This window comes from Cupressus sempervirens, chromosome 8 (genome assembly GCF_028749045.1).
Source record: "Cupressus sempervirens isolate cs-2001-9-10 chromosome 8, ASM2874904v1, whole genome shotgun sequence".
In the NCBI taxonomy this organism is placed as follows: Eukaryota; Viridiplantae; Streptophyta; class Pinopsida; order Cupressales; family Cupressaceae; genus Cupressus; species Cupressus sempervirens.
This window is the reverse complement of record NC_143125.1, coordinates 316,045,297-316,117,385: the sequence shown is the minus strand read 5'-3', so window position 1 is coordinate 316,117,385 and position 72,089 is coordinate 316,045,297.

The window sequence follows — 72,089 nt, the reverse complement described above, 5'->3', positions numbered from 1 at the left end:
CAAATTGATGCAGAGGATCTTACTTTAGGATCTACCTAAAGTAATCACATAAATGAAACTTGAAAAAAATTACAAGCAAGGTGATAGAGGGAGAAATTGAAGAAACTACAAAATCCTATATCTACATAATTAAGATGAAAACTTGTTGGTATACGTCTTTTGCATTGTTATCAAAGAGGGAGATATTCTACTAATCAAAACTAGAATATATAGGGAAATATTCTACTGAGCAAAGAGGGAGATAGATCAAGCTAGTATTAGAACAATGAACAAGAAAGAAAGAGATATCAAAGATATCATGAGATTAATGATCAGAGAGATACAAAACAATGTGAGAGAGAGGAAGAAATCTAATCTACCTAGCAAGAGAGAGATACACGAAGGAACTCAAAGGGAGTTATAAGAAAGTGTGTTGTAACCTATTCAGAAGATGGTAGAGGGAGATATTTTGATACACATTTTCTTTTTGGTATTGTCTTACTATTTTAACCTAGTCAGTTTGGTTGAAAGAAAAGGTTGTTTACCATTTTGTTGATTTGGTTGAGCAATTTGGTTTTCCATCAATGCCAAATAGGGAGATTATTGAGATATGATTAAAAAGATCATTATTGAAAGAAATCATTGAAAAAGGGAGATCATTGAAGAAGACTATGTGTTTCAATCATTATTTTTTCACTAATGTCAAACCTACTATTTTTTGGTAAGACAATTGCTCATAAGTTTCAAGTACTATCACTTAGTTGAATGATGAAAAGGATTTGATCAATAAGATGTAACAAAAGCACCTAGAGGAAAGGTTGAGTTATAATTATGTAATGAAGTACAAGGATCAGTTAAGAAATTGATGACATGATGTATTGATAGTCTACTTAAGGTTACAAAGGCTGGTTAAACTTAGAAAGTGTAGAAGAACAAGTTATACAAAGTTTTTTTGCCAAGCTTGACCGAGTGGATGGTAGGTTCCGAGAAAAGTTAGTGCAAGCTGAAAAAAAAGTTAGCTAGAGCTGAGTAAAAGAAAATTCTAGTGATGTCAAGCAAGAAAGTTGATGCTGAGTACATTTTAGTTAATGCCAAGCATCGGTAAACTTTAGTTGATGCTGAGTGATTTCATAATAGATGTAGAGCAATGCAGTATGTGTTGAGCATCAGAAGGTTGATAATGCCAAGTTGCTGCATTATTTTAAAGATTGAAGATTCACTGAATTTGAGCTGATGAGTTTTTTTTTCTTGAATTTTATGAACCAGGTGGAAGATAAGGTTGATGAGCTAGTGGCACAAAATTTGATGTAAACCATTTGTAGCCAAATTCAAATGGATTCTAGAAGAAGTTTCTATAAGAGATATGATATATGGGATAGATACATTGTATCCTACCTAATCCATCCAAACCCTGAATTTTGATGATGGAAAATGAGCAGGAAAATATCCTAATTTCCTATTTATAGGAATGTCTGGTCATGAAGCATAGTTTTCATGTGAAAGAACCTAAGGAAGAGAAGGAGTTAAGGGTTTTGCTTCATCAAGTGACCTAATATAAGAGTCTGCAATGGCATGTTAAGCATGAAGGCCTAAGGAGGTGAATGCTTAAAGGGTGACCAAGCTATTAGAACTACAAAGTATGAAGGCCAAGAAAAATTGAAGATTGAATAAAGATTTTTAATCTGCAGGAGAAGTTGTAAGTTGTATTAGATCAAAGTTCTACTATTACTCTCTAACAATTGTATCATTCTAGAGTAAATCCTTTGGATTAAGGTTGACCTAATAATCATTTGTAAATCCTTTAATTGAGTCACATTACAAGTGAATGGCCTAATGTCCTCTAACAAGGCTCACTTCTAATAGGGTGATTGAAACCGCTTAACCAAGTCACATTTTAGAGTGTGTATTGTAACCTTTAACAAGGTTGGTCTTTCACAGGGCATCACTTCAGAAGAGTGAAAATGAGTAGCTTTTTATTGATGGATTTTTCCAAAGTAGGTTTCCATGTAAATTATTATGTCAAGTGTGTTGATGAATCTGTTATGTTTTATGCTTTTCATTTCTACAAGTTAATTTGATGGTAACCTACAAGTTTTAGTGATTGCATGATCTTATGGATGCATGCATGGATATGAATTTTTATGGGTTCACTAAGCTGAGAGAAGTTCTATTTTTACATCTAGACCTTGGATAACTAACTCAACCCCCCCAAAATAAAATTGCAACATGGACTGGTGGAATTACTTGTTTGGGGTTCCCTCAAGTATTCCATTGTCCAAAATTCATAATAGTTTATGCTAAAAACTTTGATGAAAACATAAAGGAAATTTTGAATAGAAACATATAGGAGGTGATTTTTTCTATCACACAGAGTGAATTCATTACACTATTGGACATAGGGTTTGAAGAAAAAAACTCAACCCACATTGACTTGGAAAAACTGGTAGAAACATATGACAAGTTAGGTTCAGATGAAAAACATTGTTATATTAGAGGGTTAGTAGACACATTCAATCTACCTCGTGATCATAAACCTACTTACAAATTGGATTTTTTTTTGTAGTGGGTTCAAGATACTGTATCTCAGCTATCAATGTGTTTAGGTTTGGAAAGTAATGAGAAAGTGGGTGCCAACATTTTGGAAATGATTTTCAATATTCATTATTTGAAATAACCTATAAGATATAACTATATTGGGCACATTGTACATCACATGAATGAGCAATTGTTAATGATTAAAAGAGGGGTAGACCCACTATCATAGTAGACATTTAGATACACAACCTACTTGTGCTATCTTCTATGATCAAAGCATCATCAAATTTTTTAAACAAACAAGCTTCAAGTTAATTTTGGTAAACCAATATTTGAATGGACAACTATAATTAGGATGGGTGATCCCTAACGGAACTACAATCACTTTGTAGACTTCTTTTTGGCACCAATTTATCATAAAATTATAGTCACTTCAATGCATATATTGCCTATGTCTTATAAATAATTAATTCAACTAGGAAGTCAAATCCAATTGGCCGATTGGTACTTTATGGAAGAGTACACTATATTAAGATTTTGTGGTTCAATTGTAGAACCCTACAAACTTCTTATACATGTGATAGAGAGGGTATTTTTATTGGAATATGTATGACAAATGGAAAGCATAGATGTATAAATTCATGGTCAACAATAGAAAATCATTTTTCCTTCCTTTTCTATAGAATTTAGTGGGTTCACATTTGAGAGAAGAGAAATCAATGTGGTATAAGAATTGTTTAGAGTTTTAAAATTTGATGTTGCTAGGCACTGGTAGTATGAGCCACTAAACATTATTGTTACAAAGATTGCATAGAATGGGAACTCTGTAAGCAAATGTCAACATGAGAGTGTGCCATTGATTGAAAGATTTAAAAATATGGACTCATGGGAAGAGGTCAAAATAGAGATAAAGAAATGCTCCAACAGAAAAAATTATTTCAATGCATGAATTATTAACACAAATTAATGAATTGCAAAGATAGAAAGAAAATGTGCAGCCTATGACATCCTACAATTTCTACTAGAAATTTGATCATTGAAGTAATAAAAACATCTTCCAAATGCCATAAATCATGATTATGTGGCTGTAAAGTGGCGTCGATAAAAAATTAATGTATTTTGGGAGATGAGGAATAATCTAGGTGAACCAAACACCTCTAAAATTTTTGAAGACTTGCCTGAGGATGAAACATTTAGAAAATTATGGGATAATGAGCATCCAAATGTAGCAGCAACACAACATGATGCAATTGATGAAGGCAATGAGTATGAGGTTCATAAGGATCCTTCATCCATAGCCACAGGTATTGCCACTAGTTCTACTGAATCCACTACTCCAAGTAGTAGTACCTTTGATTTAGAAACAACTAGACAATATGTTGTACTTAATCAATAGACAAATGAAAAATATGGCATAGGGAAAAATATAATAGAAAAAATGGGTTATCTAGCTGATGGTGGGCTAGGCATAATAGGTCAAGGAAATTGGTATCCACTCCCAATATCGAATGTACCAAAATGGTGTTATAAACCAATCATTGGAGATGAGTCAAATGATCCATTAGGTTCAAAAAAAGGTGAACCAAAGAAATTTTCTATCCCAGGTGGATATATAATCTCCTAAGTTGTTTCATCTAGAAAAGGTATGATGCGACTAAAATTTGACAAGATCCCTACTCCTAGAGTTGAAGGTAATTGTGCAAATAAGTAGAAGGTTTCAGATACTGATACTTATACAATGCCAGTCTCAACTCCCTCAACACAAAACCTTTAGAACAATTCAAAAAATCTACTTGTTAATGGCAATGGGGCAAGATTAAGAAGGGGTGATGCCATTGGTATTGGTAATCCTCAAAATGCAATTATTACAACCTTAGGCATTGGTGGAGACAAGTACAATGTTGCAAATTCTCTTTCTCCTTTCAACCATCGTATTAAATTAGTAGACCCAAATTTTTAATTCAATAATTTTGTATCAAATTTTCAAGAAACCATAAAGATGAAAATAAAAAATAAGAAGGCATTCAAGAAGGATGTACTTGAGATGGTTTGATCTCAAGAACTTGCATCGAGTAGGATATTTCCAACATATAACACCAATAAAGAAATGATTGAGTTTATGTTTGTTTATTCTCCACATCTAGATAATAATCCACCAGAGAGAGATAAATCTGTCAAATTTTCATGTTAGCACACTATCTATAGATTTCTCCAAAGTACAAAATGTGGACAAAGTTAGTGTAGAAAAAAAGACCAACTATATGTTCTATAGTTCATTGTTCAAGGTGGAGACAGAGAAAAGGCCTAGAGAAGGAAATTGAAAAGTTAAAAGAAGATTTAGAAAATGCAAAGACAATAGAGAAAGCAACAAATAGTAAGTGCAAATAAATAGAGAAAAATATTACAAGTGATTCCTCTCAAGGACCAAGTGAACAACATCAACTAGAAAATATGGGGGCAAACATGAAAATTCTAAAGGAACAACTAGAAGAAAGTAATAAAAAGCTATCTGATGTAAATGTAGAGAGAGAAGCATAATTCAAGATATTGAAGGAACAACTGGAATAGAGAAATAAGAAACTCAATGATACTCTTAACCATGTTAACATGGAAGCTGATGAAAAACTCAAAGAACTGGGGGACAAATTGCAAGAAATAAATAAAAAACTTAAGGATGAAAGAGCATCTATAGTAGATATTTTCAAAAAGTTGGAGTCTAGTGGAGATAAAATCAATAATATAAATAAGGAATTGGACAACGAGGAGGAAAAGGAAAAACAATGGGAAGAGAAAGTGGAGAAAATAAAGAAACAAAGTGAAAATTAGTTGTCACAAATGGTGCAAGAGGTACAAAAGGTTAATAAAACAATCAAAACCTTGGAGAAGAAATTATTTGAATCATATGAAAAAATAAAAAAATTATTCAAGCTAATTAAAGAAAAAATGTAGGGGGAAATTATGGCAAATACTGATAGGTTGTGTGATTGGTTTGAATTGCATCAAAAATTTTGAGCTATTTGTAGGATTATCAAAGAGTAGATTGAGAAGAACAATGACCTTTTTAAGCTTGAGAAGATTGCAAAATAGAATATACACATAATCGACACACATAGGGACAAGTATTTGGCCACCCAAGGAGTTCATTATTGCGTTAGTGCATTAATAATGACATCAACCATCATTCAAAAATGCCAGAGTATAAGGGAAGGAGAGGAATATTTGAACTCAGTTGAGAGAAAAATCACCAAGATGGATGATAGAGAAAAATTAATGATAAATCTTGGTTTGCCTACTCCTTGCTCTAGTAATTCATCAGTAACATTCACTGGGAGGGAAGATTAGAAAAAGGAGTTGGAGGCCAAAATGATGTTTGAAGTAGTCAAATTTCCTCAAGATTCAACTCCTGAAGGAATTTTGAATTGTATCAAACCATTGGCAAATCTAAATGCACTATTGGATGTAGCATTGCTTTCAAGTAAATCTTCCAAATATGGAAGTTTGACAAAGTTAAAGGTCATCTACTATTACATAGAAAATGTTAAAATACCAAATGAAGTAGACTTCAACATCCTAAAAAAGCTAACCAAATCTTTAGTAATATCATAAGACATCCATCAGGCATCAGAGTATGTATAATGTGACATTTGGAAAGTGATTATAATCATCTTTGTAGTGTTTACTTTATTTATATTTGTAATTGTTTGATATGATTTAAAGTATGAACTTTATTTTTTGAGCACAATAAACATAGTAGAATTAAAATTCTATTTTGCTTACCAAGCCTATCAAATGTAAAGGTAAAAAATGTAACTGATACTAAGTTTGATATTAGTCTAAGAGTTTAAGACTCTTCACATGAGGCAAAATGACCTGAAGCTATTGTTGTTCCCTTATTTTTATATTTTTATAGTAATAGAAGGGAATTTGGGGTTATTTGCTAAATGTTATAATTGTAAATTTAGTACTTTTAACTCATGTTTATGAAATTGGGCATTCCAATTTAACTTTTAAAATTTGAAATCATTGAATTTTATCATTTGATTTTCTATATCTTCACAAAAATCATCAAGGATTTTCATTGTACCATAACAATGTATCATATGAGCATAATAATGAAAATAAAAAAACAATAGTAATGGTAAAATTTGAATGAATCTTGATTCATGAATTATGGCATCATCTAACTTAAAATTTACTTGTTTTTTTGACATTAGACATTTAAAAAATGATATAACTTATTATGCATGATAGCTAAATCATGATTAGATTTCAATAGTAGTTCAAAATTGACACATTATGCCATAACTGTTAAACTTGTCACATCATCTCATCATTTGAATCTTTTGATTCCTTGGCACCAAGTTCAAATAGTCCATCATGCTCCAATTTTTCTCCAATAGGCACACCTTCATCATCCTGATTGTAATCCTCAACTTCAACATCAATGCTATGACTAGGTCAGCACCACTACCTGAGTTAGTGATCTCATTGTTTGAAATGTTGCCCAAACCTCTTCTTTGGCATTTCTTCATCCACTATTTTAGTTCCCTTTTGTAAGGAAAACTATTGATTTCATATCTAGATGTATATAATTCTCCAAATTCTTGTCTAGTTTATTTCTTACCTTTGATTTTAGGAACCCCAAAGCACTGAAAACTCTCTTATCCTCCACAAACCCCAATATCATGGTCAAACATAATTCAACAATATTGAAAACTTTTGATATTGAATCTCATAACACTTCACTTTGAGCTAGATTTGTCCAAAGTTTGGTTACTGATCCTTCTTCTCTAAGGTTCTGCATAAGATCATATTGTTCCATCATTGTACATGCAAAATGAAATAACTACTATCTCAAATGAGATTCATCTAAAACTTCATTTAGAGTCACCCCATTTATTTCTTTTCTTTTGCAAAATTGATCTCAAAACCATTAACTTATCTCAAAAATCTTTAGTACTTCTTAAACTCTACTAATGGGGAAACATAACACACATTAATTAAATAAATTCATGTCAAGGAAATCTTTCTCTAATTTCTAAGGAAAGATTATAAAAAATATCTTTCACAAAATTCATTACAAACTCAACAATCTATTCAAACACTTCCTTTGTAACAATTCATTTTTTCTATGTGGGTTTCTTTCATTTTCTCATGGACACATGCCTTCCATAGTAGTGAATTGTTATCTTAACACCCTGTGTATTGGAACATAATTCCCGCTTTGCATCAATCTTTAAAAAGTTATTAGGATTATCCAAATCTATGATTCTCATCCACCTTGAAAGTTATTCATCCATAAAAAATGAATATGAATTTCTATAGAGATTATCAAAGGCTGCACATGTCATTTTATGCAACATATTATATTTTGCAATATACATATATCTTTGTTGGATCTTCTTCACTATATTTTGCATTTCTTCTATCATGGAGAATGGCTACTAATGTTAAGAGTGTCTCTACATTACTTAACCTTTCAAGAAGATCACCATATTTCTGTTGACCACCCTGATCATCATTAGTTGATTCTATTATACCAAGAAATGATGAATATTCAATTTTTTTTTTTGATGAGTTGGTCCTTCCAAAGAGATCTATCTAGTATCATTATCCTTAAGTAGATTTCTCCCATTAGTTATACCCTTATCAAACTTTTGAAATTCCCTAAATCATTTAGGACTTCAACAAAAGTTCCTATTGATCTCTTCGATTAAAACTTCAACTCTACATATTTGTGGAGGGTTACTGATAATTCCAAAAGCTACATTCTTTTTGTGGGCAATGTGGTGAATGCCAGCAATGTAAGGTGCAACAAATTCTTTTAACTTTGTGACAAGAACATTCTTATGGCCTTGCATTACTGAAGCTGCATTTGCTCCAACACACACCAACATTTGTGCAATTGTAATTTCATCTATAACTCCATATTCAAGTTAGGGGACTCTTTACTAGTTCAAATATATTTTTTGTAGTTGAATTATCATTTATTTTAACAAAATTTAGTAGATTGGGTTGGCAAAAAAAACTGTGTACAATATAGACATGCATTTATACCTAGGAAGTATTGTCTATTGCTATCAACTCATCTAAAGTCAACCCATGTAAAGATAATGAAATGAAATTTGACTCTTTAATATTTGCTCTGATATCTTCCTTTTCAACCTCAGCAAGACAACTTTCCTATTCCCATATGTTGTTTACTAACTAGTGACTCCTCACATAATAACAAAATTTTGCAAAGTGTAATAAAGTACTTAGTGTTGGGTAGTATGTCATGGCATGCTCTTTTCTTAAAATATAGAAGACAACACTTAATTGAAGAACTTTACCCATTTCTTGAACTTCCACTAGTTTTCCAGTAAGAGATTCCATGGAGCCATTTATTGTATTAGGCTTCATTTGCATTTTCTCCTAAAATTTAGATACTTATGCATTCTTAATATGTTGACATTCCTCCTTAGTTTTCCATCTTGTAACTGAATTTTTCACTCCATCTATGATTTTCTTCTTATAAACTTTACCCATATGCTTTTCAATGGTGTCAATTTTTAGCTACAACCTCTTTTCCTTTTTTATTAATCCTTGAGCATATCATCATCTATATTCTACTAGAAGCTCATCTTGTTTTTGATTACATACAAGTTGAATGAATGGATACTTTGAGGGCCATTCTATTTGAAAATTCCTAATCGATACATCCCAATGCCAAATTTTGTTGGATTTTGCACCAATTTTTGCATTGTATTTCCTTTTTCCCTTCCCTGGTCATGCACCATCACCATCATTAAAATTATCATCCAAGTCTATTATATTATTCTAGCTACTCTAGGTATTGACCTATAGATCTTAGCTATTCTAGCTATTTACTTGAATATTTTCTTCAAGTTCATCATGATTAGAGATATTAGGTTTATCAACTTCTTCTATATGTGTAGTGAAACTTGTAGTGGTAGTGGTTGGGAATCTTGTAAATGCACTTGTGATAATGTTGCTTCCTAATTTTTAACACCAAAATATGATGCCAAGGTGTGAGTGTACTTAGTTGGTCTTTCTTGACTTCCAACACATGTAGGACTCTTACCCTTGTTCATGTTTGACATCTCCAAAGAAATATAGGCTGCCATAAAATTTAAGGTATTCAAAAAATTGAAAATTGACTATAATCTATTACATATATTTATCTAAATAGTATTCATTGGTTGTATGGCCTACACTTTAAAATATGGATGTCCTAAGTCTCCCTAGTTACTATACTAGTGCCAGTTGATAACTGACCACTAACAGTCTAACTTGTATCTCTATATATATAAGAACAAAAATTTCAAAGAATATACATATAGGGGTCTAAGTTAATTACCTTTGGCTAAAATTAAATTGTTGCACTCATGACTCATCCAATGGTAATGATCTTGATAGTATGAGAAATTGAGGCATCACTACTAAATACTAACTAGAATTAAGACAACCTACTTATTTATGAATGTATTTATACCACTCTTTTGTGGTGATATTTGCAAGAATATTATAGGGCATACCAAATATTTGGTGAAGCCCATGTAAGAAAAACCTATATTCTAGAATTTCCAAGGCAAATATGGTTCATCCATTATATGCTGATGCATAATATAGATGGAAAAATTGAATTTGTGTTGACACACATTTGTATATTTGGAGGGTAAATGCCATTCCTCTCCTAAAACATTTTTTAAAACCAAGGGAAAATTGAGGCCGTCCAAAAATTTTTCTTGGGAAATCATAGGCAAATGTATTTAATTTTCTATGTGACAAAAATATTTTTGATTGGCTATTTCATTTCAAAACATGATTTGATGACATAAATCCTCTGGCAATGGGCCTAGGCATTTGACTTATATTTGGTAAACTTGGGGCAACATGCCAACTTGCATATATATATAAAATTTTCCAAATCGACGTTGGTCACTAGGCAACAATTGCTATTTTGCGATTATTTGCCACTATAGTGAACCTTGATTAGAGAAACTAGTTGATGAAGGTTGTTACTTTTAATGATAAATATTGGACACCTTCAAAAAGTGTGAAAGTAGGTACCTCATGTATTTGTAAAGATCATACAATTCCTTCTACTTTAATTGTTATAGAGAAAAGTGAATGTTTAGGAATAGTTGCTACTATTGAGTAGGAGAAACATCAAGCAGTTATTGAGGATTCCAAAATAACACCATGGAACAATAGAATTGGGCACATGAGTGGAAAAGGTATGAAATTACTTCATTCAAAGAAAGTTTTGATAGTTCTAAACTATGCCACTATAAATTTCTATAAAATTTGGATGGAAAAAAAAAGAGATTTTTGTAAAGAGTGGGAAGGAAAAAATATGAGAAATTAGAGCATATGGATGTATATGTATGGGGATAAACTTAGGTATATTCCCTTGGTGTCTCTCAGTATTATTTTAAATTCTTTGGTGATACAAGTAGAAAAGTATGAATTAATTTCCTTACATAAAATAATGATGTATTTGATACTTTTATGAAATGGAAAAGCTTGGTTGAGAATGAGAATAGAAAAAGACTAAAATGCCTTAGATTTGATAATGGTGGCGAGTATTACAATAAAGAGTTTGAAGATTACTATCTCTCTAATGGTATTCATAGGAATAAGTCTATTCTATGGTTTCCACAAGAAAATGGAGTGGATGAATACATGAACAGGACAATTAATGGAGCATGCAAGGAGTACGAGGTTGCATGCTAGGTTACCTTTAAATATACAGTATATGTTATTAATACTATTGTATATTTAATCAATAGAAGTTTCTCTACTCCTTTGGGTTTTGGTATTCCAAAGGAATAATGGACATGTAAGAAGGCAACATTATTCTTATCTCATAACCTTTAGTTATGAATCATTTGTACATATAAATTCTATAAATAGAGCCAAGATGGAACCAAAATCACAAAAAAATGTATTTTTTGTATGTGACATTAATTAATTTGACAATAGACTTTAAGACTTTAAAATTCATAAATCATAAGAAGTAGGGATCTCATATTCAATGAGAAAGTGTTGTACAAAGATCTATTGCACAAACATGCAAATACAGAAAATGATTATGTAGTACTAGATGATAATCCACAAGATGATGTTCTAGTGGTCCCTCATGCTCCACAACAATAGAAATAAAAAATGCCATAAACCTTAATGAATTAATGTGGTCAACAAGACTAAGTAGATATCTAGAAATATTTTCTCCCTCTTTTGACTCTATTTGACTAATAGATGCTAGTTAAAAAAAAGATATGATGAAGCTGTGCAAGTGGATACAAAGTTTTATTGGGAGTTTGCAATGATAGAAGAAATGGTCTCCTTAATAAAAAATCAGACTTGGGATTTATGTAAGTCACCTAAAGGTAAAAGGATTTTTAAAAATAAATGGGTTTATAGGATGAAAGAAGAGGATGGAGGTAAGAAAATATTTAAAACTAGGTTAGTTGTACAAGGATTTTCACAGAAAAGGGCATTGATTTTGATGAGATCTTTTCTCTAGTTGTTAAACTAATTTCTATTCATATGAATTGAAGTATTGTAGCCACTAAAGGCTTTCATTTGGAACAAATTAATGTTAAAATATATTTTTTTATATGAAAATTTGGATGAAGATACATTTACATATACATATACATATACATATCTATGTGTGTGAGTGGAATAGCCACATGGACTGGAGGTTAAAGGTAAGCAGAATTCAATGTGTAGATTGAAGAAAAGTTTATATGACTTGAAGAAAGAACCTCATCAATGATATATTAAATTTGATAATTTTATGAATGAAAATGGATACACTTGGTGTCATTCAGACCATTGTGTTTATTTTAAGAGGTTGGATGATGGAAACTACATTATTTTATGTTTATATGTTGATGATATGCTTGTAGATAGGTCTAACATGGATCACATCAAGGGATTGAAACAACAGTTGGCACATTCATTTCTATGAAGGAATTGGGTTTTCCAAAACAAAATCCTTGTTATGAATATTTGTAGAGATAAGAAAACTAGAAAATCAACATTATCATAGGATGATTATATTGAGATGGTGTTGCAATATTTCCATATGGAGAATGCCAAATTTTTTAGCACACCTTTTCCTAGTCATTTGAAATTGACCAAGGAGATGTGTTCTAAGATACAAGAGGAGGAATAAAAATTGTCTAATATACCTTATTCTTCAACTATAGTTAGTTTAATATATACCATGGTATGCACTACACCATATATTTCACATATTGTGGGAGTCATTAGAAGGTATATGAGTCATCCTAGGAGTGAGCATTGGAATGTACTCAAATGGAATATAAGATAACTGAGAGGCACATATAGTAAATATTTACATTTTTGGGGATCCAATATTGACTTACATGACTATGTTGACTTAGATTTGGTAAGGGACCTAGATATTAGGTGGAGTGATACAGGTTATGCATTTATTATTGGTGGAACAAAAGTGAGTTAGATTTATCACTTATAGAATCTATTTTCTTTATCAACTATAGATGTAGAGTATGTTGCTACTACAAAGGCATCCAAGGAGATGATATGAATTCAAATTTTCATGAAAGAGTTGAGACACTTAGATAATTTTTTTTATTTATATATAGATAACTAAAGTTCCATTCATCTTAAAAATAATTGTGCTTTACATTCAAAGAAAAAACACATACAGTTGTGATACAATTTCACTCGATTGGTTTTGGATGATAGATAGTTAAAGTTGGTCAAGATACTTATGGATGACAATCCAACATATATATTTAGAAAGGCAGCACCAAGGGAGAAGCTAAAATCCTCTTGAACTTTGGTTGGTCTTCTAGACTAAAATTAAAAAATAAATAAATAGAGTCAAGGGTAGTTTTATATTCTAGTGGGAGCTATAAGTTTACTAGTTCTATGCTTTGTTTCCAAGTGGGAGGTTATTGTTGTGGAGTCTGATTACTATCCAAGTGGGAGATTTTTATAGTGTTGACCTTAATAAATCTCATAGGTTAATTTTTTCCACTTCCTTTAGCATGGTTTTCTCCCACATTTTTATATGAGGAATTGGGGGAAGCCCCACATGACATGGGTCAAAGGGTAGCACCTAATGTTGAGTTTTGAGCCAATTCCCTATGCATGATCCCTTTCATGATGTAGGGTAGGGTTGAGAGGTAGCATTCATGAGGATGAAAATGAATTTATTATTATAAAAGGCATCATGATTTTTCTATCGAATGAAATATTATAGCCCTAATTTTATAATCAACATAAGTCTTGTATAGAATGGCTTAGAATTAGGTATTTTATTATATATGATGATTTAGTATATTTTTACAACAATATTGAGTTCTATGGATTTTAGATTGTAATTAGGTTGAAATTACTGGATAATAATATCGGAGTCACTATTTGGTAGATGTCGCATAGGGATTAGGTGAACCATGCTAAATATTTGTATCTTCTATTCTCTTACATGCTCTTTATTGCTTAGCAATATTGGTTATATTTGTATATTTTGAGCTATTGTTATGCACGATGCTAAATAGTAGGAATTCTTACAAATTCCTCTCTTGAAAAGCTAATTTTGTGAATCAACTCCAAGGTTCTAGGCTGATCTTGTGACTTACTATAATTTTTTCAATTGAAGATAAATGTAATTTTTCACAAGGAGGCCTTTACTGGTTCATTTTGATTTCAGATGAGATGAAAAATTTGCATGTTGCTTCAAAATAACACACGAAAAAGAACTATGTTTTTGTATTTTTTATGTTTTTCTTATGAATGCAAGCTAATGATGCAACTAGTATGAATTCCTATTCTAACAAGGGGGTTAACAAAGAAAATAATGAAACTTTAAAGAAAATAACATGAAATTGAAAATTCCTAACGGACATAAGTTATGGAGAACAACATGTCTATGAATTAAGCTTTCAAAGAGATTGATAAATAACCAATAAAAGAAGGAGCAATGCTTCCCTAAATCCATTGATGCAATCATTGGTGAGAAGCTTAGTGAGAATATGATGTTTCACCCTTCATCAAATTGCAAGGCCACAAAAAATATGCTCATGCAAGACAAAAAGTTATGCAGGCACAATTTGATGACTTCTTCTCAAGCTAGTTACATAGAAAAATTCATCAATATCATAACCAACACCAGAACTAATGAAATGCACAAGCAAAAACAAAGCAATAAAACTTTGGCTCAATCACAATTCCATGAACATAAATTCCCAAAATAATGACACATTCAAGCAAGAATTACTACACTCCAAATGCGAACACCAAAAGTATAATTTTATTGCAAAATAATGACGACCCTTACTACATATTACAATGGGGTATTTATAAGAAATTATCTCCTCAATTTGTGTTGAGACTGAGAGATATTCTTCATGCAATAAAATGCTTTCAATTAACAAAATAAACTAATTATATACAAACTACAATCTAATTGGTCCTAAGTAGGACTCCATCCATATTTTATTCATTAATTGGATGCATGAGCCTTTATATGTTTAAAAATAAAGAATTATGAGAGAAGAAAGAATGAGAAAGCTCTAAGTTGAAGTGGAAGTGTTTGGGAGTGCCAAAACTAGAAGCTAATCCTTTACTGGGCATTTGTTAGAGTTAAATTTCCATCAGAATGTGCTTCTAATGCATGGAAAGCTCTATTCTTGAAACTGGCAGTTAACTATCAGTTGAACTTCTAAAAATGTGCACTTGCAGACCTATAGAGCTGTGATCCTATGCACTTGTGGACCTACGCACCTCAAAATGGTCCAAAATCTCAAAATTTTACTAAATATCAAAATTGAAATTTGGGCATCTAGGTTTTGTACTTCTTCATCTGAAAGTTATGGTTGGTTGGATGTTTGCCCTTGAATTTATCTATAATTTTAGTAATTTTAGCCACTTTTGGTAGATCTAAAGCCTCATATTTTTCCTTGAAAATTTTCCTATAATTTTCTACCTCAATCCGAGTGTCAACAAAATCCCCAAGTTTGGTATCTAATTCTAACAAAGCTTCTTTTGTCCTGAAGGCTTGCCGAATATCCTCATCATTAGCAACTTCCACAAAAATCTTCTTAAAACTCTCCACTATTGTCTCTATAGGAAACAACTTCTCTCATTCTTCATCTTCAAAAATTCTTAAGCTAGCATCACTGTAATGCGTTTCTGCTTCCAAAACTCACTCTCAGGCTTGGTCCTTGTGCCTATGAATTTCTGCATGTAATGTTTCCATTACTTTATTACTATCATAAATATTTTCTATCCAATCATCAATAAAATCTAATTCTTCACTAGTGTACACATCCACCAAAACTTTGTACCTTTTTCCTTTTATTGTCTACAAAATTTGTAAGTCCTTGCTCCAAGCCCTTACCTCATCCATAATGCTAAAATCCTGCTTCACAATTGCTACCATTTTATTCATGTTCTCCTATGTAGCATGCAAAAACTTTAGGTTTCCATTAGCTATCAAAATTCCTTTATCCTCAAAAATTTCCCACCATTAATGACAGGCTTTCAAAAATGGATCTACATGTACAGATGCCCATTCTCTAAGAATGGTATTCAATGTGTCCTCAAGGTGCTAAGGATCAAGAGGACCAATCACTTTGGCTATAAATCCCCTTAGGATCTTGTTCTACCTTCGAAGTGTTTAGAGTTCAACCTCTTCCTGCTCCATGCTCCTAAAGACTTCTTTGATTCCCATGGTCACCATCAATTAGGCTGTATCCCATGTGGGTCTTCGCAGTATCACCTCTTTGAGTTGATAATCTTGGGGACCAAGGCTTTCTACATCTGTATCTTCAAGAGACATGTCCACTTATGTAAAAAATTCTTGGTCTTGTGTATTGGTGACAAATGCCAATGGTCTTGCCTCATGTAATGGGGACTCAAGTTTATTCAAAATCTCTGCAATTTCAAAAATGTCCTCCTCATCAATGTAGAATTGAGGTTTGGTACTTCTCAATATTTTTTTTTAGAGCCATCTTGGAATGTGCTTGGCCAAAGACCTACCTCTTAAGGATTAAAGAGTATGTTTTGGTACCTCCTTGGAGTACTTCCCCTTTGTGCAGGCTCTTCTTCTATGGTCTCAATCTTAGTGGACCCTACAACTTGCACCTCAGTGTCTTGGGAAGGTGTTTGAGAATATTCCACCATTTGTCCCTCCTTTGACACTTCATCTATCACCATTTTTTTTGGTTCATCCCCTTGTGATGGTTCCTTGTAAACCTATTCCTCTTCCAAACTTTGGGGCAGAGGAGTGATTGAGCCCTTATCTACCACTATGACTTGTGGTGGAGATGGGGGAGTAAGATTGGGACCCTGTGAATCTGGTGGCATCTACATTCAGTCTTCTTGCTGAGTTTCACCTATAGGAGTATCCTTGATCTTGTCCCCAACTAGCTCTATTTTAATAGGCATAAAATCAAAATCTGACATTTTGAAAATTTCATCACCCTCTTCACCTTGCTCATTCACCCATTGTTGTACTTCATCTTCTAAAGAAGAGACTTCCAAGGGTCCTGCTAGGGTAGATGGTGATGTACCTATGGTACTCCTTCTCCTCTCTTTCTCTATGGCTCTAGCTAGCCTGGTTCTTCTCTGTAGGGGTAGCTATTCTTCTTCTTCTGTCTCCTCTTCTTCTTCCTATTCTTCTCCCTCTGGTATGGTCTTTGGAATAGATGAAAAAGGTACCATTCTCTTAGTTACCCTTTGCCTTTTCTTCATTCAAATTTTAACCCTCTTTTATTTTGTGGAGGCAGAAGGAGACATTGGCTTTTCTTGTGAAGGAGGAATGGAAACCTATTAAGACTCTCCCTCCTATAACTACCTAGGCACAAAGGGAGGAAATTGAGGGTCATCCTAGAATTGAGCAACACCAGTATCCTCAGACCCTTGTACACTCTCATGCTACTACTGGGAAGGTGTTTGTGCTTCACCCTATTCTATTTGAATCCTTTGAGGGAAGGTCCTCTTCCTTTTGTTCTTTCCCTTCCTCTCTAGAGGATGATAGTATCCAACTAGGCAATCAAGTTGGTATGCTATCTCTAGCCTGATGGGAGACTGTGCTACAAAGGTAGGAATTGTAACCTTGTGTTGGATACAATTGTCTAATTTTGTGTTGTCTTTGATGTTACAAAAATGTCATATCAGTTATCAAATAGTGCTTACCAAGCTCACTTGGTAAGCAAGGCAATTTTCTATGTCTACCAAGCATTCCTAGAAATTACTCCATGTAGACAGTGTCTACCGAGCTCACTCAAGCATCAAAGGAAATTGTGACAGAAAGTAGTGTTAACCAAGCTCTCATGGTTAACAATGGAAAGTCAATTTTCATCGAGTTCACTCAATTTCCAAAGGATTTTGTTAATTTGGGATATGAAGTTTAATTATTTCCAGTATTGATTCCAGCCGACTGTGGTAATATTTATTGGTTATTGTAATTGTAAATGAGATGACTTGATAATCTAAATGATATAAATGAAAGGTCAAGTTGAGATTCTAAAGTGTATGATTGAGTATGCAAGTGTTTTGATTGATTGAGAAGGAAAGTGTGAGCAAACTTGAAGGATGGTCAAATATCCTTGAGGAGCAGCAAAGTTATATTCGATCAGGAAGGATCTAGTGTGAAGTAGAATAGAGATCTATAATAAGAGATTTAGTTGCATATCATTTAGGTCATTTTATTGTTAGTTTCTTACCATTGTAGCAGTGATTCCAACATCTCTTATCAAAGTTAGTTTAATAGGAAGTTGTAAATCCTATAACAAGGTGATAGTTCCATTGAATTGTTCTAAAGACCTCTTGCAAGGCCACTCCTAACAAGGTAATTAAATCCTCTAATAAGATCACACCTAGTAATGTGTTTTGTAACTTTTAACTAAGTTGGCTCCTAATAGGGCTCTCTTCAAAAGAGTGAAAATCAATTGCTAGTTACTTGATTATTTTTCCCATATTGGGTTTTCATGTTAAATCTGGTGTCTCATGTGTTCATGTTATTTATTTTATGCTTGTACATTAATCACTATGAATGTTTAAGATCTGTTAAAGTATAAAATACACTACATTTACCGAGTTACAACATTATAAGTATGTTTACTGAGTTACAGTAGCAAATAGTTTTATCAGACATCTAAGAGATCTTTGATATATTTTTGGAATGATTCATGCCCCCTCTTAGTGACTCCATCTATATTTCCAACAGTTGGTATCAAAGCTTTTGGTGCTTATAGGAAAGGTTTCAAGGACCTAAGCTAATGATCAAGATGTCTTACAAGAGAGAAATTCCAAGGCTTAACAGAGATAACTTTTTAGCATGGTAGGGTCTCATGAGACTTCATCTGACTTCCATTGGTGATTCAAGATTGAAATACCTTGATGAAGAATACACAACTCCTTTTGGTACATTATCTATTGGTGACATTTCTAAGAAAAAGACTCATAACACCATGATGATAGATATTGCATCTGCTCTAAGCTATGAGGAATTTGATGATATCAAGGACTGCAAAACTACCTTGGAAATGTGGAACAAGCTAAAAGATATCTATGGTGGTGATGAAAATGTGAGAAGAGCCAAGAAGAAATCCTTAGAGGACAATTTGATTAGATGAGAATGAGAGAGGATGAAAACATTGCCAAATATGTTGAAAGGATCAAAGCAAGTGTCAGTGCGATCAAAACTTTTGGAGGAGAGATCAAGAAAGAAATTATTGTAAGTAAAGTTCTTAGAACATTACTTCCCATCTATTCAATTAGAGTATCTAAAATTAAAGAAAGAAGGTGTAAGAAAAATCATAAGATAACTTTGGATACCTTAGTAGGAAGATTGATAGCCTTTGAGCTAGATAACTCTGGCAATTATGTTCTAGCTTCCAAGAATATTAAATCTAGATTTGAGGTGAAGCTTTCACTTAAGGAAAAAAGAAAGAAAATAAAAGACACTCAGTCAAAAAGTGAAGAAGAATCAAAGGAAAGTTTTGACAATCATCTTGGAGTTATTTAAGCTCTACTTTCAAGGAAATATTCTATAGGCAGAGGAAAATACAAAGGTAAAGTTCCCTTAGTCTATTTTTCATGTGAAGAAATTGGTCATATTGCTACTAGGTACTAGAAAAAAGGAAGCAAGGATGAGAAGAAAGGTCACAAGTGCAATGGCAACAAGGATTTCAAATCTTTCAAGGATAACGATAAAAAGACATGTTTTATGGCTAAGGATTCTGATAATAGTGAAGATGAAATAGTTTACATTGTTGTGAAAGATGAATCTGATGATGATGAAGAAGATAATATGGCAATTATCTCTCATGTGAGCAAAAATGATACATGGATCATAGATAGTGGATGTTCACATCATATGATTGGTGACAAAACAAAGTGTGAAAACTTTGAAGATTATGATGGTGGTAGTGTAAGGTTTGGAAACAATGAATCTTGTTGCATAAAAGGGAGAGGTTGAATCTCATTAACCAAAGAACTTGTATGTGATAATGCCTATTGGATTGAAGGACTAAAACATAATCTATTGAGTGTAGCAAAACCAATCAATAATGGATTCAAGGTGGAATTCATGCATGACAAGGCAAGACTACTGGATGAAAAAGGAAAACTAATTGGATCAACAAAACAAACAAAAGGTAACTTGTTTTATCTTGATCTTGGTGAGTGCTCATGTTTTATTGCTCAAGTTGAAGAAAGTTGGTTATGGAAGAGAAGGTTATGTCATGTAAATTATGATAGCATGATGAAAATAAGAAAATTCAAGAAAGTAAGAGGCATTCCTAGTTTAAAGAAACCTGATGTTGGTCTATACGACAATTGTTAGATTGGCAAAATGGGAAAGATTAGTTTTAAAAGAAAAAACTATTAGTCTAAAGATATCTTGGAAATTGTGCATACTTATTTGTGTGGACCTATTGGAATTGAGAGCTATAGTGGAGAAAAGTTCTTCATTCTTTTTGTTGATGAATACTCTAGAATGATGACTTTTATGTATCTAAGAGAGAAGTCAGAAGCATTTGAGAAATTGAAATGGTATTTGGCAAGAGTAGAGAAGGAAACAAGGAAAAGATTGAAATGTTTAAGATCAAATAAAGGTGGTGAATTCATTTCCAATGAGTTCAATAAATTTTGCATTAAAAGAGGAATCAAAAAATAGGTATCAACCCTTGGAACTCTCGAGCATAATGGAATAGCTAAAAGGAGAAATAGATCCATCATTGATTGTGCAAGGACTCTAATGATTGAAAAAAAAATTGCTATCAAATACTAGAAGGAAGCTATCAACACTGCAGTTCATATCTTAAACTGAGTACATTTGAAGGACTCATACAAAACCCCCTATGAGTTATGGTATGGATATAAACTCAATGTAAGTTACTTGAGAGTATTTGGAAGTAAATGTTATATCTTGAAAGAATTTAGAAAAGTAAAATTTAATGTGAAGGGTGATGAAGGTATATTTTTAGGATATTCTTGGAAGAGTAAGGCATATAGATGTTTGAATTTTTCTACTCATAAAATCATAGAAAGTGCACATGTGAGAATTGATGAATTTATAGAAAGGACTAAAGAAGAAAGAAAAAAGGAACTAGATGATTATAGGAGATTATTTACATTGAATCTGATACATTGTCAGACACATCTATCAATCAAGAGACTTCTACTCTTGAGTCTTCCTCAATCACCAAGTTACAAGAAGTTCAAACTGAGTTACAAGGACCCGAGTCACATTCTGAAGCTACCAAGCCAATGACTACCGAGTTTGAGCAACCAAAACCTGAAATTGAAGTTTAAGAGGATGTTAATGTAATTTATTCAGAGGGAGAAGAACATGTATTGGCCAAGTATGTCAGGAGGCATCATGCACTAGATTAGATTATTGGAGATAATTCAAAAGTTACTATGACAAGAAGTAAGCTAAAAGGTACATGTTTACTTGCTGATTTTGAACCTAGAAATGTCAAAGATGAATTGAAAAATTAAAGTTGGATTGAGGCTATGAATGAAGAAATAGAAAAAATAGAGAAGAACAAAACCTGAACTCTTATACCTAGGCCTAAAGATAAAAATGTGATTGGAACAAAATGGGTATTCAAGAATAAGTTAAATAAATATGGTAAGGAATCAAGAAACAAAGCTAGATTGGTGTGTAAAAGATATTCTCAAGAAGAAGGCATTGATTATGGTGAGCCTTTTGCTCCTATTGCAAGATTGGAAGATGTCAGGACCTTAAATGCATATGTAGCACATAAATGATTTAAGATATATCATATGGATGTTAAATTTGCATTTCTCAATGGTATTCTTGATGAAGTCTACATTGAACAACCTAAAGGTTTTATTGATCCAAACAAAAGGGACATGGTTTGCAAATTACACAAAGCATTGTATGGTTTGAAACAAGCCCCTAGAGCATGGTATGAGAGGTTGCCTAACTACCTTATCCAGATTGATTTCTAAAGAACTAATGATAATAGTAGTTTGTACATCAAGGAAGGACCAAATAACAAATTTTTTTTGGTAGAAATATTTGTGGATGATACTTTATTTATAGGGAATGATGATCTATGCAAAGAATTTTTAGAGAAAATAAAAAAAGAATTTGAAATGTCTATGTTTGGTGAGATTAAGTTCTTTGTTGGTCTTTAGATAGAACAGAGCAAGAATCGTATCTACATCACTCAGTCTAAATATATCAAGGAGATACTCAAGAAGTTTTGTATGGAGGATTCAAAACTAGTTGGAACCCCCATGTGTACTAGACTAAATCTTACCAAAGATGATGACTCAAAAGAGGTAGATTAGACCTTATACATATCAATGATTAGAAAATTACAGTATGTAGTTCATATAAGGCCTAATATTGCTGTTGCAGTTGGTATAGTGGCAAGATTTTTAGCAAAATCTAGAGAAAATCATATAATGACAATCAAAAGGATCTTGAGATATTTGAAAGGTATTGAAGATTATGGCTTATGGTATAAAATTGGAGGAAATCTAGACTTAAAAGTGTTTACTAATGCTGATTGGGTAGGAAACATTGATGAAAAAAAGAGTACAAGTGCTAGAGCATTCTTTCTTGAAAAAAGGTTGGTATCTTGGACAAGTAAAAAGAAAAATTGTAGATCTCAATCTGCAATAGAAGTAGAATATGTGGTAGCAACAGTGAACTGTTCTAATATTGTTTGGTTTAAATAGTTGTTGGAAGGCATGAAGGTTGAGATCAAAGAACCAGTTGTTATGTTTTGTGATAATACAAGTGCAATTAATATATCAAAGAATCTAGTGATGCATTCCAAAACCAAGCACATTGCTATAAAATACCACTTTGTTAGAGAATTGGTGTATGAGAAAGCAATCAGATTGGAATATGTCCATACAAAAGAACAAATTGCAGACATATTCACCAAGTCATTATCTAAGGATGCATTCTTATATCTAAGAGGTAAGTTAGGGGTCATTCCCCTATCTGAAGCTCACTAAAACAAAGTTTTAATGATGCATGAATAGGAACCAAGTTGAAGATCTATCAGTTGATGTAGCATAGTCAAAAAATTATTTCATATGAATTTGTACTCAAGGTACATTGAAACTCATTTGGTATGTGTTGTCTTTGAAATGTGTTGTCAAAGAGGGAGAGTTTACTATCATATCTTTCTAAAAAATATTTGTGGGAGAGTTTATTGTCATATTTGTTTGGAGAAAGAAGCTATGAAATTCCTTTATAGAGGGAGATTATTGCATTAGAGAAGTTTGTGGTATAAAAACTAAGAGGGAGAAAATTTCTATCAGAGAAAGACTTGTTTTCAAATTTCATTGTGCTATGACATGTTGTGTTGCCATCAATGCCAAAGAGGGAGATTGTTGGATACAATTGTCTAATTGTGTGTTGTCTTTGATGTTACAAAAATTTCATATTAGTTATTAGATAGTGCTTACTAATCTCACTTGGTAAGCAAGGTAATTTTTTGTGTCTACCAAGCATTCTTGAAATTTACTCTACATAGATAGTGTTTACCGAGCTCACTTGGGCGTCGAATGAAATTGTGGTAGAAAGTAGTTTTAATTGAGCTCTCATGGTTAATGAAGGAAAGTCAGCATTCACCAAGTTCAATTAGTTTCCAAAAGATTTTTCAAGTTTTTAGTGTTAACCAAGATTCTATTGGTTAACACAAAAAATCATTTCAGGATCAGTGCTTACCAAGAAGGGTCGGCCAATGAAGGATTTTGTTAATTTGGGATATGAAGTTTGATTATTTCAAGTATTGATTCTAGTTGACTATGGTAATATTTATATGTTATTTTAATTTGTAAATGAGTCAACTTGATAATTTGAATGGTATAAATGAAAGGTCAAGTTTGAGATTCTAAAGTGTATGAGCAAGTATGCAAGTGTTTTGATTGATTGAGAAGGAAAGTGTAAGAGAACTTGAAGGATGGTCAGATATCCTTGAGGAGTAGTAAAGTTATATTCAATCAGGAAGGATCTAACATGAAGAAAAATATAGATCTATAATCAGAAATTTATTTGCATCTCATTCAGTTTATTTCATTGTTACTTTCTTACCATTGTAGCAGTGATTCCAAAATCTCTTCGCAGAGTTGGTTTAACAATTAGTTGTAAATCCTCTAACAAGGTGATAGTTCCATTGAATTTTTTTATAGACCTCTTGCAAGGTCACTCCAAATAGGGTAATTAAATCCTCTAACAAGGTCACACCTAACAATGTGTTTTGTAACCTTTAACCAGGTTGGTTCCTAATAGGGCTCACTTCAGAAGAGTGAAAATTAGTAGCTGGTTACTTGGTGGCCTTTCCCATATTGGGTTTCTACATTAAATATGGTGTCTCATGTGTTTATGTTATTTCATTTATGCTTGCATGTTAATCACTACGAATATTTAAGATCTATTAAAGTATAACATACACTGCATTTACCAAGTTATAACATTTTAAGTATGTTTATCAAGTTTACCAAGTGATAATAACAAATAGTTTTATCAGACATCTAAGGGATCTATGAAATGTTTTTGGAGTAACTGATTCACCCCCCCTCTTAGTTAGTCCATCTATATTTTTGACACCTTCTTCCCTCTACCTTTCTTAGGGTGGGCTTGAGCATGAAAGACCACAATGTCAGGTATTGGATCAAGTTGAAATGGTTTCTTGATCTAGTCCTTGGTCATTCTAACTATAGGCCTTGCCTGATGATTAATATCATCGCCCTCCCCCTTGTCAACCTTGAAATTCATGATCAGTCTCTCTCCTATTTTGTTTGAGTTGAATAGGAGGTCTAGCAGTTCCCATGAATCTTGTTCCCTTATCTCCTTTAGAATATCTAGTTTGAGAACCTTTTCTGCTAGATACAAAGTCATCCTACAATAGTCCCTTATGCCAAAATCATAGTTATTTGTTGCATTCCTCCAATGATCTTCAATAGCATCTTCATGGTGGAACTCCTTATCAGCTAGACTCTCCACTTTTCCAATATTATCAAAATAGAGCCTAGGGGAATTTTACTCCTCAAGGGGATAATTCTCCCATTCCCAGTTGAAGGATGAAATATCTTGTTTCCACTTGACTTGGTATGGTTCAATGTAATGTAGGAGCATCTTGCATAGAAAAATTTATTTAAAAAAAAAATTGTGGAGAAGACAGAAAGTGACAAAAATTAGAGGAGAAATAATTTTTAAAAAAAGGGGAAAAAAAAGAAAAGAAAGAAAAAAAAGGAGTTTCTTTTTTGAAGGTGCATAGGTGGCATAATAGAAATATAAAATAAAAATTGTTGTCATTCTATTTATCAAAGTGTGTAGGTGGCATTTTAGAAGCTTGTGGAAAGTTTCTTAAATCATGCATTTAATATTTGTTGTGATCCATAAAGGAAATGTAATTTTCTAATTGGGCCACATGGTGGTGCTTAGTTGTATTTAGGTGAAATTCTAGAAAGTTGTGGATATTGTAGAAGGTTGTGGATATTGTGTAGGTGGAATTCTAGAAGGTTGTGGATAAGTCATGCATTGGGTAGCAAGTGCCTATTTAAGCAAGGCATATGAGCATTTCTAATCAAGCTTTGGAGGCTTCAAGGTGGAAAGCTTTGGAAGGTAAAAGGTGGAAGGAGTGAAGGCATCAAGGTTTGAAAGCTTCAAGGTGTGGTCTCTTCTTAGTAGAAGCTTGGGGAGAAGGATGAAGCAGAGTGTGTTTTCTGGAGCCCGTGGATAGAGTGCCAAATGTGAGGTAGTTTACAAGAGGATTGTGGTGGAGTTGCAAGTTTGTAAGAAGAGCTAGTGGATGTGGTTTAGAAATGAGGAGCTTGCTTGGTGGCTTGTGAGAACAAGTTGAGATCTTGGAGGTTTCTACCAAAGTGTGGATCTGGACTAGCTTGGGTTTGGATTGGATCTTGAGAGATCTTGCAGAAATGTTATTGCAATTGCTATTGGATTTTCAAGTTTAATAAAATTTCTTGGGAAGCATTTTATCATCTCTTTGTCTCCATATTGTTGTGATCATGGTTGTGAGTTAGTAAGGGTGGTGTGGCCCTCCATTAAGTGGTATCAGAGTGGGAGTTTTTGAGTGTAAAAGTAGATCACCAAAGTGTGAGGTAGTTTGTACCAAGACCTTGGTTGGGTGAAGTTTATCAGAGCGTGGGTTCCTAAGAATGTAAATAGATCATCGAAGCTGAGGTAGTTTGTACCAAGACTTGAGTTAGAGAAGTAGATATGAGTTGGTCTTCATCTGAGGGCTTGTAGATGAGTTGATGGATGTGAAGATGGAAGACTAATCTTGTTGAGGCATGATCATGGAGAGTTTTTGGATTGCAGATCCATTGTCCTAGACTTGTGATGTGGTTCCTGATTGTTCATGTGAGGTGGTAGGTTGCGATCTTACTTGCAAACAATTTGAGGTTGTCACAAGGAGCATAGGAAGGATTTTTTTGGTAGAGGGTTTATGAAGATCTTGGAAGATGGCTCAGAGAGGATTGTGTTGGTATGATTTTCACTATGTAGAGGTTAAGGGAAAATCTTCTGAAAAATCATTTAAGTCCTGAAATTTTGAAAGTTAGGGTTTTGTTCCTTGTGTTTTTCAAATCATTAGATTGCCCTAGTTTTGGAATACCCTCAAAATTTTTTTTGAAAATTTTTTTTCAATGATATATTTTTCCCTAAGGGAGGGCTTGCATAAGCATGAGGTCATTATAATTTTGTTTAATCCTACGTGACTATGGTTAGCATACAAATTGCTTAATTATTTTGTTAACAATTACCTCTGATGATGCAAAGTCTTTCTAATCATTGATCATGTTTAGATCAATGAGTATCACTTGCCCGCAATTTCAAGATGCAAGGTATTTAAATAATGCGGGCATGCAACTTGGCGATGTGTAGCCTTTACATTCCTAAATTTTGGTGAATCATAAATTGTCAAGAACTTTTGCAGGTTTGTTAGTACTTTTGCACATGTCCTAATTTGCCCGCGATATCATTGGTGGATTTGCTAGCAGAGATATGTAGTTTATCACCAAGAAACGTCAACCATTGATTTCATCTCAATCAAGGGCTAGCGCTTTCCCGCAAGAAGGAGATGCTCGTTAGATAAATAATGCGGGGAAGTGAAAGTTGGACAAGTGGCATGGTCTGACAAGATGGGCCTGTTGTTCTCAAGACTAAAAAATAATAATGGTGAGATGTCCTTTGTGGTGTATGTCAGATGATTTGGAATAGGTGGAGGAACATCATTCGTCACTATTAGCCAATATGCTACTCAAATGGTGAAGTTTCTATAATTGTTGATCTATTAGAGATCAAGGGCCAGTGCATGACCGCAATTTGAAACTACATAGGAAATAAATAATGCGAGCAAGAAGATTTTTGACCTGTGGTAAGGTGGGGTCAGGTATTTATAATATAGTGTGCCACACTATAATCGATTGATGACGTATACTATTAGATGTGCCACTAAAGGATTTCGATTGCTGAATGGAAATGAAGTCTTATCAACCATAGATCTTTCGAAGATCTACGATTAATGCAATCCTGCATTATGAAGCTACAAGTTAGATAAGAAAAGCAAGAATGTGCCTTTGCGACGCGTGTCACAGTGGGGCTAGACTATGAAAAAATGTAGAAGTCATGCCATAGGATCTGCCAATTGTGCATAGCTAGAGCTACTTATGATGTGGGCTAGAAAGGTGTTAGAAATAAATACAATAGTCAGAACACGCGGGTTAAAAGCAGTCATGTCATTGGCCCAAGTGGATAATGAGAGCATAAAATGAAGATTTTTTTCTGATCATTGATCCTTATCCTAATCAATGAAAGGCGCTTCCCTGCATTTTGAATTTGAGTGAAGTTTAAACAAAGCGAGAATGCACCTTGTAGACATGTATTCTTGGTGATGTCAAAAGTTTTTTCTTGGATGCCCCATAGGGTAGAATCAGTATCGCCATTGATCTTTTGAAGATCGACGATTGGAGAAAGCCCACAATTTGAATATGCTTGTTAGATAAGGAAAGCGAGAATGCGCCAGCATGACATGTGGACTGAATGATTCCAAGTACTTGCTCGCTCAGAAGAAGATATGGGATTTTTTGGCATGGAATGTTGTCAGACGGCATGAGCTCATGTGGCAGTTTCTTATTAGGCAGTACAGCTGATCAGTTTTTAATAGAAAGTGGATTAATCTAATCGTTGATCTTGTCTTGATCAATGAATGCCACTTCCCCACAATTCTAAGAAGCAAGGAATTTAAATAATGTGAGGAAGCAAATTTGTGACATGTTGCATTGTTTTAAAAGCCGTAAAGCTTGTTACTTTTTAAATCAAAACTGTCTGATCTGGTAAAATCTACCGATAGGATTCAAACTTGAGTGCAAATTACGAGCAACAGTTACTGAGAGTAAATATGATTCAGACCTTGTGCGTGCAATTTTAATGTATGAGAAGAGCCCATGATTTCACCATTAATGAACCACCATAGTGTAGAGAGAACATCAGGGCATACAAAATTTTTAGAGCCAGGGCACAAAAATTCTTGGTTAACACTCCAGTAAAATTACAGAAGATATCACATAGTGCAGAAGTGTGAATTCTGGTAGGTAAGTACTCTATGACTTTCTAAGTAAATTTAAACTATCTGCTATTGTGAAATTCCTAGGGTTCATTCAAAATGCCTCCCCGAAAAAAGTTTACTAGGAAAACAGATTATTTGAAACATTCTGTGCATGATGACTTTCTTGAACAATTCCCCTTATCAGTGCATGAAATAACTAAGGGGAGGGAACTCATTCTGAAACATCCTAGAGTAGTTGTAGTAGAAGGTTTTTATGAAAAAGATAATTGGGTAAGAGATGCCCAGGTTTCCATGGGAGGTCTGGAGTTGTTTAAAAAATGGATTTTAGAGCAAAAACTAGACACTCCTATGAGCAATGTTTGGGATTTTGATATTGGTAAATTAATAGTCCCCATAGTTTTCTTTGATAGCGATATCTTGATGGACCTGGAAAAGAAATATGATCCTATTATGAGATGGGTAAAAAATTATTTTCGAGTTAATCTTTTTAGGGTTTTCCCTGAGTTGTTCAGTGATGTTTTAAACCCTAACCCTAACCATGCTATGCATGAAATCATTGATATGGATGATTTACAAGCCAGATATGATGCACAAAAAAATTACCTAAGAATAGGGCCACTACAAGAGCATGCTACTAAAATTGGCACTTTGCTTGTGATTACAGCTAGTACCCCAGAGCCATTGTTGAGAAGGCATTTCAACATGAGAGCTCAAGCACTGTATTTTTATCTTTGCAAGATTTTTGGGATAGATGAAGGTGGTCAAATTCCAAGTTCTATTTTCCTTATAATGGCTCAAACCCTTCAATTTGGAATGAGTACCATTTTAGATTTTGCCACTTTTCTAGCAAAAGAAATTCACAATGGGTTGGTTGGAATAGCAAAGGGAAAAGTGAACAAACCATTCTGTTGGTATTCATTGTTGATGTATGTATGCTTATACAAGGGATACACTTTCTTCTCCAAGGGTATGGAGTTGGAAACAACCAAGGATGGAGAGAGGAATCCAGTGCAGTTGTGGAGTGTGGATATGACTTCAAAAGCCATATATGCTAGTTATGTGAGATTTGACAGATATTTCGCATCTAGGCTGAGATTGCTTTTGAGAGGTGATAGCCCCAAAATTCCACAAGCATTATTGGAATTGGTTAGACCATGCACAAGGATTGTTGGTTAGTCATAATTGGGGGTATATAATCCCTTATAATGTTTCAATTGTGATAAGGGTATATGGTTTTGTAGGAAAGCCACATTTGTTGCCTTTTCATGTGCCCTTGAAGATAGGGATTGCTAAGCTTTTATGGTAGATAGACACTATAGATGAGAGGGAATTGATTAAGAAGGGAACTTTCTTTCTAATTGTTACTATAGTGCATGATTTTGTCTTTGTTAGAAGAGGGTGGAAGCACCTAAATTTTTTTTTGGATAGATATAACATGGCAGAGTCTCACACTAGATTCATTGACCCTAAAGGATTCTATGACCTTTTAAAAGAAAGGGTGAGAGCTTCTCATATGGTACATCAAGTTTACTATCTAGAAGATATAATTAGAAATATCTTCACATTGCAGGAAAAAGAATTGAGGAAAGAGAAATGGATAGTTTTTAGTAAGACCCTAGAATTCATTAATGCTTTTGAATCCTAGTATCACCCATTGAAAGATAAGAAATATAGGGGAGCTAAAATACAAGCATTAATGAATAATATTTCCATAATAATTGAAACCATGAATGAAAAGAAAGCTATGTATATTGAGACACATCCAGACAAGGCTGCAAAAGTACAAAGAAGAATAAGTAGTAGAAATGTGGTAGCTCCTAGCCAATATACATTGCAAAAAAGGGTAGGTTATGTCATGATTCAAAATGTGCAATAGGCACCCCCTCATCAAAAGCCAAGGTCAAGAAGTCCATTTGCAACTAGCTCTCCAAAAAGGCAAAAATTAGAGTAGGGGTTTTATTCTTCTCAAAAGGAACAATACTCCCCAAGCCAGTCCCCAATCCAGATAGATGATGAAGCATCTCTAAGGGAACAACTTAGACAAATGGGTGGAGAAGGGGATGTGATTGTCACTTCTACAGACCTGGATGTTGGAGAGCCACAAGAACCTCCTACACCTTCCTTGGACCTAACCATTGCTGATTACCAAGGTAAGAATTGACCTAATAGTTGCCTAGGATTCTGAAAGATTTATTAATGATGAAAATTTTGTAGGATCTAGGGCTTTTTGTCAGTTTTTGTGGAGATTAAATATGGGAAATTTTGAGAAAGCCTGTGAGAAAATCAAGGCTGAGCAACTAGATAAACTTGACCCAGTTATTAAGGGAGAGGTGAAATCAAAGTTTCTGAATGATTTTGCCCAGTTTACTCCTGAAGCTAGGAGGCAAATAGTTAGATAGTCGGGAGTCCTCCTTCTATCGGAATGTGATATAGAAAATGCTATTGTTTTTGATTTAGTAAGGAAGTAGAAGGATGTTCAACTAACAACTGCTGAAGAAATATTAAAGGCTCATAGAGGAGTCAAATTTAGTGATGACCACCAAGCCCTTGTTATATGGTCCATGGGAAAGAGGGAAAATACCAAGATTCATGAGTTTCCCATTGAAGAGCATACTGGTACATTGACAGTATACAGGGTTGGTGAAGTGAGTAGTAAGGAAATAATGGGAATGGCCTCAGAAGTGCTAAAATTTGGTGGTGTTGTATTTTGCCAGGAAGAAGACAGATTTACCCAACTGAATGCTAGGTTTGAAGAAGTTTTAAAAGCATATGAGGAAAGGGGTGTACAGATACAGTCATTGGAAAACAAAGTGTCTCAAATGGAGAAGGTACTGGGGAAAATAAAAATGGGAGAAACTAGCAAACCCAGGATTGCCTAACCCCCCAAGGCCACCTTTTGAACCCTTCAAGTCTACTCCAATAGTTGAGGTACCTGATACTCCAGAAAGACCTTAGTTCTATACTGCATATGATTTTGAAGAAGAGAAGAATAAGTTGTGTGCCATGCATGTAGAGCTTAAAAATCACCATGAAGAAAAATTGAGGCATGGTATTCTGTATTTAATAGACAAAATGGAGTGGCCCACATTATTTGATCAATTGTCAAAGATTTCAGCAATCAGGGATGAACTAAAGCAAAATGAAGATATATTCAGACCCATTGTATAGAAGTGGACAAAGAGAAGCTCAGATATCACTGCTATGTGTATATCTGTTATTCATTTAACATATCATCAGATAGAAGGAATTTTTGACTTACTAAATAAGTTGTAGGATTTTGATGATAAACGAGATTCTTTCTATAGAAGATTAACCAATTGTCTTTCTAGGTATTTTGCAAAAAAAATTGATTTATTCCCTTGTGCTCTAAAGTCAGTTGATAAAGTAAAAGAAAAGGAAGAATGGAAGAAGGAGCTAGATGAAGCTTTTTGTGAGAGAATAAATAGGGTTATAAATGAAGTTGGCCATCTATTGTGGGTAATAACAAATGAGGATTTGGTTAAAGTGTAGATATTTTATAACTCTATCCAAAAAGAATTGGTTAATATGGAGACAATTGCAAATTACCTTTTAACTGTACAAAGAGAAGTTATGAGTTTTGATTGGCCAGATGATGTTGTCTATAATAAGTGGAAGGACAAATTCATGTCTATAGAGTAGATGTCAGAAGATGACGAGGCAGAAGATCATGCCAATGTAACTGTTACTTTAACAATCAATGAAAAAGATAGAGAAAATCCCCAAGTTAAAGTAAACTTATAGATAAATGAAGGAGACATATCACTTTCAAGACTCATGGTCACTTATTCTGAGGAATTAGATAGATAAAAGAATCAAATCATTATGCCAATTCTAGAGGATGTAATAGAAAGGGCCCACAAAAGGAATGTTTGATGTAAAACTTTTTCTGTTACTTACATTTTTGTCATCTTGTGATAAGTTTATGCAAATGTTTCTTGTAAAAGACACCTGTCACTTCCTCTTAGCCTGAAGCTTGTTGCATCTCACACTATTTAAGTGAGATTCCAAGGCTAAAGAATGGTCTAAATTCTATTTTTTCTAAGTGATATGCTTAGTCTATCTTTGGTCCAAATTTTTTGAAAGCAAGTTTATGATGTATTTTCTGTATCAATTCTCTGAGAATACATGAATGTAGAATGAGCTGTGTTTCTTTCTGAAGGTCATTCTGAGTCTATTGTAAATGGTATACAATTTTCAAAGAAAATAAATACAAATTGTGAACCATCCCCATATCATTTCTTTCTGAATCTTGTCTCCTTTTAATTACTTGGTTATCTTGATATTGTATAAGTAAAAGCTTGTGCAATTGAATGTAATCCAATCAGGTTGTATATCAATTTATCACTGCTATTAATTCAATGTATTAAATAAAAGCTTTGATGAATGTGATAAGGTTTCTTTATTAGTGGAAAGGGTTTTGAATGATAAATTTTGATAAGAATTCCCGATAGAATTTGTTGTAAGGCATCAAGTTAGATCTAAGAATTTTCTATAGACTTTGAACCCCAATGGATTAGGCACTGATCAAATTGATTCAGCTGAAGGAGAAGTATGTCACAAATGATTGTCAAAATGTAGCATCAAATCAAATTTTACTTTTATTTCCTATAGATTTTCAAAGTTGGCTAGTACTTTTCTGCATGGAATGTTTTAGCTTCAATTAACCACTATTGTTAAAAACATCTATAGATCTATAGAAGAATTTTTGGCCATATCTATTATATGGGATGTGTTTATCAAGTTAGCAAGAATTATGTATGTGTTTGAGGATTTGAGATGAGAACTAGAATGAAAACTAAAAATAATCCTCATACAATTTTCCCAGTCTTGAATCATCCCTGGGTATACCCACCCTAGTTTTGTAGAGCCAGAAGAGTAGAAAACCACCTTTGGTTTTGTCGAAGTTAGGTCCAAATGCTTTGCACATTAAATTTTTAACAAGAATTGGCTAACCTTTAGATTGTATGAGTATTATCATCTTGGTATTAAGCATTGTGTTGCTTAGTAGTTTTAGTCCTTTTAAAACACCAACAGATTGGACCCTGAGATGATTGAAAAACTCCATGATATAGTAGAGAGGAATTTTTCTAAGATGTCTACTCAGCTTGAAGCTAGCTTGGTTGATCGAGTTAACGATGTTGAAGAGAGAAGATGGAATCACAAGGTTGAGGTGGAAGAAGTTGGTTTTGTTGATCAGCTTGTGGAGTCTAATACAGAACCTGTAGGGCAACTTGAGGTTCTTGCTAAGGATATTCCTAACCTTTTTATAGCTAGGATGGAGATTGGTTTTCATGATCAGTTGGTTGAGTCCGACATGGCTATTCTGGAGCACTCAATCATGGATGATCCAATTATTTTTGGTGGTGGCTTGTATTTTGTAGAGCATCTTGTTGTGAGCAATGAGACTGCTAGTGTTGGGAGTTTGGCTTGTGTTGATGGAAATCTACATATTGTTGCTGATGTAGAGTTTATTGCTGTTGATGTGAAGTTTGATACTATTGGTGTGGATTCACTAGTTGCTGATGTGAATGAGGGTTTGTTGATGAAGCATTATGTTCAGTTTGTTCCTAGGAGTGAGCATGCTAATTGGATGGTTGATATTCTAGTGTTTGATAGAGTGATGCATATGTGGAAGATTTGCATGGTTGTTTTCTATTCCCTGTTGAGGTGGAAGCCTTTGGTGAAGATGAAGATAGTTGTAGATCTTTCTTTTTGGCATTAAAGTGTGGGACACACTTTTGTATCTACTAGGGGAGTCTAATGCAAGAGCATCTTGCATGGGAAATTTAAAAATAAAAAATAAAAATTTATGGAGGAGAGAGAAAGTGATGAATATTAGAGGAGAAATAATAAAACAATAAAAAGAGGAAAAAGGAGAAAAGAAATGAAAAGAAAGGAATTTCTATTTTTGAGGTGCATAGGTGGCATAATAGAAAAATAAAATAAAAATGGTTGTCATTTCATTTATCAAAGTTTGTAGCCGGCATCTTAGAATCTTGTGGAAAGTTCCCTAAATCATGCATTTAATATTTTTTGTGATCCATAAAGGAAATGCAATTTTCTAATTGGGCCACATGGTGGTGCTTAGTTGTATTTAGGTGAAATTCTAGAAGGTTGTGGATAAGTCATGCACTGGGTGTTAAATGCCTATTTAAGCAAGGCATATGAGCATTTCTAATCAAGCTTTGGAAGCTTCAAGGTGGAAAGATTTGGAAGGTGAAAGCTTCAAGGTAAAATTTGGAAGGAGTGAAGGCTTCAAGGTGTGGTCTCTTCTTAGTAGAAGCTTGGAGAGAAGGAAGAAGTAGAGGAGTGAGTTTTCTTGAGCCTATGGACAAAGTGTCGAATGTGAGGTAGTTTATAGTAAGATTGTAGTGGAGTTGCGAGTTTGTGAGAAGAGCTAGTGGCTGCAGTTTAGAAACAAGGAGGTTGCTTGGTGGCTTGTGAGCACAAATTGAGATCTTGGAGGTTTCTACCAGAGTGAGGATCTAGACTAGCTTGGGTTTTGATTGGATCTTGCAGAAATGTTATTGTAATTGCTATTGGATTTTCAAGTATAATAAAATTTCTTGGGAAGCATTTTGTCATCTCTTTGTCTACATATTGTTGTGATCTTGGTTGTGAGTTGGTAAGGGTGGTGTGGCCCTCCATCACAATGACTAGGGGCCATGTCCAATAGGGTCTCCTTTGTCTCTTCAACCTCTCATACATAGATTCAATCTACTAGGTAATCTCCAATAACACCAGTTTGTCACTTGGATATCTGGGGAGCTTCTTGGTGTTGATAGAGGCACCAACTACTCGTAGATACATGAATGTCTTAAACTAGATGAAGTAGGCCCCAAGAGCTATTATCTATGCTTTTGCCTCATTAGATAACCTCTTTGTATAATCACCCTCTATGAATTAGATGACTATAAAAATGAATGAGTCATTCACGATTCTGTACTCCTTACTTTGTGTTGAGAGCTTCTACCTCACCAGCTGAGGGTAGACAATGTAAGGCCATGCATTAGGATCATGCATATCACCTCTTTTGTACAAACTGGGGTAGTTTGTCACCCTTGCTACAAGAAAATATAACATGTAAGAAGCCATACAGAACTTCTTGTCTTTAACTACCCATAATTTCTCACATAGGTTTTCACTTAGTGCAGTGGCCCAGTCTAGTGGCATCCTTGCTATCCTGATTGTCTCAATAAAGTTGACCATGAAAGCACTGAGGTAGCCAGCTACTGGTAGACCCATGACTTTTCTTAGAAGGATGATTTCTGATGCTTCTTTGGGGTGTTCCCTATACCACCTCTTTGCTACTTCATAGGAGAATCTAATGAATTGATCTGCCCTTAGGAGGTGGAAGACCCTCTCAATGTTGTTGAGCAGAGGTCAAGAACCACTTCTCCTATCACACTCTTAACCACCCTTTCCTAATGAGCAAAATGTTGAGCTAGTGTCATAATCAATTTTTTTGATTATACTAATACTGGATGTGAAGCTGAGCTCTCCAACTTGAAATGGATCAAGGCCAATACCAGGGCTGATCTTTTAATGGTTTTGTTGCAAATCCTAAGGAACTCTCCCAAGTTAATATGTCCCAAATCAATGTCTTTGATTTCTACATGATCATCATGGAACCTCGGCTTTGATGGTATGCCTCGAAACTTGAATATAATAGGCTTAGGTACCATTTTCTCTCCAGATGTGGATGCCATTATACTTGCATGACATGGAAAAAAATGTTTATTAGTTCAAAAATAAAAAAAATTCTTTAAAAAAATTTAATTCCTCCTTTTATTTAATGCAAAAAAAATAAATAAGGTGCACTCTCCCATATTTATTATTATTTTTTTATTTTTTTTATTTTAATATTATTTTTTAATTATTTATTTATTTTTTAAAATTTTATTTTAATTGGCAAGGTGAATGTGACACATGTCGTTGCACAAGGCGTAGTTTTGAACAAGGGGCATGACACATTGAAGTGGTGAGGAGAACTTGGAGTGGGCGTTTGACACAGCATGGTAGAAGTCAGGGTTTGACGCACCATGGCACAAGGCACATGCGACATAGGGAGAAAATTGTGCCACATGTGAGCAAGCGTGGTGACACATGCAAGAGAAAAAGGTATGCAGTGTGTGTGAAAGGTTCTTGCATGGAAAATGGCACTTGTGCGATGGATGGCACTCGCACAACAGATGTGTGTGTGGTGCAATATGGTGCATGACAGAGTTTTGGAGGTGTGTAGCAGATGCACAGTGTGTGATGGGGTGTTTGGTGTGGTGCAATAGATTACAGTGTGTGGATGTCAAATGCGAGTGACACAAGAGGATGTGCATGGCACGAAGTGCGCATGCGACATGACAGGCACATGTGGTGTTTAGTGTGGCACAATGGATTGTGGCGCATGGATGTTGGATGCGCGTGGTGTTTGGCATGACACAATAGGCATGCATGGGGTGGAGGAAACCATTGTTTTCATGATGTAAAATTGCACGGTGCAAAAAAATGCATGCGATGTGAACCATTTTATGCACCTTGTGAGTGTGGAGTCAAAAAAATGAAGTGTGGAGGGTGCAGATGTTTTGATGTCTAAAAAAAAGTGCTAAAATAGTGAAGTGTTTTTGAGGGGCCAGGGTTTATATAAACCTACCCACTCTTGGGGTGTGCAACATGCCCCTGTGCAAATGTGTAGGTGCGTGCTGCACACCACCAAGGGTGGTGTAGCCCCTTGTGCACCACATTAGGTGCACAGATGTGCAAAAAAGTTTTTAAATAATTTTTATTTTATTTTAGTTTATTTTATTAATTTTTTTATTTTTATTTTTCCAATTTTTAATATATTTTATGTCTTTTTCAAATTTTCAATTATTTTGGTTCTTTTTCAAGTTTTCAATTTTTTTATTTTTCAATTTTTTGACTCTTTAACATTTCCCAGACCTTGAATTGTGATTCCAAGAATCCAAAAAAGTAGGGGGGTCCTCATTCCTAGTAAGGAATGGGGCATGTGTTGTGGAAACACAAAATTATGTAATTATTATTTTTACCTCTCTAATCCTAAAAAATTCTCAAATTACCTTGAGTGTTTAATGCATGAGCATATTTGGTGTAAGGAGAAACTTGCATCACCCAAAAAATTTTCTAAGTTCGTCCATTCAATAAGGGATTTCTTAGTACAAAGTTCTTGTTTTTGGAAGCTTACTATTTTAGTAAGCTAGTCGTTTGAGCTTAGAATGTTCTAATTTCTTCCTTAGAGGTTTAATTTTGATAAATCAACCTGCTAGTAAAGTTTTAGTACAAGATCAAATCCATTTTTTGAGAATATTGAAAGTTTTTAGTAATGGTAGCAGGGAAGAAAATTTGAACTCATTTTTGAAGGATTTAGAGGCTCCAAAAGTGGTCAAACCTTAGTTGGTAGGACCCTCTAAAAGCGAGGCATTGTAGAGAAGTTCATGACATTTTTGAAATGGGGTTATAAGATTCAATCAAAGAAAATAAAAATGACTTATGCTCTCTAAAATTTATGCTATGTGAAATAGATTAAAATGAATTTCTTTGATGTTTTTTTTGAGTTATGAATTTGTTTGAGGCCTACTCTAATGCAATAAAATATAAATGATAATATCTTAGGGTTTTTTGACCGCTAAGTTTAGTGTTGAATTTTTTAGAACCTTCTTGGGCAGTGGGAAATTTCTTTTATAATGAAGGCCTATACGGTTGTCTAGGATGGTTTTGGGGATGTATATAGTGACTTTATAAATCATATTTATGAATATTGTAATTCCATTTTTGTGGAGATAGTAATGGGCCAATTTATTGTTCTTGCAATTTTTTGTACTTCTCTATTCTATTGTGTGTGTGTGTGTGTATGTTTGTGTTAATAAGAGGAGTACCCTTCATCAATTATAACTTCTCTAAAACAAGTCAAAATTTTAATGAAATGATCTTGCAAATTTGTATTCGCCATTACAACACTTGGATACAAATTCAAAAACCAATTAAAATTGAGCATTAGCAAAGCTTAAATTTGTAATTTCCACAACTTCTAAGTCAATTTGAAATTGCATAGATAATATCCTAATTTTTTAGCCTATAAGGAAAGGAAATTCATCCTAGAACAGCTCAACAAATATTACAAAGTTCCTTCCAACTAGTAACACATACCAAGCTCAATGGTGCAGTTGACATGGCTCATTGTGAAAATATAGTAGCAAGATAATGTCTAAATATCGAATGTATGAACTTCAATAATAGTAAAAATTTACATTAAAATTGTTAAAGATAAAGAAATAATGATCTATTTTTTAAATATTTACTTGCATTTTGTATCCAAAATTTAAAATGTCTTGTTGTATTTGTTTAAGAAATCTTTTAGTATTTCAATTTTGTAACTTTGGTGTTAGATGTCTATCATGATATATTCGTTGACATTGTCCTCTATAGAATTTTTTTTCATGAATATCAAAGTATATCTTACAATGATAAAAAGCTAAAGAACAAGGAAAATATACAATCTTATCCTTTCTCACAATACATCTTAAGCCTTATTGTTATTTCTCTTCATATCATTACTTATTTACAACTAGAGAACTATAAAATAATGTTTTGTATATAAATAGTTATAATTTAATTAAAGCATTTATTTAGTTCTTTTAACTACTAAGAATAAATTTTTTTTGGCATAAAATAATAAAGAAATGACAAGAATGGTGAAATAAAAATAATACTACTTTAAGGCTTGAACTATTGCATAAAACTCTTGATCATAAACATAATACTTTTTTTTTTTTTGCATCATTCAATTTTTCACTAAAATATGCAATAGGCTTACCTTCTTGGCTTAATACATCCCCAATAGTGCTACCACTAGCATCACAATCCACCTAGAACACCTTGCTAAAATTAGGAAGTGCCAACACAGGTTGTTTTGTCACCCTCTTCTTTAGTAATTCAAAACTTCCCGTAGCTACCACAATCCATTTGAATTCTTTTCTATCCCCTCTTATTGTGTCAATTAGGGGTGCACATATGCCATTGAAATTCTTAATGAACTTCTTGTAGAAACTAACCAAACCATGAAAGGATCTCACCTTAGTAGTAGACCTTGGAGTAGGCCATTCCAAGATGGCTTTTAACTTCTTTGAATCCATTTTGAGACCTTCAGGTGATACAACAAACCCCAGGTAGACTAACTCTTTTTTAGCAAACCTACACTTCTTTAGATTAATTAATAGTTTCTCTTCCCTCAACCTTTCAAGGACACTACGAATATGCAATAAATGTTCTTCCAAAGTCTTTCTGAAAATTAAAGTATCATCCAAATAGATAATAACAAATTTTCCCAAGAACTTCTTAAGTACCTCATTCATAAGCCACATGAAGGTGCTTGGGGCATTTTTCAATCCAAAGAGCATGACTAGCCACTCATAAAGACCCTCCTTGGTCTTGAAGGAAATTTTCCACTCATCTCCTTCTTGTATTTGTATCTGGTGATAGCCATGCTTGAGATCTATCTTTGTGAAGTACTGAGCTTCATTCAAGTAGTCTATAAGATCATCCATTCTTGGCAAAGGAAACTGATACTTGATGGTTATCCTATTTATAGCTCAAGAGTTCGTACACATTCTCCACTCTCCATCCTTCTTTGGTGCCAGTACTGCAGGTACTACACATGGACTCAAGCTCTCTCGAATCAAACCCTTCCTCAATAGCTCCTAAACCTGTCTGTTTAGCTCCTCAATTTTAGTAGGAGTCATCCTATGAGCAGGCTTGTTAGGAAAACTAGCTCCAGGGATTAAATCTATTTGATGACTGATTTGCCTTACTGGTGGCAATCCTTTTGGAACATTATCAAAAATGATATCTCCAAACTCACTTAATAAATTTGAAACTTCAAGTGGTATTTCACTACTACCTTTCTTATCTTTTCTAGAAATCAAAGCATAGCACATACACTGATGTTTCATGCCATCTAAAAACTTTCTTCCATCAACAAGGCAGATCCTAGCACTACTACATACCCTTTCACCTTCCTTTACCATGGGCTTCAGTTTGTGGTAAACTCCATCTTTTGTCAGAGAGTATGTGTTTGCATTACCATCATGTACTACATGCCTGTCAAACTGCCATGGTCTTCCCAACAATAGATGGAAAACATCCATTGGAATAATATCATAGAGAACTTCATCATGGTAACTCCCAATTTTGAACTTCACTAAACATTGTGCACTTACCAGGACCTTATGATCATCCTTCACCCAAGTGATCGGATAGGGCTAGGAGTGTTTCTCCCTTCAAACCTTTTATTTAGCTTCTCTTCAACTCATAGGTCAAACTAGTATGCCTCCTCAACACAGGTCATTCTTACCAAACTTAATTTCTCTTGGATGCTAGGTTGTAACCCATTGATATAATGAGCAGCCTTCTCCTTATTTGCTTATACATGCCATGCTCTAATCAAAAGTTGGTAAAAATCCTCCATATATTCCTGGACTGGTTTTCTTGCTTTCTTTAACCCATGTATCTTCTTAAAAAAATCAAGCTCATAGTCAACAGGAATGAACTGCTTCTTTAGTTTGTCCACCATGTAATCCCACCTTGTGATCTTCTCCTTTCCTCTTCTATTTCTTTCCAATTGAGCCTCTTGCCACTATATTTTTGCATGGCCTTTTAGTTTGTCCTTTACAAACTTAATCCTATATGGATCCCTAATATCCTCGTACTCAAAGTACTCTTCCAATTCATTGATCCAATCAATCAACTCATTTGGTTTTAGATTTCTTGAAAATACACCCACATCAATCGTAGGTCTTTTCCCAAACTTAGTAATGGCCCTAAAAAGCCTCTCCTCTACTTGATTTAGAACTTCCCCTTCAACTTCCCCTTTTGGTCCAATTTCTTCTTCTTCATTTTCATCCTCTACCTCTTCCTTATCTCTTTCATCTTCTTCAACTTTAGGTTCGCAAATAATTTCCTCTTCATCCTCTTGCTCTTCTTTTGTACCACATGTCTGATACTCCATAAGATCTTCTTTCTTTTTTGCATCCAAGGAATTATCAACATCTCTTTTTTGGTGACATGCTCTTCATTTCTGCAACTCAACTTCTAATTCATTCACTTGCTTCTACAAATCAACTAGCAATGACTATTGATTTCTTGCTCTAAATTTCTCAAGTCGAGGAATCCTTAGAATCCATCCAATCACAAAAGTCATCTTCTTCTTTCTCTTCTCCATACTCAAGTATTTAGAAGACAAATCTAGTGCAACACAAGAACCTTGTGCAAATTGCCTCACAGTCGGCAATCTATCTACACAATCAAGAACTTCTTGACAAACTTCACCCAACCCAAGGTCTTGGTGCAAACTGCCTCACATTTGGCAATCTGTTTGCATGCTTAGGAACTCCCACTTTGATACCACTTGATGGGGACACAACCCAAGCACATAATGGATAAAAAAAGAAAGGGAAAACTTTATTGACTATGAAAATATGCTAGTACACTTAGTGCAGAGAAAACAGACTCCAAAACATGCCCTATGGGCTTACAATAGCATAAATCTAGAGATAATTTCTTCTCCTAGTACCATCCCTCAAACTCCACTCTAAACTGCCTTTTACAATGCTAGAAATGTTCTTAAATAGACCCCAAAGGCTTAAGGATTAAGAATACATTCTAGAAAGTGCTAATTGGCATCCACCGCCAAAATGGAAGGCTCCAAAATCACTTTAGAAGTTGGTACAAAATTAGAAGAATCCATAAACGGTAACCAAACTTCTAGGAGGCATAACTTTTGAACCATAGCTCCAATTGATGAACCGTTTACATTTCCAGAAAGCTCTTAGAGTTTTCTATATCTCTATGGAGGATCTTAGCTCATCCTCCATTTTTTGGCCCTATACAAGGTCATTTAATGCCTCAAATTTTACTTTGAAGCATTCTTAGGAGGTCTCCAAAAACCAAAAAACTGCGATAACTTTCAAACCGTGCAACCTTTTGACCTGATTCTTTTTCTAGAATGTTCTAAATTACAATTTTAATCCTCCCTCCAATTTACACCTTTTGATTCACCATAATTATGGCTCAATTACATAGTCCTACTTTTTTGGCATTTACACATATCTCAAGGTGCTTAAATGCTCTAACCCAGAACACTAATAATGGAACTATGAGAGTTGGAATCTTTATTTGACCCAAATGGGTATCCAAAAATGAAAACACATGAAACAAAAACTATGTCTAGGTATATTTTTTTGGGTGACACAGGATTGCCTTTATACCTTTGGATGTTCTTGCATCAATTTCTCAATGCAACCATCTGCATCGTGCTTTATCATATAGATCCAACATGATCCAACTATTTCTCTATCTATTGGTCTAGGAACTACCTCCCATACATCATTCTACATTATTAAATTATACTCCTCAACCATAGCATCATACCATACCTAATGCTTTGTAGCCTCCTAATAGCTGAAAGGTTCACTATCTACCAACTGACTAGCTAATGCTACACAATCATTGAACTTGGTTGGTTGTCTCCATTGTCTTATACTCTTCCTTGGAGCTCCCATAAACTCTTGAGTATCCCTTTGTGTCTCTTGAACATCACAATTCCTACTGCCAACTGCAAAGGATGAGATATCAACCTATAAGTCTTCTAGATGCTTTTCCTTTTGCACATATTGCCCCATGCTCTATGAATCTTCACTACCTAAGCCTACACTTGTATTGGTAATTGTACTTGTAGTCTACTACTCTTGACTAGGCCTTGGAGCTTTTGTTGGCTACTCACTTTGATCATCTACTAGAAAATATCTAGACCTTTTGAATGCCTTGTCCTCTATGTGTTGCATTAAGTCATGTTTGTTATTAGTGACAATACTTATTTAGATTGTGTATGGTTACCAAGCTCTTTTTTTAGTCTCCAATGTTTTCCAAGTAATTTAGTGGTTACCAAGGTTCACAATTCACACCGAGCATTCTAGTGGTTACCAAGTGAATATAGGCAGTGTAAAGTTTAGTATTTCAAATTGAGCAGTTCAATTCTTACTAAGAAATTTAGTGGTTACCAAGTTTCTCAGTGTCTAGCTAGTCATTAGTTCTTGTGATGTGAAGCTAGTGTTAACCGAGTGATGGGATGATTAGTGTTTACCCAGTGTAGGCATGGTAAACATGGAATTCAGTTTCTATCGAGTGACATAGTATCTACTGAGTCTCTAGTGTATATCTAGTTTGAAGCTATGTTGAGTGATTAGTATGGACCAAGCCTCTACTTCTACTAAATGCATGATGATGTCGAGTAATGTAGTGGACGCCGAGTATCAAAAAATTTCCAAGTTAGCTTTCAGAACCTAAGTTTCTACATTTGGCCCGACTCGGTAATATTGTTGTTAACTTGTGTTTTGGCTAACCTTGTAATTATAAGAATTGGGTTGGTATATATGTAGTGTATTGTGTCATACCCAAGCAAAGAAATAGTACTAATGTTTTGATGCATGAGAATGCAAATGTGAATTAGCAGTAGAGAAAAGTGTATAGCAAGGTCAAATTAGGAGTAGTCAAGTTACATCTATCACAAATAGGTGATCAACATTTCAAGGATCTTAATCAGAAATTAAGTTATAAGTCAGATCTATTCTTTCATCTAACAAGTGAATCAACTTCAAATCCTTTAACATGGTAGACTTAACAGTCACTTCTTAAATCTCTTTACTGAGTGCATACTTCATTGTATGTTTGTAAAACCTCTAACAAGGTAGACCTAGTAGTCCTAATTTCTCCTAATAGGGTAGATATTCAGAAGTGATCATTGTAAGCCTTAACATGCCAATTTTATACTGTATGTTGAAGTTTTGTGGGTAGCATCGCCACCTCAATTTTACTTTCTATTTGGAATGTTTCTGGGTCACCAAATATTGTGTTCAAAGTGTTTTGTGCTTTCAATTTCTCATACATGTAGTAGATTAGATATATTAATGGTAAGTGGATTATGTTATTAAGTGTTGAATTTGTCAAAAGTTTTGAGGTTATTGATTCACCCCTCCCCTCTTAGTAACCTAGCTAGTCTTGATTATTTCCAACAATTGGTATCAAAGCTTTGTGGTTCTTAGGATAAAGTTTGATAGCTTGACCAAAGATCAAGGACAATGGAGATATTTAGACTTGATAAAGCTATTGACAATGAAAAGCTAGATCTAGAAATGGCCATAGCTCAACTCAAGGAAGAAAAAGAGCATCTTTCTCAATCCCTAAAAAGAAGGAAGGAACTTGCAAAACAAATGAATGACCACCAGTATTTTGAAGAGAAGATTTAAGACTTTTTCCCCTCAAACAATTCAAATGAAGAAAATGATGCAATCAAAGGACTCCTAGAAAAGAATGGCTCCCTGCAATAAGAGGTAAGAAAATTGAGAAGAGGACATTAAATTTAGACAATAAGATTGTGTGATATCTCAGAATAAAGAAATAACACAAGAGAAGACTTGGAGGCAAGGAAAAATGAAACTCAAAATCAATCCCTTTAGGAAGAATGTCTTATCAATCAGCTCTCCAATGCAAATGAGGAAATCATGAGTCTGAGATCTAAAAATGAAAGGTTAAGGAATGATTTAAACACTGAAAGGTAAATCAATGAAAGGCTGAAAGTTGATCTAAATTCTAACAAGCAACTCAATGAAAGAATAATGAAATCTCAAGAAAACATGGATCAATTGAATCAACAAAATGAGTAGGATCTTTATAGGCAAAAGGGAAAAGTAGGACTTGGATACAAAGAAGAAGGTGAATCCTCCAAACAAGGTGCTCAAAGGAATCAAAGACCTACTTGTAATTACTATGGTAAGATAGGTCATACATCAAAAAAATGTTGGAGCAATGGAAGGGAAAAATTCAGTGGGAAATGCTACAATTGTAGTCAACATGGTCATAAAGCTAATGAATGCAAGGAGAAACCAAAATTTGAAGGAAAATGTCACAAATGCAAGAAACAAGGTCACAAGGCATCTAAATGTAGATCTAAACCATTCAATCTAGCTAAAAAAATTTTAAAGGAAATATTTGGTTAGGACTACAATACATAGTGTAGATGTCATTACTGTGGAGAATATGGACACATTGGCATAATCTGTGCTAGACATCACTTGAGAAGAAAGGATATTGCAATAAGATGTTACACATGTACTGAACTTGGTCATATAACTAAGAATTGCATGAATATAGGTAGAGTTGAAGATGAGAAGAAAGAAAAAGCTAATAATATTAGGAAGCAAATGAGACAATAGTGGATTCCCAAATCTATTGAGCAAGCCAGTTCAAGTGATGATGGTCAAGTCACTCAAGAAGTGGGTGACTCCACCATTTCAAATTAACTTCTTAAGGAGGAATTGGAATTGTATTTTCAAGGTCACATATTAAATAGTTCCAAATTGAAAGGAAGAAAAATATCCAAATTAGTACTCTAGCTATAGAGGGATCACAAAATTTTAGCATCAGTAATCACTGAGCAAGGCTGGGTCATAGGCTCTACTAAGTGAAGTCGGGAGTAACAAAGTTTTGTTTGGTTGCCAAGTTACAAGCTTCTACCAAGAAATCTATGTAGATAGTGGACGACATGCTATCACACACTATGTCATTACGGCTCTCATCATACCGAGCATTAATGGGAATTTTTAAATCAAAATCCAAGAATTTGACTTCATTTCCACCACAATTTCAACATATTCAGAGTAAATCAATTTGTAGAGCAATCAAGTGATCTTGACATAACTTGTAGCAATTTTTTTTGAAGAATTTTCTTAGTCTATCGAGTGATCATGGCATCTAGTAGTAGTAGCAACAAGGAAAAGAAAGGATTTGGGATGTTGGTGTGAGGCATTGAGTGGAAAGCTCCAAATTTCAAATTGGTACCAACGATTTCAGAATCCCTCAACCTGAATGGAACTCAGTCAAAAATTCCACCAAAGGTACTCCTTATCAATGATATTCAAACTCATTTCAAATGTGCTATATAGGAGATAGGAACCCTAGAAATGGATAGTGCCCTAGGTGAACTCTATGTGGATGGAAAAAAATTTAGAAGAGAAAGGATTAACCCATATGCCTCACCTGCCATGAAGCTTTTACATCAAATGGATTAGGTATATCTTAAGCCGAGTCCATAATGGTCAATTGTGGTTAGATTAGCCAGTCTTGATTATGAAGAAAATGATTCATCAAATTATTGGACTCCTTATGCTTAACAAGGTTAAGGTCACAAAAACCCAAGGTTAGGATGAGCTTCAAAAGAAAATCCTAGCCAAGTGGGATGGCAGAGGATTGAAAATTGGCAATGTATTTGATGTAGAACTCAAATTTGGCATTCATATTATTGCTCTTAAGATTTACAGCTCTAGTCAACTGAACAGTGTTCCATGTGAGGTAGTTGACCTAGCATATAAGATTGTTAAAGAATTTGGAATATGACTTAGCAAATGTAATGTTGAAGTAGCTGAACACAAATATGGAAAGCATTAGGACATCAAAGAATAACCCATGTAAATTTGGTTCTCTATTGACATGTTTGTTCTTTTATGTTCAAAATTTTTTCACTTCTAAAGGCAAAGTGGTATGGAAAAATGACACACTAGTTTTGTATTAGATAAATGAGTATATTGCTGAAATGGGTGAAAATTTTGATAGCATCATGGATAATTATTTTGAAGCTTTCAAGGAAAAGATGAATAATAGGTTCCAAATTTCATAGAAATTGGTTGAATATTATAAGGATGATGCATGTTTTATGGTTGATTGTGATAAAGTATACATCTAGGCAATAAGGCCTAGAATAGTATGGGTGAAACCTCTTCCTTATGAGGTTAATATTGATGAAACAAAATAAATAATTGAAGCCTTGGTGAATGAGCCTATAGATCTAAAGAAACCTGTCTTTGGAACCTATAATGAAGCCAAAGCCAACATAGAACTCAAAATCAAGCTTCCATAGGCAGTGAATAAAGGTAAGAGGAGGATATCACAATTGAAAATAGTAAATACCCCTCTTATGATTACTGAGGGAAAAGGTGAAGATGAAGAAGAATTTGAGAAAGAAGAAGAATTAGAAAATGAAGAAGAGCCTATAAGAAAGAAAGGCAAGGTGATTATCGCTAAGCCACCCAAGCCCTCCACAACTATATTCACCAAAAGATCCAAGAAGAAAGGAGGCTGTGAAGTTGTATTTAGTAAGTCCCCTCCCACCTTCCAGGAGAGATTTAAGAAATTAAAAGAAGGTGCTGGTATTACAAATTTTAAAGCATTAAAATATGAAATTAGAATAGATGTAGAAAAGATGTAGATTGAGAAGTTGGTACTGACAAAGATGAGTAAATGGAAATATTCCGCTGATCAAATTGCACCTTAGATTTCCAATGAGCTATTAGTAAGGTTAAAGCGAAGATGGGATTCAACCATGCAAATAGCAAAGGACATATATGAACAATCTATGAGATAGTTATTAACGAGAATTTTCAATGCTGAGGTAAAGAAAGCCATGAAGAAAAATGAAGACAAGATGACCATCATATTTCATACTTGTTTAATTTTGGTAAAAGATATTGAGCACATAGTCAAGGATGATACATCTATGTGGAAATTTTTTTATCATCTGCACAAACCAAGCGAGAATCTAGTAGAAATCAAAGATGACGATGATGATAGTGACAAAGATAAAGATAATGAATAAGACAATACTCCTTATGTCACCATTGATGTTCCTTATGTCACCATTGATGCTAAAGAATATCAAGATTTGATGAAGGATGGTGAAGAAGAGAAAGAGGAAGAAGCTGAAGAGGAAGCCAGACAAGAAGAAGAAGAAGAAGAAGAAGAAGAAGAAAGTGATCTAGTTAGGATAGTTGAGACTATCATAACCTCCCTTCCTCACTCTCTAGTAATAACTATAATATCATCAGGCATGGAGATAGTTTCAACAAGTGTGATTGTGACCAAAATAGACACATCAACTGTCTAATCACTCTTCACTCCCTCACAGCTCCAGGTATCACTAATGGAAGTGTCTACCACTCCATCTACTAAGTTTCAGCCCTCCTCTTCTTTAGATCCCAAGTTAGGGTCATCAGGAGTAAGTACAATTTCTACTTCTTTAGTTTTCGATTCATTAGTTTTGAATACTATAGTTTTGCATGCTCTAGTAAGAGCTCCTATTGTAAATACTTCTATCAATATTCCACTTGTAAATACATCAATTTTTGATTCTTTTAGTAATCTAGTAAGCATTCCATTAGTAGCCACTATACAAGTTTTTACTGCAAGCCCTACTGTTTCCACTATTTTTCCTATTTCAAAATCTAAAGCATTAATGTTAGAAGTTGAACCAAAGAAACAACTATAACTTTTAATTAGTGGAAAAGAAATTGAGGAAGATATAGATCTAGACAAGGAGATTGAAATTCCCAATTTGGATTTTGATAATGCTACTATAGAGAAAATGAGATTAGTCAGCTAGCTTCTTGAGAAGAAGGCTAAGCAGAAGTAGCTTAGAGAAGAAAGAGATAGAGAATTCTGAATTATAGAGAGTGCTAAAAACATTTTGATAGAGGCTATAGGTGTGGATGTTGATTCTTCTCAACACATTTTGTTACAATTAGAAGAGGTAATAAATAAATTCAATGAGGACTCTAGTGGCCAAGAAAAGCTAATAGAGAAAGAAGAGAAACAGTTTGACAATAAAGTTCTTGAGCACATTGCTTAGCACATAACTATCCATCAATTAGAACTTTCTTCAATTTAGGAAAATCTTGAAAATTCTTTCACAAATGTAACATCTCTTTTTACTAAGTTATGTGATGTTACCAATTATACAAAAGAAATAAAGGTAAAATTGAGTAAGATTGATGAGGATCTGAAGGCCAGTGCTCATAAGTTGTAGCTTGACCCTAGTTCAAGCTCTGCACACCACATGAGAGTTAGATTCCTATCAGATATGTAGGTAGAGTTATTAAGAGAGGAAGAAAGGATCTGGTTTACACTTATAGACATCTAGAACATGATCCTTCCTATCATGGATACAATGCAGAAGCACATTGCCTATTCAAAAACATTGATCCATGATAAGAATTTTTCAATTGTAGATCATATAAGTTGCACTTCAAGCTTGCAAAATTTTTCAAGAAAATTGGGACAAGACCTTAAATCTTATTCTTAAACACTCTAAGTTTCTTTCACATTTTGGTTTCTCTATATAAGTAGATTGTGTATAAATGTTTGGCATTATTGTCAAAAAGGGGAGAGAGACATGTATATAAAGAGGAGAAATATTTGTATATACACTTAGTAAGATATTATGCCTAATATGATATATACATTGTATGGGGGAGATATATGTGAAAAGGTATATACAATAGAGTTACAAGGAATTTTTCTTGAAAAATCAAAAAAATCAGCATGCCATACCAAGTCAGTATCACACCATGTTGTACATAAGTTTTGGCTAATAAGTGTTTTTGTCACTAATGAAAAAGGGGAATATTGTTGGCATTAAGTCATGTTTTTTATTAGTGACAACACTTATTCAGATTGTGTATGGTTACCAAGCTCTTTGTTCATTCTCCAGTGTTTTTCAAGTAATTTAGTGGTTACCAAGTTTCACAGTTCACACCAAGCATTCTAGTGGTTACCAAGTGAATATAGGAAGTACAAAGTTTAGATTGAGTATTTTAGTGGTTACCAAGTTTCATAGTGTCTACCAATTCATCAGTTCTTGTGATGTGAAGCTAGTGTTAACCAAGTGATGGGATGATTAGTGTTTACCAAGTGCAGGCATGGTAAACATGGAATTCAGTTTCTACCGAGTGACACAATATCTATCGAGTCTCCAGTGTATACTAAGTTTGAAGCTACATTGATTGATTAGTATGGATTTAGCCTCTACTTCTACTAAATGCATGATGATATTGAGTAATGCAATGGACACCGAGTATCATAAATTTACCAAGTCACCTTTTAGAACCTAAGTTTCTACATTTGGGCCGACTCAGTAATATTGGTGTTAACTTGTGTTTTGGCCGACCTTGTAATTATGAGAATTGGGTTGGTATGTATTAAATGTATTGTATCATACCCAAGAGAAGATATAGTAGTAATGTTTTGATGCATGAGAATGCGAATGCAAATTAGTAGCAGAGCAAAGTGTATAGAAAAGTGTATAGCAAGGTCAAATTAGGAGTAGTCAAGTTACATCTATCAAAAAGAGGTGATCATCATTTCAAGGATCTTAATAAAAAATTTAGTTGTAAGTTAGATCTATTGTTTCATCCTAATAGGTGAATCAACTTCAAGTCCTTTAATAGAGTAGACTTAACAATATTTTCTCAAATCTTGTTACTGAGTGCATACTTCATTGTATGTTTGTAAAACCTCTAACAAGGTGAACCTAGTAGTCCTAATTGCTCCTAATGGGGAAGATCCTTAGAAGTGATCATTACAAGACTTAATAGTCCAACTTTATATTACAGTATTGAAGTTTTGTGGGTATCCACACCCTAGTTTTACTTTCTATTTGGAAGGTTTCTAGGTCACCAAATATTGTGTTCAAAGTGTTTTGTGCTTTCAATTTCTCATACATGCAGTAGATTATATCTAGTAATGGTAAATGGATTATGGTATTAAGTGTTGAATTTGTCAAAAGTTTTGAGGTTATTGATTTACCCCTCCCCTCTTAGTAACCTATCTAGTCTTGATTATTTCCAACACCATGAACTTAACATCATGTCGAACAATAATTCTTCTGGTCCTAGGGATAAAAATCCTATATTCTTTTGAGGTTTCATTGTACCCAAAAAAGTACCCCCTCTCTATAGTCTGATATAACTTTGTATGTGTATCACCTCTATATGGTAATATGCCAAACTCCCAAATATTTTGAAATGGTTAATATTAGGCTTCCTAGCTATGAAAGCTTCCCTCAGTGTCATCCTCCCTAGAACCTTGTATGGAACCCTATTCTGAATGTGGACTACTATACTACATGCTTCTACCCTTAATTAGTGGGGCATATCCTAGTCATGTACCATAGGTCTTTCTGCCTCCAATATAGAATGGTTCTTTCTCTTAGCAACTTGATTCTACTATGGATTGTAAGGAATAGTCCATTTTCACTTAATTCCTTCCCTGGTACATAACTCCTAGAAGTTATTTCCTTTGTTCTTGCTTCCATTGTCTAATTGAAGAATCTTTATCTTCCTTCCTGTCGAGTTCTCCACTAGAGCCTTGAACTCTTGGAATCAAATGAAAACCTCATCCTCGGTATTCAAGAAATATATCCAAGTATTTTTGGAGAAAGCATCGATAAAAATAATATAGTGCTCATATCATCTGATAGACTTTATTGATATTAGTCCACATACATTTGAATGTACTAGATCAAGAACACTTTCAGATCTAGTGTCACTCCTTGGAAAAGATGCTTTTGCAAACTTCCCCAACATGCATCCCTTACATACATCATCATGCTCTGTGCTCACTTCTGGAACACCTATCACAGTCTCATGAAGCTATTTGACTGCTCCATGATGAATATGGCCCATCCTTCTATTCCATAAATCTCCAAGATCTCTAGGATTAGTGATGCTCATGAGTGCCTTAGGTGTGTCAAACTACAACCTATAAAGGTGACCACTCCCAACTCCAATAGTTATGGGTGATTTCCAATCCTTGTGCTTAATTAGCACATGCATTCCTCTAAAGAGTACATTATACCCCCTATCTTGAAGAATAGATATAGAAATCAAATTCATACCTAATCTTGGTACATGAAATACATTATGAACTTTAACTATCTTTCCATTCTCCCTCTGAAACTGAATAGTCCCTTTCCCAGTTGGGTTGAGTTTGGATAAGTTTTCCATAGAAATTTGGATATTGGTGTTCTCCTCCTTATAACTAGAGAAGTACTCTCTAACTCTTGTCATATGAATGATGCCCCATTATCTATATACTAGTTAGTCTATGGGGTTGAGCTCACCATACAAGCTATAAGTGCAAACTTATCTTCCAGTCTATTGGAGAGTTCTTCTACACTTACTAAAGCTATCACCTGCTTCTTTACCTTCTTCCTTTCAAGGTAATCAATGACATAGTGACCATAATTATGACATCCAAAGTACTTGACCTTAGAAAGTTCCTTCTTCTTCTTCTCACTTTGTGAGTTTTATCCTTTGCTTGATCCCTTCTTTACTTTCCCTTTCCCTACTAGGTTAATGTTTTCCTATTCCACCTCACTTTTCTGACTCTTGTTGGTCCCATTGACAAGACTTGGTCTAAACTCCTCTTGAGTGAAATCAATTCATAGTTGATCCCAACTTGGTAAGGTATCTCATCCACTAACAACTTGAACAAAGACACCACTATTTATAAAACCCATTTAGGGCTGTTCTCACTAGCTTGTCATCACTGGGACTATCTTTAATGGTTGCTAACTCATCCTTGACAAGTTTGAGTTTGGTGAGATAACTAGTAACATCTTCTCCCTAGTTCATTTGGGTATTCTTTAGCTTCTCTCTAAGAATCATCTTTTTGTTGGTGGTAGAATTCTGGTACATATTCATAATGGCATCCCACATCTTCTTCACTGTATCTAGCTCTATGATATGTGGAACAATATGAGCCTTGAAACCATCAAGGATAATCCTCCTTGCCTTGGAATTTTCCTTCTTATATGTTGCAAGCTTTATAGCATCTATAGGCACAACTATATCAGTGGTAGCATAATCCTTGATACCGTTCTCTTCCAACACTAAAGAAAATTTGGCCTTCTAGACACCAAAATTAGAGGCATCATCCAATCTATCCTGATGTCTCAAACTAGCTAAAGCGATCTAAAGGGATTAAAACAATAATTCTAAAGAGATCAAAATTTCTTTCCTAGGGAAAAACTCCTCTACCCTCAACACTGCTTTGATACTATGTGAAAATTAACACTATTCTTGTCATTGATTATTAATCTCCTACCCTAAATGATTATTAAACTGTTAGAAACAAATTTTGAGCTAATATTGAAAAATAAAACAACTTCAACTTCACAAATAAAAATATGGAAATAAATTTAGAATATAGAGAACACAATATTTTTGGACAAATCATCCATATAAAACCCCATAAGAGAAAACTAGTTCTATAGATGGAAAATATATTAACTTCAGAAAATCAAGAGATACAAAATTCCTTGCATCTCACTAGTAGAATTTAAAAAACCTCCTAATTTCTCTCGTTGATATTCTTCACTACTATCCCCAATGTTATCATTGTGCCCTTTCTAACACTACATGACTATTTGCTATCATTGCAAACTCATTTGTTAACATTGCAAATGCTTCTACAATTCTTGTTGTTCTCTATTCCATTCTATTCTCCAAGTGCCTCCCTTGACCCCCTTTTATACTACTTAACCAAGAGGTTTATAGTTGCTTCTTGATCAAGACAACTCAACCAAGAAGTTTCTAGTTACTTCTTAATAAAGAAGTTTCTAATTGCTTCTTGATTAAAACAACCTATCCAATAGGTTACTAGTGGCTTCTAGAAGGAGTCAATTAATTAACAAATAATTATTTTTTGTAAATCTAACAATTCTTTTCCAACTAATCACATATGGATGAACAACTATCCAAGGTACCTAAAACTAACAAGCTTTATGTAATTTAATTAAAATAAACTTTATTAAATAATTGCTTACTCTCTCTTATTAATTTTTAAAGCATTTTTAATATAATATTTATTAACTTAAGTACTAATAATATTTAACATTTATTTAAAAATTAACTCCTAAATATATTATTATTAAATTAAATAAATATTATCACACCCAAAATTAGCCTATAACTTTATCTTTAAATGAGTTCTTTTATTTAATAAATTCACAAGTTGTTTTAATAATATATTTATTAATTCAACTAATAATATTAGTTAGAGTTTATTATTTAAAATAAAACTCCTAAATAATAATTATTAAATTAAATGAATATAGTTATGCTTAAATTAGAACCATAACTTTATCTTTAAGTTTCATTCTTTTATTAATGCAAAAGCCTACAATGCAACGGTAACTTGTGAACCTCTCATGTGGGAGGTCTTGGGTTTGAATCTACCTTCACTTAACATATAATAATAATTAATTCCTATAAATCATAATAATTAATCTAGGCTTCAGCCGTTTACCAATTTAAAAAAAAAGTTTCATTCTTTTACTTAAATAAATTCATGAGACATTTTATAATAATATATTTATTAACTTGATTAATAACATTTTTTAGAGTTTATTATTAAAGTAAAACTACTAAATAATTATCATTAAATTAAATAAATATAAATTCGTCAAAAATAGAACTTTAATAAAATTCTTTAAATATTATTTAATTAATTTATCCATTAATTAAATATAATAAATATCAAATTTATTAATAAAATTTCTATTAAATTATCTTTTAATTCGATTTAATTATAATAGAAATCACCACATGCCCACAAGGCTGAATACAAAAACCCATCATACATAACATAAAACTAAATCAAACACCAGGGTCAAAATAAGAAATTCATGTCACTTGAATTTGAAAAGGTGAAACTAACTTAGATACTTGTCCTATTTTCTAGGACAATTGGCTTAGGTTAGGATTTGGACTCAAGAGTTACCCCCCCACTTATACCATTGAAATACTATGATAAGGTTCACTCATCCTGGAAATTTAGGGAAGTTGATACCCAATACCTATAATCTACATAAAATCCATGCATGTACAAAAAAATTAAAAATGTCACACATAAAGAAAACATACACACACACCATACACATGCAGTATGGGGTAAGTATCCATAGAAACAAATATAATTAATCCATCTAACTAACCATCAAAAGATAACTGAAATTACTAACTAAGCATACATATATTATCATTGGAATGATAAACATAAACACATGAAATAACTAAACAACTCATCACCTAAATCAATTGAGTATGAAATGACATATAATCAAATCTAGTAACCAAGTACTAATAATCATAAAACACAATAATATGATAGGCTTAAAAGAATTATGTCAAAACATATCAAAAAAGTCAAGTAGAGGTAGGCATTACAGGAAAGATCATCGAACTCATTGTCTAATTGATCTTAGTATTATCCTTTATAGAATAATACAAATAAACAACTATTCACAATAACCTATTTTCCAAATATAGTCTCTCTATTAGCTCACTATGCCTTATCCACACTAAACACTTCTCTAATGTTAAGATATTTAATATTAGGTTCACTGGATCTCACATCCAATTTTTCTCACTCACATTACACATATATCACTTATATCCTCAATCATTTACACTAGACTTAGATCCAAGGAAAATAACTTTCCTTTATACTGAGTTATCAAACTAATTATTGAGTCATCTTGAGGTTTTCTCAATTTAATTACAATAGGACCACATTAAGATAATACAATACACATTACACTACATCTTTTTATAATTACATAATACGATCATCTCACAGTCTTAACAATCCTTCACACATGCAACATTAGACTTAGTGTGATCAACCATGCCATCTTTGTCATATGTTCTTTCTCTTTCTGACTATGCTTAACCAGATTCTATCTTTGTTAGGAGATATAACCAAAACAAGAGTAATAACTTCCTGGGAACTCTACTAGATGCAGTCTTCATTAAATCTTGAATAATTGTCAACTATCTTCATATTTCTACATGTTTCCTTAGCACTATCATCATGACATTCTTTAAAAAACTATTAAGTGCACATAGCCACATCTCTAATCCTCAAACAAAGCAACCCCAATATCTCTCTGCTACTATGTCAATCTTCATAAAACCATTAGTATCTTGACCTGAGTGAAAAATGTATTCATGAATGCAATACATAGTCATGCTAACAACCTTCCCAATGCTCCAACAATGCTTGGATACTTCGCCATCAGAATATCATCATCATTCATGCTAGCAATCTCTCCCTTTGGTATTGATGGCAACATAGACGAAAAATACATGGGTTACATGAATACCAAATATCTATCTCTTATTTGTACTCTTTCTTTTCAAATCCTCTTCATGAATCAAATCTAAATCTCAAGAACAAATCTTCATCAATGTGATACTTCCCATTGATATACTCCCCAATTCCATAGACCATGGGATTTTTTTCATGTACATCTTCTCCTCCATTGACATAAATGAAAAAGGCATCATTATGTCAATTTGATACATAATATCTTCAACAAGATCAAGTGTCCAAAGACACTATTAAATACTAGGTACCAAGAGTCCATCACTCAAATCAAACACATATACTCCCCCATAGAGGAAGCATCAAGCATCCAACCTAGATAAAAAATAGTGCTCTGTATTTTTGAATTGATGCAATCTCTACATCAACTACTCAGAAGTAGGCAAGGGTATAACCCCAAGCATACCTCTTAGATGCTCAAATCTATCCTGTAGAAAAAGATTTGTAAATATGTTTTCTAGCTACTCCTTTTTATTGATATACTCTAATCTAATCTCCATCTCTTTATATTTCTCTCTTAAAACATGATACTTGACAAATATATGTTTTGTCTTGGAATGTAACATAAGACTCTTACACATACTCACTTTACTTTTGTTATCACAATGTATAAAAATAGGCTCTGTAAACTCAAATCCAATGTCTTTCAAAAATTTATTCATCCACACGATTTGATTACAATTATTTTTTCCAGTCCATACTCTACTTCTATTGTGATTTGTGAAATATAGTCCTATTTCTTTCTTAGCCAAGAAACCAATCTTCCTCCTAAGAAAAATTATTTTCCATTTGCAATCTTTCTATCATCCAAATTTCCTTCCCAATCCACATTAGTATATACATGTAAGTTAAAATCATTTGATCTGTCATACCATAATCCAAAATCAAGTGTGCCCTTCAAATATCTAAAAATCCTCTTTACTACTGCATAATGTGATTCTTTAGGATCAACTTGAAATCTTGACACAATGCTAATTGCATTCTCTATATCCAGTCTTTTATGAGTCAAACATTGCAAACCTCCAATTATTGATATATACTTCATCTTCTCAATAGTAGGTGTCTCATCTTTTCTAGATAACTCATGACTAGTTGCCATAGGTGTACCAATAGATTTACAACTTTTTAAACCAAATCTTTACAACAAATCTTTCAAATACTTAGTTTGTGATAAGAAAATACCATCAATATTTTGTACACTCTACAATCCTAATAAATACTTCATCTAACCAATCATACTCATCTCAAACTACTTCATTTCACAATAAAATGCTTCACTTTCTTCATCATCACCTCCAATGATTATATTATCCATAAACACTTCAAAAATCAATAAAATATTTTTAATTTCCTTCAAATACATATTACTATCTACAGTGCATTTGGAAAATCCCAATTTTGCCAAATATTTATCCAACCTCACATACCAAGCTCTAGGTTCTTGTCTCAATACATACAAAACTTTCTTCAAATTATAAATCATATTTTCTTCTTCTATCAAAGGAAAAAATTCAGACTTCTCAATGTAGACTTCTTCAAGTTCTTTATTTAGAAGTGCTGATTTGACATCATTTCATACACTTTGAATTTCTTGTTAGTTGCATAAGCCAAAAATAAAAAAATTTCCTCTTTTATAGAAATAGGTGCAAATATTTTCTCATAATCTATACTATCTTTCTATGAATAAAATGTACATATGAGTCTTTCTTTTTTCTCCTCACAACCTCACCTTGTTCAATCATCTAATTTTTGAAAACTCACTTAGTTCCAATAACATTATTTTACTTAGGTCTAGGAACCAATTTTTATGTATCGTTATTTTCAATCCAATCTAGTTCTTCTTTCATAGCTTTAATCCAGAAATGATCTTTACTATCTTTCTCTACACTTTTAGGTTCTACTTGTGAAATGAAGCATATTTCTTCTCTTTGTACCTTGTTCCTTGTCATCATTCCTTTGCCATTTCTACCAAGAATGTGATCAGTAGGATGATTATATATTAGATTCCTACTAGGTGTCACTATCTCAACTCCGACTTTAGTTTTGGGTTCACTTCTTGGTTCTTCTCTTTGTTCCACAATCTATAGGTCATTTTACAAATCTGTGTCAATTTCATAAAATAACTCAACATTCTCTTGGTTATCATTTGGATTAATATCTTCATCAAAATTATAATAAAACATTCTTTCTTGAATTCCACACTTCTTGTGAACCATAACATTTGTGTTCTCAACAATTGTCTTAGTTCTCTAATTAAAACATTTGTAATCTTTTATTTTCAATGAATAACCAAGAAACATACCTTCATCACTTATTGTATCAAACTTTCCAATGTCATCTTTTCTCTTAATGTACCACTTACTTCCAAAGATTTTGAAATACTTAATGGAGGGTGCAGGCCAAAACCAAAGCTCATAATGGGTCTTATCAATACCTTGTCTAATTTGTACTTTTTTCATTATATATATTGTAATATTAAATGCTTCTCTCTAGAATATCTTTGAAACATTATTCTTGAACATCATAGCTTTTTCTTCCTCCATTACTAATTTGTTTCTCCTTTCTTCTATACCATTTTTCTCAAGTTTCTTAGGGGCTCAAAGCTATCTTTTAGTGCCATTTACTCCACAAAAATTATTAAACTCATTCAAAGTAAACTCTCTACCTCTATTAGATCTTAAGGATTTAATCCTCAATCCAAATTCATTTTCAATTTTATTCTTAAACATCTTAAAATTATCAAATGCTTCATATTTCTCTCTAAGAAATGCTACCCACATCATCCTAGTAAAATTATCACCAAGAATCACAAAATACCTTTCATGATATAATTCTCTTATCTTTTGTATGACAATTCAAGTATGTGTACTATCTCCAAATTCATTGATGTAGTAAACTTATTACTTGAAAAAGAACTTTTCTTCTACTTTCCATAACAGGTTCCTTGCATACCATGTTAGTAGGCTTCACAATTTTAGGAAAATCTCTAACAACAAGTGTAGTACTATTCTTCATAGTATTATCAAACTTTATGTGACAAAATGTCTTGTGCCATAACCAATATTTCTCAACCTTGGAAACTAAGAATTTCATCTCAGTAGGATTCAACTAAAAGTCCTTACTTCTTGATCTTGTACTAATACCAATCAAACTACCATCTTTATCCTCGATAATGCATGTCTTTTTTGTTCAATGTAACTTATATCCCTTGTCAACTAGCTATCCAATACTCAAAAGATTATGTTTCAAAGCATCAAAAAAATAAACATCATCAATGTTAGTTTTCCTATCAAGAGTAATATATCTTATTCCTTTTATGTGATAGTCCTAATTGTTTCCAACTCTAATTATTCCTCCATCACAACTACTAAACTCAACAAATCACTAGTCATATGATGTGAACAACCACTACCTATGATCCAATCAGATTTATTCTTTTCCCCTTCTTTTACTTTAGACTCTGCAAAACCTAGGCGAGTGGACCTTAGATTCAATCTACATGGTACCAATACTAGACATATTCTTGAATCTATTAATAGAAGCTAAAACCCTAAATCTTTTAAAACTTATGTGAGGATATCCAACATGGAACAACTAATAACATGACCAAAGAACTTCATAAGCTAATTGAGGGCATCACATTTAGGTTCTTCAACATTAAAGGGAAAATACTTGAATAATGATTTTGATTTTTAGAAAAACATGACATGAACAACGTAACCCCATGATCCTTCAAAATGATCAGTGCCTTATCTATTGGGTAGTCACACAAAACCCTAACACACATCCCTCAAAGTCATTGATATATGCCATATCTCAGGACTTCCTGATCTATCTATCCACTTTGTGAATTACACATCTGCATCTTTTTGAATCTCATACTCAACCTATCCCTTCATGAGATCTACAATCTTATGATGATGAATCAAACATTTACATACTTAGAGTCATAAGAAAAATAAATCAATATTTAGGACCAATAGATTACAACTAAGTTTCATAACATTTGTATACAAAATGCAAAAGATCACAAACAACATGAATGGGAGACAAGATATCAGAATGAAGACTAACTTGTTGCTACCTATTCATTCATTTATTTGAAACAAATACAATAAGATACATGAAATTGAAATGCAAAACTACCTAATAGATTAGAACTATCTGTATTCTCATTTCTTGTTGTTCATTACAAAAGAATTTTTTTAAAGCAATGGTATCACAACAATGAGATTTTTTTCTCAAAAAAACTGGAACCAACTAGTTTCATAGTGAAAAAATGGAACCCTTACAATGGATGAAAGAAAGAAAGATATAGGAGGAGAGAATTCCTGGATCTGATCTAAGAATGACATGTGTCCACTTGAAATTCCATCTCTTGTAGTTACAAAACCTCTTTTATTTTCCTACCCATTTGATTTGATTTGGCTTTCATCTATATTCTCTAACTGACCTATAAAATATCTCTGCTAAATGATGAAAAATTTTAGTGTCACCAAAAATCTAAAAGCCTCATGAAATGCTAGTAGAAATTTGAGTTTAAATTGATTCAAGGTGACCAAAAAATGACCTTAACTACATTTTTACCATGTTTTACCATGCCTGTAACTGTGTTTTCAATTTTCATCAATTTCACTGAGAAGGCTCAAATTTTACATTTTTTCCTATAACTTGAACTCGTGAATTCTTGTGCAAAAACAAACTCCATAATCGGAAATTTTGTCTTCTCCCAATTCTAATGATATATAATATGCCTATGTTTGCTTATTGAAAACCCCCTGAATCTTAGTTTGAAATCTTAGTTTGAAAAACATACCCCCTTGCTAAAGGCTCTAGCTTGCAACTTTTAAATTTTCATAAATTTAAAATTTCTAAAGTGTAAACTTTAGAATATATGCTTCTTTGAATGTAAAACCATGTACATGCATTTTTTTATAGAAAATAATTTAAAATTATTTTTTTGACACTTTTGAGTTTTTCCCAATTAAGCACTTTGGGTCAAACTTGGTTTGATTGGGCTGCCAGGTGGCAACACCTGATTGGCTTGCTCGTTGTCTAGTTAGTTGCCACCTCATCTCCAACTTGGGCCTATTGCCACATGGTACCTAGGAACATTCCTGCATTTCTTAACCTCCTTGCAACTTCCTGAAGTGGGGAAGTGCTAACCATTGGATTTTCCACATGGCACAATCCTGTGCACTTATTTTGAATCTGTTGGTTGTCATGCATCATCTTAAGATTCACTGCAAGGTTCCACATCACCATGCTAACCAGGCACATCACCTCATCTATGACCTAGTCCTACTAACATGTGGCACCCAAGTGTTTTACCACATTATCTAACTCCTGAGCATCTTCATGTTGTAGGAAAGTGCCCACCGTTTGATCCAGTCACATGTCAACATCCTATGCATCAGTCTTGTTTCACTCTTCTGGTGCCACATCATCATGCGTGGCACTTTGGTTCAAAATTATTGTGTGGTCACCTCTAGCTGGCTATCCATGGGCCCCATGCACATGAGCCTTGCCTTTTCAAAAGGTAGTGTCTTAAAACACTCATTGATATGAGTCAAATAGTATTTAAACATTGAAGGGAGACCCCACCCACTCAATGTGGGACTAAATGTTTTTGTTTGTTTTTGCCACTACTATTTCATCCGACGGGTTTGTTCTTGTTTATGTTGGAGATGCATTGAAGACTGCAACTTCTGTATTTTGATGTGGGCTCCTCCCTTGTCTAAGAAACCTCCTTATTCAAGCCTAAATGTGGCCTTTTCTCTTGTTGTTAACTACTCCAAATGACTCCTCCCCTTTGGTTTTCTACCACCTAACATGTCGATTCCTCATTCCATAGTCATTTGAAATGCCTCCTCCTACCTCTTTCCACATGGGTATCTCTTGTGTCTTCTTCGAAGATTTACATGGTGGAGAGAATTGAAGTATCTTCCCCTCTCCATGGAGCTATTTACCTACATCATGGAATACTATAAACTCTCCCATGCCATGAATACTACCTCTTCCTTGGCCCTTAATAGTGGCTTCCCATCTAGATGTGGATCCTTCTCTGCATACTGTCACCTTGATTTCAAAATGTGGGGCTCCCTATTCATGTAGTGACTTCCTCCTTTCATGCACGTGACTATATACTCTGCCAAGAATGTTGCTGCAATATTAATTTTCCTCTAGATCTATGTTTTCCTTGACATGGGCTCTCCAACCTACATGGAAAAGATCTTTCATGTTGTGGTTTATTCTACCGTTGTCATGTCATGTCATGTTCACATGTTGTGAATTGTAGCCTTTCCTTTACATAGATCCTTTGCACCATGAAGTTGGTATCGATTACCTACAATGTAGGTTTCCTTTCTACAATGTGGGATGTTGTGGACGTCTCCATTTATAGGCTGCATCCTTGGACATGAAGTGGGTTTCCTGTGGTGTGAGGATTATGTCGCATCTTTACCTAGCCTCCCTAACTCCTCATGCAATCAACAGATTTAAAGGCAACTCTTCCTTTAATTTCAAGCTATGGCTTGCTCTACATGCAATGACCTCTCTTTGTGTGGGAACCTTCTGATCTTTGCCTACCACATCTTCTTGCCCCTTATCCTATTGTGTATTGTATGTGGGATTATGTTAAATGTGCTCAGTAGGTAAGAAAAACATTGTCAATACTTGGAGATGTAACAAAGGTGAAAAACCCCCTTTTAGATTTGCATTCTGTGTTCTTGCAATGAAAAGCTCTATTCCTCAAGTTCAAAGTATGGGAGTTTTACACATTCATGTGGATCTCTTCCCTCTTTAATCTATACAAAGTTGTGGATGTCATCCTTTGTTGTAGGATGTCTTAGTATGGTTTGCTTCAGGTAAAATGAAATGGACTTCATCAAGTCTTTGACTTAGAAGAAAACATCATCTCTACAATCTTTATTTCAAAGATCAACATTCTCCATATTTTAAAATGAACATTTCTACTTTGTTAGCCAACTTGGAAAAATCCACAATCACCTTTAGAAACAAAATTTGAAACATACTCATTTTTTTTTAGTCTTTACCTGATCATTTATGAATGTGGATGGCCCTATTTGAAACTTTAAAGTAATTTATACTTCCCCATTTTATCTCACTATTACATTCTCCCATCAATTTGATGAGGCTGGTCAGGCCCTAGAGTGGGTCCAACTAATTTTTTTTCAAACTAAAACAAATGACATCACAAAATGATCCATAGAATACCTAATACTAATTAGAATTAGTTTAAAGCACTAATTGATCACTTAAAACTATTTTAAATCATTTTCACACCATTGTGAACTTTGTGTCAGGAGGTCTAATGCCTAGCTTTAAAAATTGGTTTAAACACTTGACCAAGCTCCAAAACTCTAGATATCCTATCTCTTTGACATATTCAACAAGCTTGCAAAATCTTGTCACATGACAACACCAAGGTTAAAAGATATCGACTTCCAAAGTTGCTTACTCAAAATTACCTACAAATAAATGTCAAAAAACCAAAACTTGCATTTGGTTTCGGCCTTGAAAACTGGGCAAATGAACACTTGAGGTTCTGGAAACTGGGTATTGGTTCATTGTCATAAGGATAATATAATTCTATTATTTGGGCTCATGAAAAATCATAGGAAACATTTGGCAAAGGTCTAAAGTTAGCTATTTGGATTTATAGGACTGGAAACATCAGTAGAAAAGTATTTTTTTACAAATGGAATGGCCCTAGGAAAGTCTGCAAACAGATTCATCAAGGCTTGAAATTTGGCACATTTGAAGTATTTTTATAGTACAACATGGTGGTATAATATATTTGATCTCACCTGTCATGGATTTTTAGATATGGCATTGTGAATAGGGGTTCTAACAAATATGTATTTCATGACACTAGTGAAACTTTATAAATTGCAAATAGAATCACTATTGAAAACTGATCAAATAGATTCATCATAAGCTCAAATCAAGAATATAGAAATTCTTTGACCCCTAGAGTATGATGCAAAAGGAAATTTCTTATTTAGGTCAACTGATCAAAAGTTATGATAGGTCAAACATGGCCTTCCAGAATTTTGGACAAGTTGCAAATGCATGAAAACAATAAACTACCAACTTTGAGGGGTTTGAAACCTAATCAAATGAATTCAAAATGACTCAAAATATGAAACATAGGTTCTATGATATGGACACTAAACACTCCCAAAGTAGTGAGTCATGAAACATTACTAGGTGGAACATATTCAATTGCAAAAACAACCTCCTGTCGTTGTTTGACACTTGAGCAAACGTGTAGATTTGAACATTGCTCAAAACGAGACTTCACGAAATGTCTCAAAATGACAATTTATCATCATGGAAAAAGTAGGTGTACTGAATGCAAGGTGTTATAAATATTAAACACCTCTTAGGCCTCACAAGTATAGCCAGGTACGTATGCATCAAAAAGCATTTATAGGGCTTGATTTTTCAATGGTACTCAAAATTAGGGCTTTGATTTTGAGTCCCAACAACACTAATGCATTTTCTTTTCTAATTTCTTCATTTTCATGACTGTCCTCTTTAATTGAAAAAAATCATATTTCATCACTCTCATTATCAGTTCTAATCAAGAATCTTTCCACACTAGCTTCTAGATCTTCCTCATTTACATACAGACATTCTGTAGGATTTCTAGGCTTGAAATTCCTCTTATACCTCTTTACCTCTTAGGGAACTTAGAAGAATAATGATCATATTCATTACATGTCCAAAATTTAAATATTTTATTACATTCAAGTTCTGTTCTTACAAGTAGGGAAATTCCTTCTTCAATCTTCCTGTCTTCTTCAGATCTTCCTCCTTCAATCTTCCTCACTTCTTGTCAATGTAGGTTGAACACTCAATGCATTGAAAGAAGCCTCAACTCTAGGAAGATCTCCACTTTGTCTCAAACTTATCTTAGCTAATTCTAATATTCCAAGAAGAGTCTCTCTTGTGAAATTTTCTATGTAGGGTATAACTTGTTCAATCATCTATGCTATTTGCTTATATGCAAGTGTCAAAGTTTTCAAGATATTCCATACAATTTTTATTCACATGAATTCTGATGGTATTCCATTGGAGGAGTATCTTAATCATTAGAGATATTTTTGGCATGATTGACATGTTGCATTCATGAATATATTTGTCATTAATGTCAACATAGTGTTGTTTAAGTAAAAACTTGCAGAGTAGAAGATAAAGAACAAGGTTGTACAAACTCTGTATTGATGATGAGGTCAAGAAAAGTTGAAGATATGTTCTACATTATGTCTTGATAAAGTGGACACGTGTGCATGTAGAGAATCAAAGAAATGCAAGAGTTATTCAAGAATTAAAGAAAAGAATGTGTAGATAGAGTACCACTTCTTGGTTTCTAATGTTTGGATTGTATCCTCTAATAGGGATAGAATCATGATGTGAAACTTAGAAAGTGATAGTAGAGAACTTGATGATGACTTTAGTGACTGCACAAGTTCAAAGGTCTCATGTATGAGAAGTTTTATTTACTATGAGTCAACAATGTTTTGTAATTATGAAAAGATGTAATAAATTGTAATATCTTAATGGGGTCCTATTATAATGAATTAGGAAATATTTGAGACTTACTCAAAGAATTATTTTGAGGATATGGTTTAAAGGAATGTTATTTTTCTTGTGATGAAGTCTATGTTGTGTGTAATGATTGTGAGCAAGAGAACTTGTATTGGAGATGAAAAGTTGGTAAATACATATAAGAAATCAAAGGAATTATTGTGTTGTGACTTGGAAGATCTGGTATATTAATTTGCAAAGGTTTCATCTAGTCAAGAGGAAAAAGGAGTTCAAGTTATTAAATTTCTATTATTCTACAAGGAATAATATAGAGATTAGTTGGATAGTGTGTTTGATGGTCTTGCCCTAAAGCTATTTGGACAATGGGTCCTTCTTCTTTGTATAACTCCTAAAAGGGTTGGAATCTCCTAATAGAGATTCCAAGTCTCCTAATAGAAATTGATATGTACTAAATATATTTCATTGGTTCCTAATAGATTTTATCCTCTTACAAGGAAATTTTATATTAGTACATCCTTTTGTGGGGCTTTTTCCTTTGATTAAGAGTTTCCCTAGCTAACATATTTGGTGTTACTGTGTATGTGTATCTTCTCATGGTTGCTAGTTATATTGTTCACATGGTTAAGGATTAATAAGGTTGATAAATTATTTAATATTTATATAATTGATTCACCCCCCTTCCCTTCTTAGTTATCTTATTGGACTTTACATTCTAAAAATTAGTATCAAAGAATCAAGTCCTTGAAGGAAAATCTTAAGGAGATCAATGGTAGTTCATTTCAAAAAAGAAAATCCTTAATTTGATGGAGTTATCTTTGATAAATTGAAAGAGAATATGGAGAGAAATTTTATATGTACGGGTCTAGGATATTGGTTGATGACAAAGAATGGAAAGAAGATTGTGGAAGAAAGAAAACTTGAGGAATACAGTGAAGTTGAAAGAGATCTATTTATGTGCAATATGCTTTCTAAAGAAGCATTATTGTTGCCTCTTCCTAAAAATGAATATATTCAAGTAAAATCCTTATATACATCTCATGAAATTTAGAAATTTTTAGAGTTTACTTTTGATGGTGATGTATATGCTAAGAGAATTAGATTACATAATTAGATATGTTTATTTCAAGATGCTAAGATGATGGAAGATGTGACACAATGCAAGACAGGAGAATTCTCAAAGGAGATGTCCTAGCCCCCAAAAATAACCACACAATAGAAACACGACATAAGAAATAATATTCAATACCAAAAACAAATCTTTATTCATAAAATAACTAATTACATGCAATGTGTTAAACTATAAGGCCTTCTTGATTATAGCCAAATAAAAATCAAGTAATAGTTCTACAAGATCCCCCAAGATCTAATCTAAACCCTAGCTAGTCTAGATCCAAACTCTGGTAGAAAACTTCAAGGAAAATCTAAACTCATGCTCACAAGCCACCAAGAAACCTCCTTGTTTCCCAAGTGACAACTACTAGCTCTTGTCAAACTTTTCTCATCTACTTCATCCTTCTCTCCAAGCTTCTATATAAGAAGAGATCACACCTTGAGAGTTTGATTACAAATGCTCATATGGCTTGCTTAAATAGGCATGTACCACCTAATATGTTACAAACACAACCAATTTGAAATAAAATTTAAATGCAAGTACCTTACAAAAAATATTTGATTCCCACCAAAATACAACTAAGAACCACCATGTGACCAACTAGAAAATTACATTACCTTTTTGGATCACAACAAATATTCAATACATAATTTTAGGAACTTCTCACAAAATTCTAAGATGTCACCTACACACCTCGATAATTGAAATGACAACCATTTTTCTTATTTTTTATTTTTATGCCACCCATGCACCTCAGTAGATGAAAAATCTTTTTCTCTCCATTTTTCCATTTTCTATTTTTAAAAATCATTCTTCCTCTATTTTTTGTCACTTTCTCTCTCCTCCATTTTTTTTATCACACCCTCTTTTGTTTCATGATGCAAGATTCTCTTGCATCAAGATGAATCTATAAGAAATTATATAGGTAGAATATCAAATTTTTTTGATGATGATGATGAGATTGTATGGAAGATCTTCAAAACCTTGGCACCACCATTCAGGCAAACATCACAAATGATTGAGCAAGTGATACCTTGCACTAAGAAGTTTACTAGAGAGACTCTTCTTGGAAGATTAGAAGCATCAAAAGTGAGCTTGAAGAAATCTAGAGAATTTATAAGAGTGGAAACAAATTTTATTGCACTTCCTTCTCAAAAAGTGCAAGCACTAATGGAGACTATGCTAGAAACAAAAGATCTAGATCTAAGGAGGATAGAAGACTTGAAGAAGGAATTGTCCTTCTTATAAGTAGATAACTAGATGGTAAGAGAATCTTTAAATGTTGGACTTCCTATGAATTTTGTCATTATGCTTCTAAGTTTCCTAAGAGATAGAAAAAATAAATTAAAAATTTCATATCTAGAAGGCCTAGAGATTGTTTGTATGCAAATAAAGATGATGAATTTGATGAAAGATTTTAGAGTGAAAGTAATGATGAGTTAGGATTTGTAGCTATAAAAGATTAAAATCCTAAAGTAGAAGTCACATAAGAGAAAATCCTAGTTTTTTAGGTTGAAAATAAAGATTATTGGATCATAGATAGTGGTTGTTCACATAATATGATTTGTGACATGATTAAATTTGTTAAGTTTAGTAGTCATGATGGAGGGATTTTTAGAGTTTGTGATAATTCAACTTGTCATATCAAGGGAATAGTATCTATTACTCTTGATGGAAAGACTACCACTGATGATGTCTATTTTATTGATGGATTAAATCATAACCTATTAAGTGTTAGAGAATTGGTTGATAAGGGATATCAATTACAATTTAGAGAGAAGGCATGCTTTAACAAGGAAAAAAATGGTAAGTTGATTAGCATTGGTACAAGAATCATAGGTAATGTCTTTTAGCTGAACCTTATAGAGATGGAATGCTTAGTTGAAAAGGTGGATAATAGTTAGTTATAGCATAGAATATTTTTTCATATAAACTTTGATAGTATTATGATGTCTAGTAGTACATTTTCCATCAAAGATTTACCTAAAATCATTAAACCTACTAATTTTGTGTGCAAAGAATGTGATATGGATAATAAAAAGAAATTTTTTTTTCCTAGCAACTTCTCTACTACAAAAAAATTAGAGATTTTTCATACACATCTAATTGGTCCTACTAGAATAAAAAGATTCTACACTGAAAGGTAATTCATGATTTTTGTTGATGATTTTACTAGGATGGCGTGGGGAGCATTCCTTAAAGAAAATTATGAAGAATTTGAAAAGCTTATGTTTTTTAAGAATAGAGTTGAGAATTAATTTGGAATGAAGATTAAATGTTTAAGATTAGATAGAGGTGGATAATTTACCTCGAATGAGTTTTCCACATTTTGTGAAGTGAATGGAATTAAGAGGTAGCTATCAACACCTAAAACTCTTCATCAAAATGGCATTATTGATGGCCTGTTTGGTTGTTAGAATATAAATTAAGAATTGGCATTCAGAATGCTAACTTTGGGATTCTAGAATTCAGAATCTCAATTTGGGACCATTTGGTTGACCAAGAATTCTTTATGAGAATACACATTTCCTCCATTTGGTTTCACATTGTGGAATTGGAATACTAGCCAAAATAAGCATTATCTTTTTTATTCAGTTTTTCAAAATGTGAAATATATTTATAATATATCATTTTCATAAAAATGTGATTAAAATGTAAGTTAAATTAGATGATTTTTAAATTCATTTAATTTATCATCATTTAAACCATGTTACACAATGAAAATACTAACTCCATACAAAAGAAAATATTACATAAATTATTGTTATGTTACAAATAATTTGCCAATCTTTTATTTTAAGTTTTTTTTAACATGAATGAAATGTATTTTTAATATATCATTTTTTCTTGATTGAAAATATGATTAAATGTAAGTTAAATTAAATGATTTTTAAATTCATTTAATTCATCATCATTAAAAACCATGCTACACAACGAAAATATCAATACCATAAAAAAATACATTCTATAAATTATCATTACATTACAAATAATTTTCCAATTGTATTTTTAATATATTATTTTCGATTGATTGAAAATGTGATTATATATAAGTTACTTAATTTTAAATTCATTTAACTTGTCATCATTAAAACCATGCTACACAATGAAAATACTAACTCCATACAAAAAAAATACATTTGATAAATTATCATTACTTAATAAATAATTTGCCAAATGTCTATATACAAGGCCATTGCCACATAAGATTCCAACATATAAGGCCAATAATTACACATAGAAGGCTGTGTAAAAATATTATTTCAGCCTCATGGGCCTTACATGTTTGGCACTTGTTTCCTTGATCTTGTTTTTTAGCTTTAGTTGAAGCAATGCCAACCTTGCCCACCTCTCATGCCTTACACATTTTGCAGTCATTTCCTTCAGCATGTGCAATTGCATAGAGGACATCAAGCCATTCAAAATATCCACAACCATCATTCCCCTACAATAAAAAATCAACATTAGTTCATATCAAAGAGATTTCATGTCATTAATTTGAAATATATAATATATAGTATGTCATTAATAGCCTTCTTTTTGTCAAGGCAACTCATAAATTAGCACCCTAGATTTTTTGTCATGTGTCATACTTTTACTAGACATAGACCAACACCACATGGGTATTCATAAATTGGCACGTCACACACAACCATGTATCTTGTATCAATAAATTGGTAAGATTAGAAAAGTTTCATGCAACTATAAAGATAAAAGAGTAGGTATATGCATGGGATCACTTCAAAAATTTGATTTAAAAAGGATATGTTTTTTTTCCAAAAGAACAAAAAAAGCTCTTGTGAATGATAAGGAGAAAACCCCAAAATGCAAGAGAAGTATAATGTTTGAATCCAAAAAACTCTAAGAAAATCCACTCTCATGGTGGCATGTATTTAGAAAAAGGGTTAAAACAAGTTTCTTTTAGGCTCATATAGCCTAGAAGTGGCTTCAAATTCATGGAAGATCTATCAAAACAATGACCATAGCGAAAAGAAATAATACATTTTATTTAATAAAATATCTATAGCTTACACCAAGATTGGACAAAAAAAATAGCACTAGCACTTTTATAACAAAAATATTAGAATTTGTTCCACTATGTAATGATAGAATTTGAGATGAATATAGCAATCTTGATTCCATTAAGGTAGTCTTAAAAGAATATTGATGATGAATCCACACCTCCAACCATTTTTCAAGCCAAGAGAAACTAAAAAATCAATTCCAATATATGCATACATAGGTTGTTAACATTCTTTCTCTTCAATATAGGCTAACATCTCATTTTAGTTGTGAGTATAATCTAGATCCAATTTAAAAGAATCTTCAAAAATATATATTATATATCTAGATCAAAAATTAATAATGAATAGTTTCCAAAAATATAGGTTCTATAACCATCAAACAAAATGTGAATAGGGTCAACATCACTCACATAAATTGAGAAGTTATAGATATATGACCAACAATGTAGCACAGCATAAATCTTAATTACATTTAATAGGTCTATCACAGCTAATACTTACAACTCACTGAGAGAAGTTTATCAACATAGGGTCAGCATCACTCATATAATTTGAGAAGTTATAGAACTATGAGTAGCAAAGTAGCACAACATAAATCTAGGATCAACATCTAAAAAATTGATTCCAATATATGCATACATAGGCTACTAAAATTTGTGCTCTTAAATAGAGGCTAATATCTCA